General features: G+C 41.0%; 1 protein-coding gene and 1 long non-coding RNA gene across 3 annotated transcripts; one reads left to right on the top strand and one right to left on the bottom strand.

The window, feature by feature from the left end:
* Positions 1-23,331: 23,331 nt before the first annotated feature.
* On the bottom strand, positions 23,332-30,731 carry LOC309532458. Its single transcript, XR_014219873.1, has 3 exons — positions 30,379-30,731; positions 27,086-27,138; positions 23,332-23,459 (listed from the first exon to the last, which is right to left on the bottom strand). It is a non-coding gene; the product is annotated as an uncharacterized lncRNA (long non-coding RNA).
* A 166-nt stretch (positions 30,732-30,897) lies between these two features.
* Positions 30,898-55,814, top strand: FAM204A (family with sequence similarity 204 member A). 2 transcript variants are annotated; one of them, XM_082222711.1, is made up of 8 exons: positions 30,898-31,048; positions 33,971-34,236; positions 35,283-35,373; positions 38,183-38,219; positions 38,605-38,704; positions 40,633-40,722; positions 55,034-55,140; positions 55,462-55,814. In XM_082222711.1, the coding sequence occupies exons 2-8, from the start codon at positions 33,973-33,975 to the stop codon at positions 55,511-55,513; spliced, it is 741 nt and encodes a 246-aa protein (XP_082078837.1). In that variant the 5' UTR covers positions 30,898-31,048; positions 33,971-33,972; the 3' UTR covers positions 55,514-55,814. The 2 variants fall into 2 exon arrangements, with proteins under 2 accessions (XP_082078837.1, XP_082078836.1); XM_082222710.1 differs by lacking the exon at positions 30,898-31,048 and adding an exon at positions 31,357-31,453.
* Positions 55,815-72,089: the final 16,275 nt, after the last annotated feature.

Raw genomic sequence — 72,089 nt, 5'->3', positions numbered from 1 at the left:
GCCAGACTCATTCATCTGCCCCACTTGCAATAAAGCATGTCTATCCCTTATCAGTCTCTATAACCACTGGAGGCGCTGTAACCCTCTCCAATGGTTTGATTTTATCTTCCATTCTCTCGAGACAGACAAATGCCAACAAACCGGAGCTGCAATTAATATATCGTTGGAACACTGACATATGACACAGGTTGGTTGGTTGGTTGGTTTCATTTATATCCCACTTTTTTTTCCCCAAGGATGGATCTGGCTGAGTGGAGATTTGAACTCAAGTCTTTCAGGTCCTGGTCTGACAATCTAACTACTACACCACACTGGCTTACAGTGTTAACAGAGGATGTAAAAATTTAGTACCACCCAGATTTGCATTTGACTTCCAAGTGTGAGAAAAGTTTCTTTACTTATAGCTGCTTGTTGCCATTGGATTTTTCACTGATAAACAAACTTCTGTTTAGCCTCGAACTAAGCAGCTGAAATTTCGACTGACACCATGCATGAAAATCACATTAGCCTGCTTGTACAAAAAATCCTGCTCTGGCTACCTCTAAAGTCCTAGTTATTAGCTTACAAGATCTTAAATTGACTTTCTTTCTGAATACCTCAGAGACATTATGGGACCTTATACATCCTCGGCCATTTTCCTTTGGCCTCGGTCAATTGGATTAGTTCTTTCTGGCTGAAGACATTGAGCCACAGGGCACTTTAAGCTTTTGCTTCCACCTTATGAAATTCATTAACCACGGAGGTCAGGGTGGCTGACTTTCTGATATGCTCTCAATCGGAGATCAAGTGGTACCTTTTCTGGGTTGCTATGCAGCATCTGCAAACCTTATGTGAGCTTTCATTTAGTTTTCTGTATCACTTTTTCCCTGTCAGGGTTCAGTCAGGCTAGAAATGTATTTATTTACTGATTTAAGAGCTGCTTCTCATCCCACTGTATCTTTTTGAACATGCATTGCATTGAAAAATGATCCAGATGTCACATCTTAAAGGAATGAGACCCACAATGTTCAACTTTACCTTCATGAAGAGGACATTGTCACCAATAAAGATGCTTGGCCCTCACTAGTACTACCTAGGTATTAATCACCTGAAAGGCTAAAGCAGGAATGAGGACCCTTGGGCCTGAGGGCCTTTTTGGCTCTCCAGGTCTCTCTATCCGGTCCATGGCACTTTCCCCAGACAATCCCTCCCCATCACCAGCTCTGCTTCACACCCTCTTTGGCTGGAATGTGTCCTTGAACTCTGATGGTTTTTCTTGTATAGAGGATAGAGAGTGGCATGTGACTGCATGCAGAAACTAGCCTAGTGTACAGAGGTAAAATTTGCCTGTGTTGCTTCACCCACATTTTCTCCTGGCTCTGCCCACAATGGCATGTGGCCCCCAAAGGTTGCCGAGAAGGGAAGGCAGTCCTTGGGGTACTGGGGGGGGAAGTCCCCCCACCCTTGGGCTAAAGTATGACTGGGCCCTGGCCCTGTAACCATGCAAGGCTCCTAGTTTTATGGAGGAGTCTATGTGGGGCAGCTTTCTCCTCTTCAGATCTGAACCACCTTTGCAGAGGCCAGAGTGACTACATACAACATCAGGACCAAGGCCAACAATGTTCCCTTTCTCTCCCATTCATGTGTTTGTAAAGCTCAGCAATTGGGTACATATATTATACGCTCAGTGAATGTTGCATGTAAATGGCTGTACAAGTGCACCGCTCAGCTATCTGCACACACAGATTCATCCTAAATGTGACGTGTTACATCATGCATTTAATGCATTATTGGACCTGAAACTAGCATTGAGGCCTGCAACTAAATATTGTAGTGTCGAGTGGTGTTTTTCAGCTGGATCAGTTCTTCCCAGTGTTTAATAGGAAGCTGGGTAGTACCAAAATGGTTGGTAACCACCCCTAGAGCAGGGGCAGTGAGATTACTTAAAGAGGAAAGGGGGTGGCAGAGGGCACTGGAAGTGTAAATGACTACCAGACTTTCAAAAACCAGTATACTGGATCAAGTTCATCAATTTTGCTTAATTACACTAAATGGCTTTGCTTATTAGGCTAAATAGTTTTAACAGGATTCCGAATAAATGTGCAATTAACTGTTACTGTTTTGAATTCTTTTTTGTTATCGTCTTCCTTAGCAAACCACTAATCTGAATAATGCTTTTTATAGGGTAGGATACGGGGCACTGGGGATGAGTTTATGGAACCAGTGGAGTAGTGACCTGAAAGAGTTTGAGAACCACTGAGCCAAACAGTCATTCCCTTTTCCATGACACTCCATTCCATCCCATCACCTCCCCTCTTTTCCTGCCCAGCTCCCAACTTTCCATGCCCACTGAGCTTCCCTGGTTCTCATTGGATTCTGTTTAACTGAGGGGGGTAACTCCTTTGGGTCCCTCCCAAGTCTCTTTGTACTTCTGCAAACTTTAAGTTACAGTGGTACCTCGGGTTACATACGCTTCAGGTTACAGACTCCGCTAACCCAGAAATAATACCTCAGGTTACATATGCTTCAGGTTACAGACTCCGCTAACCCAGAAATAATACCTGGGATTACATATGCTTCAGGTTACAGACTCCGCTAACCCAGAAATAATACCTTGTGTTAAGAACTTTGCTTCAGGATGAGAACAGAAATCATGCTCCAGCGGCGCGGCAGCAGCAGGAGGCCCCATTAGCTAAAGTGGTGCTTCAGGTCAAGAACAGTTTCAGGTTAAGTAGGGAGCTCCGGAACGAATTAAGTACTTAACCTGAGGTACCACTGTACTCTCCACACCTGCTCATACCTCCCTCTAGTGTGTGGATTTTGCTTACAGCTGGATCCACACTCAGAGAAGGAGTTCACCATTGGTATAGAAAGAATGTATGTGTCAGAGGCAAATGCTGGGAAGTTCTCCACACACGCTGAGAATAATCTGCATTGTTCACACACAGCATTACTCAACTCATAGAATAAAAGAGGGCAGCTTCCATGTGAACCCCAGAACTGCAAGACATATGGTGGGTGTAGGATTTCACTTTCAGTCTGCAAGATACACTGGCACATTGCGTTAGGAAGACTTTAAAATTAGTAAGTGGCTATACAATCGAGATGTCATGCCTAGAGTGAAGCACTTAAAAATTAAAGTTAAAACGTTAGCGTCACCTCCAGAGACATGTAAGACACATGCAGGTTTTCTGGTTTGAATTATTTTGAGTGGTTCATGATGGAGAAAAGAGGGGGAAGACATTTTAATAAAAAATGACCCAATGAAGTTTTCCCTGCCCAGCCAACTTTTCACAGAAGAGGTTGACAGGGCATTAAGAGTTCTTTTGTGACTTACTGTACATGGAAAGGGTCACAACATCTAGATTTAGTAGCATCCTAAATAGGTACAGTAATTTATTCTGGTTATTCCATTACATTCCCTCTCACTGGGAATGCAAATATTTCTGAATGGCTTCCACACAAATGGAAACCAGCTGAAAAGCTGACCACGACCAAGATGTAATTTAAGATGGCATTTAAGTCCCTTTGTCTTCCCCGTCTCTGGAGATATCATCATCAAATAAAGAATTCATCAGGTAATGTTTTTTCTTCATTATTCAACAGCATAATTCTGAAGTGGGAAAGATAATTAGACATACAGTACTGTCGACACAAAGTTTATGGGGAGATTCTGATTAATTAGCTATGGTAAAAAGGGTTTTATAGAGTCATAATTAATTTATATTTCAGAAAAGGAAGGCCAATGCATTAAAAAAAAAAATTCTCCTAGCAACAGGTATCTCAAAGTTTGCTGATTTTCTGATTATCTGCTCTTTGGAGTAATTGCGCAGGTCTACTTCTTTTCAAAGAAGCAAATGCAGCTTAATCAGTACAGCTCTGTTGGTTTCATGAAGAACAGGTCTATTGACTCCTATGAGCAATGATGTCCCACAACTTGGGACTTCTGCATACCAGATGCCAGAGCCAGTCCACCCATGAGGCAGGGTGAATGAGCTGCCTCAGGTAGTGGAAGTGCAAGAGGTGATGCTCCTCCCACTCCTCCACTGCCATTGTGACCCAAACCCCACCCCACTTGCTCCAGGGGTGGAGAAGATGAGCATCGAAGCCTTGCGGAATGCCCACCATCACCACCAAGTTCGGCGAGAGGGAGTCATTCCAGCACGCAATGTTGCCACTTATCCTTCATACTCCTGGGGCAAAAAAGTGCCAAGTCCTTGTGGAATGCCCCCATCACAAAATTGATGAGAAGAGGGTGCTCTAGTGGCAGCAGAAGTGGTGGGGCAGGTGGAACATGTGATGGGTAGGGCTGTCCCTGCCAGATGCTATGGAACAGGAAAGGTCTACTGCATCCTTTGGGTCTTGCTCTACAGTGTGAAGAAATTGGGCAGCCAGGATTTATTCTCCCTCTTCCATAATACTAGAGCTAATAGGAACAAGTCAGGTCAATTCAATCAGCTCAGTATTGTCTACTCTAATGGGGTGCCACCCAGATGTTGTGGACTACAACTCCCATCATCCTTGATGGTTGGCCATGCTGGCTGATGGAAATTGGAGTCCAACAACTTTGGCTACCTTTGGTCTGATTCATAGCGGCCCTCCAGGGTTTCAGACATGAGTCTTTCCCAAGGATGCCAGAGATGGAACCAGGGCCTTTTTGAATGCAAAACATGTGCTTTTCCAGCTGCAGCCCATCCCCAATGAAATTGGTTGCCAGTTGATTCAGGACAGGCAAAGCTAAACTACTTCTTTGTACAATGTGTCATTAATTTCCATAATTTACTGTTACAAGAAACAGTGACAGCCATTGGCTGAGATGGTTTTCAAAGGAAACTAGATACAAAGTATTGGAGACTTTTGTCGGCATCCATCTATCTCGGGAGACAATGGAGGACTGTGCCTTAGGGGGTGAAGTCAAACTGTTGGAGAGTTACAGCGCCTGCTGTGGTTGTAGAGACCAGTACGGGAGAGCCATGTTTTGTTGCAGCTGGCTTAATAGGCTCATCAAAATCAGAAGCAGTATGCCCAGAATGCTAGTTGCTGGGGAGCAAAAAGTGCAGGAGGCTAGTTTGCAAGCCTATCCAAATATACAGAATGTATATATATATATGTGTGTGTGTGTGTGTGTGTGTGTGTATGTATGTGTGTGTATATATATATATATATATATATATCCCTTAACCCTCTATGCATACTTGCGTTTGTGGGAGTTCTCACCTCCACATGAGAATATATATGTGTACAATGCATGTCACAACTTTGAAAGTTGATTCAGCTTTTCACCTACTTAATGTTGTGGGAACCAAACATACAGAGTGTTAAAGGAACTTGCACTTAACATATCATTTTCCAATGTATTACAGCAGCTGCCACAATCCTAACAGTCTACTGAAATACCGGTTGTTGTCTAAAAACAAAGGAAGCTGCCTTATATTGAGTCAGACCATTGGTTCATCAGCTCAGTACACTGACCAACCACGGCTCTGCAAGGTTTTAGGCAGGGGCTGTTGCAGCTCTATCTAGTCATGCAAAGAAGATGCTCTTCCAGTCAGGAATGACCCTTCATAACACCTTGATTTTGTGGGTGTTCAGTAATATTCTGGTAAAATTATGGTGAAGCAGAAGGGAATATTCATAAAGAGTGCCAAAGACTTGCTTCTATTCCTGAGCTAAGGTAATAAAGACTAGCAAAGAAAAAGAAATTAAGCTGCAGAGCTATTAATATTGCCCATTCAATAACTGGTGGTGCATATTGGAGATGTGCAGCGTTACACAAAATGGTTTGGAGCTATGAAAGAAAAAAAGCCCTGCAATGCTCAAGATTCCTGAATAAATAATTCTCAATTAAATGTTAGCACCTAATTATGTTAACTTACAGTAATTACCGATGCAATTATGAAATTGAAGATTAACCTGAAAATGTAGGCTAACTAATTTATTTTTATGATAGCTGGAACTTTAATGGGATGTGTAAGGCTTCTGCCATTCCAGGTATTGTGAGGTTACTTTAACATGTAATTTAAGGAGACTAATGAAGGTCCAGTGCATCCTACACTCTAGCAAACTTTCTCAGCAAGTGTATTCTCATTGCATCAAACATTAGCTATCCTAAATCCCGTAAAGCAGCAAGTTGCCTTGTATCAAGTCAGACCATGGGCCCATCTAGCTCAGAATTGTTTACACTGGTAGTGACTCTCCAGAGTCTCAAGCATACCCGGAGATGCTGGAGATTGAATCTAGACTCCTAGGGGCTTGGATGGCTGCATTTGGCCTCCAGGCCTGGGGTTCTCCCTCTCTGATTTACACAATCACACCAGAGATCAGGGGAAGGGATTTCAGATCAGAGGTCTGTGTTTCCAGGTAACCCCGTGGCCCAGCATCTGTAATTCTGTAAGTAAGCATGGTCCTTTTGGCACGTGTTAAGAACAAAGCAGCCTTAAACTTAAAGCAATTGGAAGAAGCAAATGGACCCATCAGAACACACTTTAATACATATTGCCAAACTGGGGCTTGAACCCACTTGTGGACTGCTGGGTCAGAAACTTGGCTGGCATTGTTATCAACTTAAAGCACATGTGGCAAGTGCAAACTGGGTAGTGTGTGCTGGCATTTGTTTTAATTAGGTATATTGATAACACTGATGTTTGCTTTTTCTGTTGTAGAGCTGCATGCTTATTAAAATGTTAAGACTATAGTATCTGCAAAAGTCATTGCTGAGAAGGTTTCAGAGAAAGGCAGGCAGCATGCAGAATATCATTTTTGTATCTTTTTAGAAGGCTGATACTGTTTGTCAATAATGAGTTATAGAGGGTGGTTTTGTTTTTTTGCTATAGTACCTAAACAGCTGATTCAATTGAAGGCGTCACTTGGATCATTCTGGATTCTACTTGTTTCTGAAAACCACTCTTGCTTATCGCTCTGCCTGTGAACCATGGAGCTGACTTGCTGACTTGCGTGCCCTGTGACCCCCCTCGCCCCCGATATATAATACATAACCAGAAAGGACAAGTGTAAGTGAGGCCTGGACAGGCCTTCTATTTAGTCCCCAGGCATGGACCCAAGTGACACTTGCTGGTACAGTTGGCCCCATGGAGGTCCTGCACAGTAGCCTGCCTGAGATTGGCCAATTTACAGTCAGGCTGTGATCTGACCAGGCCTCCCATCATGGGATTGTGAAGGGGGGATGGTGCCAAGCCACAATGTCACCTGCCCAATGAATAGGTAAGCTGACTTATGGAAACAGACCATGTGCCTGATAAATCATTGATCTGTGATCTCGGTTTGAGGTCAAATTCATCTGAACTGGAATCAAGCCTGACTGACCCACCAAAAGCAGCCAGTTCCCCCAGAAGCCCCTGATTCCCCCCCCCTTAGGCCCCAGAAAAAAGAGCCCATGTAGGTTGCTGATGGAGCTGGGAAGGAATTTTGCCATATATAGATAGTGTGTGTGTGTGTGTGTGTGTGTGTTGGGCATTGAACATATCAGAAGATTTGACAATGTCATAACTTGTGATTGGTGACAAAGTGGGGGGGGCTACCCACAAACTCTTGTGCTTCCAATAGTTGGGAACCATTCTTCACTGGAGAATGGCTACAAGACAGAGCCCGAAATTGGTAGCTATGGAAATCATGAGCAACTCATGACTTCCAGTTTCATTCCTAGTTTTCCCAGCAGGTTAGTTGGCCTGGTTTCCATCATCAGCAATGCAGCTATTGCTAACATCACAGTGTTTCTGTACAATGTGTGCCAACGTTATGGAATCTGTATACAAACTCAATGAAGTTGGGATCCATTGTTGGTGTGTGCCCCCCTTTCTCCGTTGTACAAGAACATATTCAACAAATGTCTTCATGAAGACATCCAGAGGATGAAAAAAATGTGAAAGCACTTTTGCTTTGCTTCTCCTAGTTTATTATTTCAGACTTTGGATTTTGATTAAAACCATAGAATTTGGTTTGATTGCATGCAACCTAAATGCAAATGTCTTTCACTCATTAAAGATAGATATTTTTAAAGAACAAAATGTAGTTTACAACAAGCCGGAAAGAACGATGCAGTTTGACCGTGGATTTAGTTGAGTAGAAGCCTGAAAATCCAGGGAATGGATTAATAGTCAGCAAAAAAATAAAAAAATAAAAATGGAAGTACTGTTCTTTCCTTTCCAATACGGCTTTACATGTGAACCTGCTCAACCAGACTTGCTGAAGTCGAAAAGAGAGCAGAATGCAAGCAGTAAACCAAACAGGAAATTGCATGCCCAATTTTGCAATCCCTCATCATCCACAAAGTCTCTTGGAAGTCAATGCTGTTGAAGCCCGATGTAATCATTTTATTTACTCCCTTATTTTTCAATGAATATGAATGCTCTAAACCTAGCAACAATGCCAAGTTTCAGTTGTGCATGGTATCTGCAGTATATCCTTGAAGTAACAAAGCACCAGAGATTACTTCACGTGTACAGATTATGCATTATTTGTGAGGTTGTCACTTGCACTGCTCTTTCTTTTGCAAGTGAAAGCATAAAACCATGTGATTAGCCATGACACACTATGTGTTGGGTTTTACCCAGATAAACGTCAGATTTAGATAATCCTACAGAATCTACGCCACATACTCTTAGGAACATGACTCTCTGAAGTTTAAGAACAAAAGAGTTTTCTCCATTCCAAATTTTTACAGTGGTGCAACAGCATTACAGGATCAGGCAAAAGTTTAAGAAGTTTCTAAGGTTTGCACCCCAAATTACTGGAGATTAAGATAAGAGCAAGTGGATTATGTTCAGTATGGAAAACTCTATTGAGCCATTTGAGAATACCGGTTTCTTGCTGTACTCATCTCAATGACAGCACATTACAGACTCAAGTGAAGAAAATATATTTATACCATGTTGGTTGAGACATCTGGATGAGCCGCTAGTTAAAAAAAAAGAACTGTGCTAGGGAAATGTGGGTTTTTAGAATTCATTGATAATATATTAATAACTGATGAGCTATTCATCATAAGTGCTTACTGTTAAAAAAAATCATTTTAATAGGCACCCCAGCATATCTGCTGGTAAAACTTCTACTTCTTCCACCCAAGAGTTGGAACCAAGCTGATGTCCAAAGTGATGGTCCAGTAGATGAATCAGCTCCTACCCTAGTGAGGTTTGCTTAGAAGATATATTAATATTAATACAAAAAAGATGGAATAGTTAATATGCAGGCTGAACATTATACTCAAATTTTGGAGGGTTGTTTCTAGGTCATTCAGCTACAACTGGATTATTGATCCTTCAAACTGAAGATACCAGCAGACATTGGTATGCTTTTTGGCTCTAGCAATCTGCCAGGTATTGGAAAGATAACTTTAATCCACCCAGTTTAGGATGGAAATGTGAGAGCAGAACAAAGAACGCCGTTTCGTCCTTTGCCTTATACATCCAGCACTTTCTGATGACCCAGAATTTCTTTTCATTTACTTTTGCCCAGTTGATCATTTAACCAGTCAAATTCTATATTTTAATTTTCTTTTCAAACTGATTCCCCCCGCCCCCCCCACATGGAATAGGTTTTCTCGTCTGCTCCACAATATGTGTAACTCAGATTTCTAGATGTTTATTAGTACTTTTAACATCATTCATTTAATGTTTGCTGACATTTTCTCTTTGTGCTATTTCTATTGTTCAAACATTGAATTTTGTTTTAAATGTAAAAATTGCATTTAGAGGAGCAGGGGGATGATGAATTTATTTGGAATGCTTTGTAATGATTTTAAAAGAAAAATAAGACCAATTATAATTCAGGCATAAGAAAGTGAGTTCTCAACATTTTCATTCGTAATGATTACACATTCAATCCCGTAGCGATTTTACAGCAAAGCATGCTGAATGTGGTTCTGACAATATGCAAAGGAGCTTGAGTTTAATGCATACTGGACTAGTGGACTGGAATGAACTGGACTGTGAATCCCACTCCCCCACTTTAAACTTAATCTCGAGTTATCAAATGTCCTAAAATATTAGGACTCCCTTTCCCATAGCTATATTGAGCGTTATTCAAAATTTAATATGTGGGATATACAAATGTGAAATGAAATAATTGCTGCATTTGAATGCCATGTTAGATTGAATGGCACTTCAATCGTCTGATTTAACTAATGCTCTATATATCATACAGACAGAAGAAGCTGCTTTATATCAGCTCAGATCCTCAGCCCATCTAAATCAGCATTATTTACTCTGGCTGGCAGCAGTTTGAGGGAAAACGCATCACACAGCATTATTTGGCAATAAACTACAGGATAACATCATGTATACAGAGTCAAAAGACAGGGATAGGAGTGTGCTGGAACCAGAGTAATGTGTACACAAACTGGGTGCAGATTTAGGGCGGGGCAGGCAGTTCCCATCCGGAGGGTGCTGAACTGAGGGGGACACAAAATAATAATAAATAAATAAGGAATAATTTGAAAATAAGAAGTATTGGGGGGTGGGGAGAGGACTTGCTGAGCTTCTCCTTTAATTCCTCATGGAACAATGCTGCAATTTCCTTGGGTAATAAAAATGGTGCTCACCAGCCAGCAGCCACTGGGGAAAGCTCTATTGCAACCGCTGTGAAATTAGGGGGGGGGGAGGTAAGCCAGGAAAAAGTTTTCCCTCCCTGTCCCTCCTCTCTGAAAAGTTCCCATTGGAAAACGTCTGCTGGGCATGGAACATTCTGTGAAAAAGCACTCCGGCTGAAAAACACAGTAAGACAGAACACAGCACGTGCATTAGTTTTCCTGATCCTGGTGACTGGTCCAGTTGTTCTGATTAAGGATGCATGCATCTGTCAATTTGGCAAACTGATCAGATGTGTGGACTACCCAGCCTCTTACCCATTTTGACTAACAGGCGTAAGTCAGCCACAGAGGTTTCATCCAAGAATTGGTCTCTGATCTCCCCAGAATTGCAGCTGCTGTTTGCACGGCAAGACCCACAATATCAGTTGGCCTTGGTAAGTGGCAGTGGCAGAGGAAGGGGGGTGTGGTAGGGGCAGCTTGCCCCTGGTGTCACCACTGGGGTGTGTGTGACAAAATGTTGGGCTGCACTCACCGCGGGGCCAGCAGCACACCCGAACCACGTGTCTCTCCTGAGAGGTTCCGTGATGCCCAAACGGTCTGCCCACTGCCTCCCCCTCAGCTGTAGGGTGGCTGAGTGGGAGGAGGCAGGCATGCTGGCTCCTTGGAGATCCTGCAGAGTGTCCTGCCCCGGCTTGCCCCGCCCCGCAGGCGGCTGGCCCCACCTGCCGCCCTAGGTGCCTGATTGGCTTGCTCCACTGCTGGTAAGTGGCCTGGGAGGGGAGAAGGTACTGGCCTGATCGGCTCCTGCCCTCTTGAAGAAGGGTTGGACTTGCAACAATCAGCAGGTAAAACTTTTTGTGGCAAAGAGTTAAACATTAAAGGTAAAAGGTAAAGGTACCCCTGCCCATACGGGCCAGTCGTGTCCGACTCTAAGGTTGTGCGCCCATCTCACTTAAGAGGCCGGGAGCCAGCGCTGTCCGGAGACACTTCCGGGTCACGTGGCCAGCATGACGAAGCTGCTCTGGCAAGCCAGCACCAGCGCAGCGCACAGAAACGCCGTTTACCTTCCCGCTATAAAGCGGTACCTATTTATCTACTTGCACTTAGGGGTGCTTTCGAACTGCTAGGTGGGCAGGAGCTGGGACCGAATGACGGGAGCTCACCCCGCCGCGGGGATTCGAACCGCTGACCATACGATCGGCAAGTCCTAGGCACTGAGGTTTTACCCACAGCGCCACCCGCGTCCCCTAGTTAAACATTATTACCACCTAATTAATTGCTGCAGATCTAATGAAGGCTGATCGCCGAAGAATTGGTGCTTTTGAATTATGGTGCTGGAGGAGACTCTTGAGAGTCCCATGGACTGCAAGAAGATCAAACCTATCCATTCTTAAGGAAATCAGCCCTCAATGCTCACTGGAAGGACAGATCCTGAAGCTGAGGCTCCAATACTTTGGCTACCTCATGAGAAGAGAAGACTCCCTGGAAAAGACCCTGATGTTGGGAAAGATGGAGGGCACAAGGGGAAGGGGACAACAGAGGATGAGATGGTTGGACAGTGTTCTTGAAGCTACCAGCATGAGTTTGACCAAACTGCGGGAGGCAGTGGAAGACAGAAGTGCCTGGCATGCTCTGGTCCATGGGGTCACGAAGAGTCGGACACAACTAAATGACAACAACAATGTTAAAAGTTCAGCATTGGAGGTGACTGCTTTGAGCCCACCCCCACCCCCACCCCCCCGTATTACTGCAGTGCAGCTGTATTATTAATTCTTGTTATTCCCTTCTCTCCTCTGAACAGAACCTTTAAAGAGTCCACATTTGTGGAACATGAATACTTTCCCCCATGGCTGCTGTTGAGACTCAGACGGCTGCAATGAAGAGTTTAAAACAAACACCCCCCCCCCCAGTGATTCCACATCCTTAAGATGGAATTTTCCTAAGATGTGAAATGTGACAGGCATGGCTTTTCATTCTCAGGGACCCTCGGTTTATTCTTTTCAAAAAAGAAAAAGAAAAGAAAGAAGCTTACCTCTTTTGAGGTTGGATTACGCTCCTTGAAAGCATAATCTGTATCAAGTAGTAGTGTGTGGGCACATCATCCTCAGAGAAGCAACCAGGACAATTTTTTTAAAAAGTCATAGAGGAAACCGCATATGGATCTGTTCCCAATGATGATCTCATTCATAGTTTTAAAAAGTGAATTTAGCTAATGTGCATGGTGTTAAATGATGTTAAATGATGCCAGAAAGACTCTCAAACTTTGTGCCATGCAACTCTGTGCATTAAGAAAAAAAACAGCTTGAACCTCCTTAAGGTTACAGTAGCCATCTCTCAACCCAAATCTAGGAACAGAAAGATAAACATGAGAAAGATTATAAAAGTATTAGTGTGCCCAGGTTGAAATCTTGCTGAGCCATGATGACTTGGACTTGTAGTGACTGTTTCTTGGCCTGACTTTCGGTTATATTTCCTTGAGCCTTGAAAACATAAACTGTATCAAGCTACACTGAATGATATTGCTACATACCCAGTCTGGGTTTGGAACAGTTGCAAAATGTGTGGTAAAGTCTACAAAACTGTAATGCACATTTTAGATGTGTATTCTAAAGTAGTATCATTATGCTTTCTGTGTTCAGTACTACTGTTTTATGTATGAACACCAGGGAGGAGGGAATTTAATGTCTCTGAAATCTACAGATTTCCTTTTGATTCCCATATACTGTACCTATTACAGAATTTTCCAATGCAAGCGTAAGAGGATTTCGAAGGTTCACCACTAGTCACACAGCGTTTTTATAATTATTGCAACCATGACTATCTTCTATGATTAAGAACACTAAATATGATACCAGTTTTTATTGTGGAGTTCGAAGAAGCTGGTCAGCTAAACTGCTGCATTCAAGGGTTCAACAGGAAGGGGCATGAAAACAAGAGCCATTGCCTTCTGAATGGCAATTCTCCCCCCCCCCAAAAAAAGTACACTATCCTTTTCTTCTTCCTTATCTCCCACTCACGCTTTTGTTCACTTCAGTAATTGTGGGTCATCATGGCTACCCAAATTTGGCTGCTACTATTGGTAAAGTAAAACGGTTTAACTGCCAATACTCCCAGCTGCAAGTGTGCTATGGCTGATTGCTTCAGCCATCTGTAGAAAAGAAAACCTTAGCCAGTTCAGGAAGAAATTCATAGCTCTCAAGAAATAGCATTACATCTGGATAGTCAACAAGATCATAGCCAACATCTATCGGTGAAATTATGTCCGGGGGGTGGGGGAGTAGCCAAAGAATAAGTGCTGAATTTCTCATATGACATTAGGATATAGGTGAGAAATGCATCATTTTTGAGTTTGTGTAATTAAGGCAAAGATCATTGTTCAAGTCCAGAGAAATAGTATAATGTGGACTAGAGACACAGATAGGTAGCCGTGTTGGTCTGCCATAGTCAAAATAAAAAAATTCCTTCCAGTAGCACCTTAAAGACCAACTAAGTTAGTTCTTGGTATGAGCTTTCGTGTGCATGCACACTTCTTCAGATACACACTAGAGAGTCATCAAGAAGTGTCCCACTGAATTATTGAGATAGAAGGGACCCAATTCCTATTAAGCCATTAAACATATGAGATAACCTATCTATCTCAGCCAAACCTACCTGACACAGATGTTGTGGTGATGAAATAGGAGGGGGCAGAGATCCATGCACATGAAAATGATGCATATTGGGGCAAACCACCACCAACAACCATATATGTTAATGCAGTCTGAGCTGGTGGTGATTGATCAGGACAGAGATCTTAGGATTGTGGTAGACAGCTTGAAGAAAATGTTGGCCCACTGTGTGGCAGCTGTGAAAATGAATTCCATGTTAGGAATCATTAGGAGACAGACTGAAAATGAAACTACCCATATCAGAATGCCCTTGTATAAATCTATGGCAGGAGTGTCAGCTCCTGGGGACCAAGTCCTTTTGGTGCGCCCCTAATATCCAAATATCCATGTCCAAAAAGCACAGAGGCGAAGCACAGAGCTTTAAAATGTGTGTGGGCAGGTTTGTGGTGGAGAAGGCTACAAATGCCTAGACATCATGATGGCTACATTATTGTCAGCGTTGGAGGCAGTGGTGCCTCAGAGGCTGGCAATCACCTGTGGGAAGAGTGCTGTTGTGTTCATGTCCTGATTGTGGGTTTTTCCATAGGCATCTGGTTGGCCACTGTGGGAACAGCTTGCTGCAACAGATGGTAGATGGGTCCTTATTCTGACCTGGGAGGGTTCTGATATACACTGCTTTGAACTCCTCCTCTGAGAAAATGGTGGGATATAAATGTTATTTATTGTTGGCATCCATCTGTCTCAAGAGACAATGAAAGAGTGTGCCGTCGGGGTTAAAGTCAAACTGTTGGAGAGTTTCAATACCTGCTGTGGCTGCAAAGACTAATATGGGAGAGACGTGGTTTGTTGCAGCTGAGGCCAATGAACGCGCCCAGTTTTGTTGGTACAGATGCACCAAGGTGTCCATTCATAGATGAGTCTTAACAAAGCAGGTATCTCTGTTCCATGAAGCTTCCTGGTTTCCTGGAAGTGAAAACGTCAACCTTCCTTCTCCTCCTCTGTCTTTATTATACCCATGTTTCCACCACAAGGGCAAGATTCAAACCTGACATTGACAAGGCACAGGGTTTATTACGACAATGTGGTGGCTAGAACTTGCAGGGCCATTATTTCACTGCCTACTGTATTTTTTAATTTTCCTGTGATAGAAGAAACTATTCATTTTGGTGGGTTATGGGAGAAAGAGAGAGGGAGGGAGGGAGGGAGGGAGAGAGAGAGAGACTGGATTGTTCCAAAAATGTAAAGCAGGATCAGCAGTGAAAGATGTTGAAGTGGCAGCATTTCCCTGAGAAGCAGCCAACTTAGAAGTGGGATGTGAGATTAGTGTCATCAGGAGCTGCTGAAAGAGCTGCGGAGGCAGCTTCTGATGGGGCACTTTTCCTTTTAGTGCAGCCTGAGAAGAAGAAGAAGCAAAAGAGTGCAGCAGAATTGTTTAGAAAACTCCTTTTGAAATGTTTCCCATCTGTGTCCCTACAATATGGTTTTGCTCCTAAATCTTCTCTATATGTTCAAGTGACAGGAAGATTATTACATGCAAAATGTCCTCTCTCTCTCTCTCTCTCTCTCTCTCTCTCTCTTTTTTTTTTTTTTTACACCACTGGGTGTTGTTATTAGGGCTGAAACATTAGTGGTGCAGTCCAATGCATGCCTACTTAGAAAGAAACCCCACCAAGTTCAAGAGGACTTACTTCCAAGTAAGGGCATAAAGAATTGCAGCCTTATCTAACAGCCTTGCCTCTGAGCCCACTTCCATTGGCTAATCTTGCAGGCAGACTAATTCAAATTATTCAGCCAGAGGGAGAGAGCTGCAAGGTCTCCCTCTGCCTGGAAATCCTGGCTGTTGTGGCTACTGCGGTGGCCGGCTGGCTCCGTCTTGCCAAGCTACCCACTGATGAGGAAAGTGGTACTCTTTGGGCCTGTTCTGGGCGGTCCCTCAGCTCTCTCAAGCTGTTTTTGCAGAAGATGCTGGGTGATGCCGTGGGCAGGGGATAGTGGCAAAAAAATGCCTCCCATCCTTTTCCTTTAGCAGATGCCTCTGCTGAATCAAAAGCACTTTCATGAATGCAAAAGCATAACGGGATGACACCCAACAATCTCATGTTCTGCAACAGCCTATGTTTTTGTTCCTTTCCCATTTGTGTTTAACATTTAAAGCACAATTAATCAATCCGCAAAGCATACAGCTATCTTTTTTGCTTCCAATACACTATAAAAATACCAGGAAGAGTTCACGATGTTGGCCTTTGAACATTTATGGCCAAGTGTGTGATTACCTGGAAAGTCTCATTCATAATGAGCTCCTCTGACACTTAGAAAGCATTTGTACAGCATCATAAGAAATGTGCAATACTTTCTCTTTTACTAAGTAATTATTAATGCATAGTTTCTTTCAAAGGATCAAGGAGTTACATTCCTTCTTTTTCCTTTAGATGATATAGACCAAGGTTTAATTATGTTCACCAATTCTTGATAATCACTATCTCCCTTGGAATGCACATATTCAAAGGGGAGGAGTGAAATAATCCAAATGTATTCTTATGAAAAGAAAAGGAGCTTTCCCCCTTGCTGAAGAACTGGAGTGATTTTAAATAGTCTTGCATGTTAAAAAACATGTTTCTTTTATGACTGCATTCAGTCCAACCTGCAACTGAACGCCACATATGCTCTCCTCATGCTACTATAAGGAATTATCGAGGCAGACATTTTAAAGTTCAGCTACTCAAGTTAAGTCAATCCCACTACATTCCCACCTCACTTCTTGATGAACTGTTTACTGAGCATTCATCCCAATTTGTTTGAGGGGAGATTATCCAGTCTAGTCAAGCAAATGTTGCCCAACACTTTCATGTAGTTATCTGGAGGTCCAACATGCTGGTAAAGTTTAAGGTTTAAGGTGGCCCCCACAATCCATCCTCCATCAAAAACAAAGCCATGTCGCCCACACCCATAAAATTCTTAGGTGTGTTCCTTCTCCAGTCTTCAGTGCAAGTGGGAAAACAGAAAAATATTCTCCTTTTCCTTCCACTCTGCGCACGCGCACGCGCGCGCACACACACACACACCCTTCCACAGATCATAGAATCATAGAAAGGTAGAGTTGAAAAGGACCGAAGAGTCATCTAGTCCAACCCCTTGCTATGCAGGAATCTCAGCTAAAGCATCCACGACAGATGGCCATCCAACCTCTGCTTGAAAACCTCCAAGGAAGGAGATCACACAGATTCTTCTGGTGCCACCTTAACTGAAGGGGATGCAAACAGTAGCAGCAAGCCCAACAACCAGACAGAAGATGATTGGCTTTGCATTTTGCTTTGCTTCTCAGATTTTCCCAAGACTGAAGAAACCTGAATCCATGCTACCAAAATGAAGGATGGGTTCTGCTTGAAGGTAACATCATGTGAATGATGCCTAGAGATCTTGAACTCAAACATCCTCAAAGTCAAACAGTGTAGCCCAGTGTGGACAAACCCTTAAGGTAAAGGTAAAGGTACCCCTGCCCGTACGGGCCAGTCTTGACAGACTGTGGGGTTTGTGCGCCCATCTCACATCTATAGGCCGGGGGCCAGCGCTGTCCGGAGACACTTCCGGGTCACGTGGCCAGCGTGACAACGCTGCTCTGGCGAGCCAGAGCCGCGCACAGAACGCCGTTTACCTTCCCGCTGGTAAGCGGTACCTATTTATCTACTTGCCCCCGGGGGTGCTTTCGAACTGCTAGGTTGGCAGGCGCTGGGACCGAGCAGCGGGAGCGCACCCCGCCGCGGGGATTCGAACCGCCGACCTTTCGATCGGCAAGCCCTAGGCGCTGAGGCTTTAGCCCACAGCGCCACCCTTAGGAGCTTCAAAAGAGGAATCAATGAATTTATGGAGGAGAAGGCTTTTGATGGCTGCTTGTCAAGGTGTTGATACACTACGTCTAGGATCAGAGGAAGCATGCCTATGGATATCAATTGCTAGTCCACAGAAGCAAGAGTGGACTAGTACCCTCATGTGCTGCTTGCCAAGGGTATCTGATTTGCAGCTGTGAAAATTAGATCTGGCAGGGTTCTTCTTAACAGCATTCTAGCTCTGTACCCTGCCAGAATGCAGTTAGGACCTTCCATGTCTGAATGTTCCTCATTAAAAACAACAATCTATGTGCAACATAAACTAGCCAATCAAGGAGAAAGCTAGGGTCCCTCACACTGCATATGGGGAATTATTGTTTATGTATGTTACTATGTTATGTATTTTTGTGTTTGTACATTTGGACTGCCCTGTGGTCCTTGGATGCAGGGCAGTATAGAAATGAAATGAATAAATTTCTAAGCAGAGAGGTTTGGATCAACAACGATGTTTTAGTGGGCCCAAGACATGGTCTGAAGGTACCTCCAGGTATAGGGTGGTATATAAATTCAATTAATAATAAAAAATGATGCAGCGATCTTGCTGAAACTTAGCAAGCTTTTTGTCTGGTCAAAGCCTAGATGAGTATCTAGAAACTTAGGGTTTGCCACCATGATCTTTGTCATGGAAGTACAGATAGGTAATGGATAAATGAGGGCTATATTAGCTCAAACCAGTGTTTAAAGTATTAGGCACTAAAAATATGGAAGACTGCCTCCACCCCTATTGACTCTTTTGGGTGTTAAGATCAGCAGAGGGGATCAACCACCCTCAGATGTTTGGGGAGTGATGACTCAGGAGAGAGCATTTTCTGTGGCAGTCCATAAACCATGGAATTCCTTCCCCACATCTGGCATCTTCACTGTATAGTTTTTGTCTTGTGCTGAAGGCAAACCTTCTCAGTATGACCTTTGACAGCTTCTTCTTCTGATTTTAAATTATTTTAACTGATTTTAGTATTGCATTTTTATATTGTTGTAACCAACCCCAAGACCTTAACAGTGAAGGTTAAGAAATCAAATAAATACAATAAAAAGATTCATATCCAAGGTTTCTTGCTGGCGTATGGGGCAGAATAACAAAAAAAAAAAAAAGAGTGTAGAGGATTTGAGAGTTGATAGTTTTGATTCTGAACTCAAATACACGACAACATTGTCCTCATATTGGACAATTTATTCATGCTGTTAGCAAATTAATCCACCACGTCAAAATAAATGTTAACTCTATGGTGGGTCATTAGTGAGCAATCTAGTGCTGACAGAGTCCATGGAAATAACTCGCTCACAAAGCCTTCCCCATTCACTTCAGAGGAGAGAGTTAGCCTATGAAACTGAATAGGGAACACCATAGTTGAATATGGTGACAAAAATCAGAGTTTAGATACGTTAACCAACTATCACTGCTAGTGTGTGTGTGTGTGTGTGTGTGTGTGTGTGTGTGTGTATATATATATATATATATATGCAGGTTTTGGTGTCTTCGGGTGTCTTCCCGTGTAAGAGTCGGGGTGTCTGGGTGACGTTTCGACGAGGTCTCACTCGTCATCTTCAGGCTGGTGCTTTCGGCTTCTTGTTACTGGAACAGAGCAGAATCTGGTGTTTGAGTTTCTATAAATACTGTTGAGGGGTGTGGTGTATAGCCTCCAACGTTCTGGGCAGAGAGGAAGTTCCTAGATTAGTGTGCCTTTTCTTCTTTTGTTCCTTAATTACTTGAGGGATATCTTGAGTGATTTCATGAGTGATATTCTGAATACCACTGGGTGGGTCATTAAGTGTAGATTAGTTGCTAAAGCTTTCGTGTCTTGACCTCTTGAGCTTGTGAAGAGTTTTTCTGAGAAGATGGCTGTGCTGCATTTAGTTGTGCTCTGGCTTGGCTTCGTGTATAGGGGCGAGCTGTGATTTTGTGCCTTGTGCCAGCCAGATCTGTGTAGGGATTGCAGGGGGGTGCAGCATCCGGAGGTGCCGCTATAGTTTGGCTACTGGATGGAGTCTGTAATATGTCTGTGGAGAGGGTCTGGGTTTGGGTCTGGTGTGGTTGATTGGTGACGGCGTTCTGTGTGCCTCTGGTTCTGGTGTCGGTTTTTGTGGGGAGGGCTAATTTCCAGATGTCTGGCAGGCGGGACGTGTCGTCACGCTTGTTCATGTTGTGAGGGTGTTTCTCTATCTCGATGGCTTCCATGATTATTCTCTTGTGGTGATGTTCCATGTTAAAGAGCAATTTGGAATCTGCAAAATTAATTTCGTGTCCTGTTTCTTTCATGTGTTGGAAAAGAGAGGAAGTTTTTTCTTCTTTTTTGACGGCATTCTTGTGTTCTGCGATACGTGCATTTATTCGTCTGTTTGTTTGTCCAATGTACGTGGCTGGGCAGACTTTGCAGGGTATTTCATAGACCCCTTGGTTTTCCAGCTGGATTTTGTCTTTTGGGTTTCTGAGGATATTGGCTATTTTTTGGTTGGTGCAGAAGGCTGTTTTGATATTGTGTTTATGGAGGATTTTGCTAATTTTGTCTGTAGTGCCCTTGATATAAGGAAGGAGGGCCATGCCATTGTTTTCTTCTGTGTCTTGGTTTTTGGGGGGTGTTTCTTTTTGGATTAGCTTCGTAACCCTGTTTTTCTGGTATCCATTGGCGATTAACACATTTGAGAGATTCTGTAACTCAGTTGTCAAGTGGTCTTTGTCAGCCAGGCGTTTGGTTCTGGAGATGAGAGTCTTGGCTACGGAGTTTATTTGTGCAGGGTGGTGGTGTGATTGTGCATGTAAGTAGCGGTTGGTGTGTGTTTTTTTCCGGTAGATAGTGTGTCCTAGGGAGCCATCAGGTTTTTTGTAGATTAGGACGTCAAGAAACTATAGTGGCACCTCCGGATGCTGCACCCCCCTGCAATCCCTACACAGATCTGGCTGGCACAAGGCACAAAATCACAGCTCGCCCCTATACACGAAGCCAAGCCAGAGCACAACTAAATGCAGCACAGCCATCTTCTCAGAAAAACTCTTCACAAGCTCAAGAGGTCAAGACACGAAAGCTTTAGCAACTAATCTACACTTAATGACCCACCCAGTGGTATTCAGAATATCACTCATGAAATCACTCAAGATATCCCTCAAGTAATTAAGGAACAAAAGAAGAAAAGGCACACTAATCTAGGAACTTCCTCTCTGCCCAGAACGTTGGAGGCTATACACCACACCCCTCAACAGTATTTATAGAAACTCAAACACCAGATTCTGCTCTGTTCCAGTAACAAGAAGCCGAAAGCACCAGCCTGAAGATGACGAGTGAGACCTCGTCGAAACGTCGCCCAGACACCCCGACTCTTACACGGGAAGACACCCGAAGACACCAAAACCTGCATTCCTGTACCCGTGAAAATCTACGAAAGCATATATATATATATATATATATATATATATATATATATATATATATATGTTTACTTACATTTAGTAATGCCAAGCTCCTTAAACAATTTAGAGTTAGGTATCTAAAGAGAAGGTTGGGATTTGAGATTCATTTTTCATTCAAACTTACCTAATTTGCACTTTCAGAAACCATGCAAGACTTGAAACACAACCATCTTTCAAAATTCGCAGTTCTCTAAATTTTGCAGTGCAGTGCTCCAGTCAAGTAATGTGTGTACAAAAATGCATGTACCAGTGAAATTTGTGCAGAGAAAGTCACATATTAGTGACATCAACGTACAAAAATGCATTACATTAAGGACCAATTGCTTTCTAGAAATGTGTATATTAGGCAAAATTGCATACAAACGTGCATTTAAGGAGAGATTCACACTGAGATACCTGTGTGCTTTCATGAAGACTTCAGAAATACATATTTGCAAACTGATGTGGAAATGTGAAGAACTGAACCTAAGATTGAAAAAAAGTAGAAACACTGAAAAACTGAAATTTGCATATTTGCCCATCCTTAGCCATGGCCAATGTACGGTACTTTTGTGAAGGAAAGGTGTATGCTCTGCCTCACATTCACCTCTACATGGTGCTGTTCCTGTTGGGATAAGCTACAGATTTTTTTTCTAGATGAAAGGAATTTAAAATAATGCAAATACCTCTATTTGTCTGAGTTTTCTTTTAGGGGAAATATGTTGCAGTGGGGGGAGATCTAATATAATTGTTATATACTCATAAAAATGAGCTCAGCTTTAAACAGTCGTCTAACCCATTTTGTTCTAACATCTAGCAAACTCCAAGAAAATCTCTTTTTACACAATCTTTTGGATATGTCATTTGCCATTTATATTTGATGGCCTTAAGGGGGAAAAGTTATGAAAAGGTATTAATGCAAGTAGATAATAAAGCTGCATTCTATAAATCTATAGCAGCTTAGAGTAATCATTAAAGCATGCAAAACTCTTTCATCTATTCAAAAATATGCAGTGCACAGAAAGCCTGCTAAGGTGCATGACAAGTCAGAGTTAAATATATATTAATAAATGAATTAGCTTCATAAATAATAGCCATAATGACATTTTAGGAGACAATAAGTCTGAGGATTGTCAGAAAATGGTTGATGTATGAGCTTCACGTCTCAGTGATTCTTCAAAATGAATAGGCTTTGTGGAGATAGTTCAGACCCGCGACCAGCCTATTTCCTTGAATAATTTACTTGTTGTCAATTTGTACAGCCACATTACACATGCAAATTGTGTTGCCTATGCAAACACCACTTTGAGATGATAAAAACAAATTTACGAAGGCTATAGAGGAAGGATTTATTTCACTTTCTCGCCCAGGTCAAGCAATACATGTATCTGACGATTGTGTGTACCCAATTTTGTTGTAATTATATCAGCAAATTATTCTTTATAATCTTATTATTTTTAGCAGTCTCCTTGTGCTTGGGATAATTAGCTTTCTTCACTCAGTGTAAAAACAATTCAACTTGCCAGCGAGGCAGGGCACAGCTCCATTATCTGTTTTGGGTTTAAATTTATTCCCTATATTCTTGGACACTTTGTGTAAATTAAAAATTTCATAGTCCCTAATACTGTACACGCTGTTCATTCAGTGATGAATTAAGGTCCCTAAACCTCTACGTTTGCTATTAGATATCTCACCCACTTTATATGTTAATCTGTGCTAATGAATTCCACAACCCCTAGCCACAGCGAGATGACTAAAATTATTACCACTTACAGAGATATGCCTTTTTCATTTAAAGTTCAATTCAAATTGCTCCCATAAACAGTCTGCCACACAAAGATACCTCCTTTAAAGGAGAGTTACTTACCTGTAAGTAGAGTCTTCTGAAGGTAGCATTATCTTTGGATACACATTCCAAAATCACGTGACCTCTGGCTTCATAGCATGGGAAAACGTTGCTCTGAGCTCGGGAGACACACTTGCCAACTTGTGGAAATCCAAATGGTGATTTCGACTCCTCCCCTTGACCTTGGATTCCCCTCCCCCTGCCTTTACTACTTGATCTGCGATGAAAGGACAGCCATTTTTGCATTAATGAGGATAACATCCTAAAAGCATGGCAGAAGCAACAACGTGAAGATGCTGCCCACTGACACGCTTGGAAGCAGAATAGTCGGAATCAGTGTTTAACAGACGGCTTTTTTTGTCCTATTCTGCACATTCCAATGTTGGCTTCTCCTTTGAGGTCTGTTTGAAAGACATCAGCTCACCTACCTAACTGTTCAGATGGACCACTTTTATCTTAATTGTTTTGCAAAGTTTACTTTATCAATGGCACAGCCATGTTGCATATTTTTTAAAAAAAACCCAAGAGCTGAGGTTGCCAGATCAAATCAAAGAACTCAATCCCTTCTTTAATACCTGATCCACATCCTGGCTGGTCAGGGTTGTATTGTGAAGTGTTTGGATTTGATTTGACAAGTTATTTTCTTAGATAGCCTTAGACCCCAGGAACATTGGTTAGGGGGCTTTAGTGAAGGTGAAACTGAATGGAAATAGCAGATTTCAAAATAAGAAATGCACTTTATTACCCTAAAAGTGCACAGTCTATTATGTGAATATGATTGAGAGCATGATAAATTTCAGATTGAGCTCAGGAAAAAAGTTATTTTCTAGTTTGGGGTTGGGGTGGGGTAACTTGTATTAGCTACTCCTATTCCAAATCAAGACAAAGAGAGCTAAACAAAGTGGGAAGGGTTCAATGACTGTTATATAGGTATAATGCAGAAATTGAAAAAGAGTTCTGGGTATTTAAATGCCATAGTAAGAAGGGCTCTACCAATGCCTTTTTGGTAGGAAAAGCAAAGCAAAAATTTAACCCCCTCTTGTTCGTCCATTTTTTAAAAAATAATATTTATTAAGTTTCCAACAAATTAAGCACAACACTACAAAAAAGCAAAAAAAGAAAAAAACATACAATACAATATAATACATAATAAAAAACAAAAAAACAAACATAATAAAAGAAACAAACAAGACAAAACAGAACAAACCAAAAACCATTTAAAATTTCAATTTCAACATCTTATCTTTCTTTCCCTTATTTCCTCGACCTCCTCACTCCTCCCTTTTTGTATTCCACTTCTATTAATTGTTTCAGCAATTCCTTTCCATCTTCCTCTGTTTTCTATCCTATAATTGTCTTAACACATTCTAGCCATATTTTTCCCTTTAAAACTCAATTAATCTATTTATACTTAATTCCAATTCCTATCCATCTTCCCCTGTTTTCTATCCTATAATTATCTTAACACATTTTGACCTTATTTTCCTTTAATACTCTATTAATCTATTTATACTTAATTCCTTATAACATTTCTACTGAAGCCATATAACTTCATTCCAACGTGCTTCTAACATTCATTAATTTTACAATATTTCTATAAATAATCTTTAAACTTTTCCCAGTCTTCTTCCACCAACTCTTCTCCCTGGTCTCGGATCTTGCCAGTCATTTTCGCCAATTCCGTATAGTCCATCAACTTCATCTGCCATTATCCAACACTTCTGTACTTCCAGGAGACAACCATTCTCTCAGCCAACTAAGAGCAGATGATTCACAACAAGGTTTAGGGGTCTGGCAGGGCAGGTCCACCTCCTTCTTTAGCATCCGTCAATATCTTAAGTTTTACTTGAGGCTTCCTGCCTTGCCAAACAACTCCAAAAACATCCCTCTGCCACCTCCTGATACAATCCATCCCTTCCAAAACTTGCACTGTTTGAAATGAAAGCAACATCCCCAGCATCACAGCAACCCTCATCCCCACCACAACAACTCGGCCCAACAATAGCAACTTCAGATTTGTCCATATTTCCCAATCCCCCTTCTCTTCAATCCAACATCCTTCACGGTTACCCTTAAATAAATTCACATTTTTGGCGGTCATACTGGCCTCCAAAAGCCTCTCTTTCTCAACCGATGTTAGTCCAGTCTCTTCCTGAAGCTCTGTCAGGCTTTCCTTTCCCAATTCAGGTAGGGCTCTGGTCCTCAAGTTCTTCTGTTTTCCTTTAAGTTCCATCATAACAGATGTCACATCGAATTGCCTTTGAATGGATGGGGCTCTTTCACACTCCAGTTGTATTGTATTACATTCAGCAGCAAGGGTTTTCTCCCTGACTTCATCCACAGTTTGCCATGTCGACGTAAATTCCTGTATCAAACTCTGAATGGTTTCTGTGTTGGTGTTCACCTTTTGTCCCAGATTGTCTATTTTCCTGTGAAGCTGTTCCAACGAATCGTTTATTTTCACTAAAGCGACCACTAAGGCCTCTTCGGTCGACATTTCACCTATTATTTTTCCTTTCCATTTACTATAACACTTGAGAAATTCAAGGTCGATCTCAGAGTCTCACAGTTCTTATCTTGCAGCTGGAAGTCCCCCTAGCCCAGCTCTTATAAAGTAACCAATTTCAGAGATTTCCACTAGAGGGAAACAATGTCCCCTTTAAACACAACTCATACAATCCAAAGATAATTTCAGATTTCAGATACTTTTTACTCCTTTTTAGAAGCGGCCGGAGACAATAGAAACAATGTATTTCTCTTCCTTTGCTAGCTGTCAAGGAACATTCTAAGTGCTGTCAATGAACATTCCAAAACGTCAGTCCTACTGGCAGCCCGTTTCCAGAGTCAGAGTGGCTTTATTTCCAACTCCCTTCACTCTCTCCTGCAGGCATACTCGGTCCACAACATTCCCCCCCCTTCTCCTGCCTCCAAGGGGGGTTTTGTGCTCTTTAACGATGGAAATTTAGGCTTTTACAAAAGGCTTTCCATGACTTCACCCTACAGCCTCCTTGCCTCAGTCTGTTTACAAATAAGGAAGGCGGACTTCCTGTTTTGAACCTCCCCGTTTCGATGCCAAATTAAACTTTTAAAATCCGATTCTCCCATCTCAGCTCTACTCACGGGTAATTACTTTGGAGTCAAATTGTCCACAGGAAAAAGTCAATGCTCTCCGGCAACAGCTATGCGGCTTAGCTCCGTGGAAGAAGCAGACGATTCGAAGCACCGCGCCGCTCACCCCACGTCACTCCGGATCCCCGAAACCGGGTTTCCCCGTGAGTAGGGGAGGCGCAAAAGGTGCCCGCCGAATCCCATGTTCACAGGCTTCTCCCGCCTGTGATTTTTACGGGTCTCTGCCTTCGCCGCGGCGGTACAGACCCTAAGTCCCACGGGGCAAGTTCCTCCTGATCAGAGGAACTCCGCCATTGCCGGAGGCACCAACCTGGAAGTTTGTTCGTCCATAATTCACCCATGAAAACAGCATGAAAGAATTGTTTGCTGAAATACCCACCCCAATTTCATCACATGGTATCAGGTATGAGGCTGAGGCTGGTGGGGCACTACCACATTTACACTAATAGACAGCCTCCACATTATATGCTTAAATCCTGTGGTCCCCCAAAACATCTGGGCTGCTGCATCTGTACTAGTTGCAAGCCTTTGCTGATATCCCACTACTGTGCTGGCATTTTGGCTGTGATCTGTCCCTGCTGCCAATATGGGGTTTTTTTTGGCAGAGGGAGAGAAAAGTTGCTAAATGAATGGAAAAGCTTTCATTGCTAGCAACATAGGGAATGAAATATGAAGATCTCTGACAGTACAGTGATGAAAATGGTGGCTACTTACTTGTTCATCGTCTGATCTTCCTCAAGGTCTGCACCGCAATTTGTGGAATAGCACTGACAAACCAAGGAATGGATCTTATTACCAGCGTAACCAGTCTTGGCATATGGCTATAATTATACTGTGTTTTGTGTTGTGCATTTTTTGCACTTAACAGTACTCCCTATGACCTAAATGATTTTAGAATCCCATTACATTGCAGAAACTTCACTTTCCCTAAAAGCATAAAGTCTCTTTATCTATCTATTAAATGTTGATTTGAAAGTTATTGTTTCACAGGATTTAATACAAATGTCTAAAAAGTAAGTGACATAGTAAAAGGGCAGTAACATTTTAAAGGTCATTTTATTGTCTTTGCATCTCTTTCTAAAATCATTAGTATTCGTTTTCAGCAGAGGTTTTTTTTAAACACACACACCATCACGCTAGACAATTTTCCATTATGTTCACAAAAATGAATACAGGGTAGATACTATACTAACACAATGACTGTAATCTACTAATACAATAAGTTCTTCAAACTATGTTTAAACAAGAACTCTGTCCTTGATTATTTCAACTTATTTCCAAAACACTATCTAAAATGAAGAAAATTAATATTTCCCCTCCAGATTTTTGAGTGAAAGGAACTTTGGATTCATTCCTTGCCACCTACTGTCAAGAGCATCTAGTGATGAGTGATTATTTAGTTAATTTATCTTAAATATACATTTTAACATCAGGATTATATAATTTGTCGCCTTTTGTGCAAATAAGTGCATATGTAAATTCCAAATAACATTTATTTCTATCTAACTGTGAAGTCACCAAGCACTGTTCCAGTCAACCCGTTGACAAGAGAGAAATTGTTTAGTGTGAAGTTTTAAAGAAATCCAGAATATATCTGACCAAATTACCTGACTTTGTCAAGTTTGTAATAATATAACAAGTAAAATGAACTCAACTGTGATCCTTATGATATCAGAACTGTTTTTGCCCAGATTATCAACATTTCTTTGTGGAACAAGAAACAGAGGGGAAAGATGGATGGGTAGGAATGGTCAAAATTCTCATATGATTTCAGAGGAACATATAATGGTGGAGAAAGGAGATTGAGCAGCCATGCTTCAGAAGCACTCTGCTTACCCGGCTTGTGGGATGGATAACTACTGTGAATGAGACAGAAAGAATCAGAAGTTTTACAAGAACAACGAAGGTTACCTCCAGACTATTAAGGCTACCTCCAGGCATTGTTAGTGGGTGGTTCCCTAGACTGGATGGATGGGAGGTGGCCTGTTGAGGCACGTAGCTTGGGGTACTCCAGAATCCCTTGCAGTCACTTGAGGCTCAGATGGCCTCAGTGGTGTGGAGTGCCTTCCATCACTTTTGACTGATGGCCCAGCTGCCCCCCTATCTGGACCATAGGCACCAATTATATGGCGCCTTGGTCCCTTTGCCCCCTCCAATAAAATATTGAAGGGGGCTGGACCCCTCAATATTTTCTACAAGTTGGCACCTCCCTCTCTCCTTCCTTCCTTGGGCAGCCACCTCCCCCCCAGCTGGGCACCACCCTCTTTTCCCAGATTGCCTCCTAGGTTTGGTACCATTTTCAAGTGTTTCTAAGCCAAGGCATGTGGGGAAAGGCAGGCAGGCGGGCAGGCAGGCAGGCAGGCAGTCTGAACAGTAGGAGAGGCGAGTGGTTGGCAGGTGAGGTAGGGAGGAGAAGCGAGTGAGCAGGCAGAAACTTCTTGAGCACAGGCAGGGGGTGAGAGGTGAGCAGGTGGAGGGAAGGGGGGAGGGAGACCTGCCCTTAGTTGCATGTGACGGAGGAAGGTGCTCTCTGCAGAAGTGCAGGGAGTGGGGAGAAGTGGGGGTGGGGGGCCCTGCTTCATCCACCTGCTTCATCCACCTTTGAATCTCTCCTTGTCAGTCTGGTAGCATTCCTCTGCTCTGATACACTTACTAGCCAATAATTATTATTTTTATTATCTGCTGGAGATTTCATCAGATAAAAATGACAGGGATGGGACAAAGCCTGGATGTTTCGATTTCTCAGAAGATGTTAGGAAACTATCTTATGCCACTAGTCCATCTACATCAGCATTGTCTATATTGACTGGCAGTGGTTCCCAACAGGTATCTTTCCTAAGTGGAGATGCAAGAGGTTGAACCTAGAACTCCTTGCATGAATATGTATTGTGTCATTGGGCAACAACCCGTCCATAAAGCACCAATATGACACATATGACAATATGACACAGCTGCAAATGAAGCAGTTCTAGTTCCAGTTTAACACCATTGTCTGCATGACTGCCTTTTATTTTGTAGAACCATTTCCTTAGTTGTTCCCCCACCCAGTTTTCCCTTTGTTTTTGTTTTTTTGCCAAGCAGGCCAAATAGACATGATATGTTGGTGGTGGTGGTGGTGGCATCAGAGAGACAATGGAGTGCACCTCTAGGGGTAAAGACAAACCACTGTGTTATCAGCACCAAAGTGACCTCTCTGGAGCACAAGCCTGGGCAGTGTGTGTGGAGGTCCTGGGCTGCCCAGACAATAAGATCCCCCCTCTCAGCCTCACTGATGTGGTCCAAAGGAAAGCAGAGCAATACGTTTGGCAGTAGCTTGGCTGTAGCTGCCAGAAGGAGGTGTACCATCCAGCCATCTTTGGGACTCTACTCCAGATTTGTGTAGGGTTTACTCCTTAGCTTTTTCATCTTCTGAAGATGCCACAAGGCAGTGGAAGTTTAGGATCAGAGTTTTCATTTTCCTATATGGACCGTAGTGAGTGCTAAATAAGCATGTTGCCCAGTAGCAACAGGACCACCATAGGCATGATCAACTCTCATTTTTTCCCCTTGTTGAAAAATGTGGTCTGGTTTGCTTATGTTCTTTTGTGTATCACACACTCTGCTACGGCGCAGGTGGGTCGATTAAAGTGAATACTGGCACAGATGTATGATTTGCACAACACCCTGCCTTTTTATAGTTTGTGGCATTAAAATTTCCAGTAGTAGCATTAATAACTCCACAGCCTGTGCTTTAATTACGGTGCTTTGTTTTATGTTTGGGAGAATTCATGGCACATGACTCTTTCACTCATATAAATGATTGTTTGAATGAATACCAAGACCAGAATTTTAAATGAGAAAGGATGTTAGCTCTACTGACTTCAATACAGTAAATAGATCAGACGCCAAGCATTTAAGATACGTGGACTACTGTTGTGGCCAGTTTGAACTAACAATTGTATGTTTCTGTGTACGTGTTGAACTGGTGGGTCCAGAGTGTGGCGAGTGTGTCATTAAGTGCCTGCTACCATTAAAGCAGAGGTTGTGCAACTGTTTCTGAAAAGACCACCCTGGATGCAGAAGCATTTGGCAATTGCCTCCTATTTACTCTCTTTTGGAAGAAAGTGCTTGAGAGGGTAGTGGTGGCCCAACTTTAGGGACTCTTGAAGGAAACCAATTATTTGGACCCATTAGCTAACTGGCCGCTCCTGGTGGTGATGGCAACGATGTTTTGAACATCACCAATGCAAAAGGCAGCCTGTAAAAGTTCTTAAACCTCTCTCGGCTGTCTTCACCAGTTGATTTTTTATTTCTTTTCTTCTCTGCTTCATCATCATCGCACCTCCTGAATTTCACCCTTAAAAACAACAACACCGGTCCTCATTTTTTAATTTCGGGGGTGAAATGTATCGAAAAGAAGCTGCTTTCTTTATCTTGAATGGTTTACACCAGCTCCTCTGTCACTTTCACCTCACGCCTGAAAGGCTATAGAAACGAAACCCGGAAGTTTGGGGAGAAAGCTATTAGGACTGCAGCCTTTAGATCGACAAACCCCACCCCTCCCCGCTTCGGCGGATGGTTGCTATGGGGACCGCCGAGCCGAGGAGCGCGGATTGGCTGAGGGGCGGAGCCAGATCTTTCGAGGGCGGGTTGTGCGAGGGAGTTTCAAGATGGCCGCGATGTAAACAAGTGCGGGGGGTAAGTGAGGCAAAAAAAGAGTGAGGCGCCGGCGGCGGTTCTTCTCCGGCCTGTACGACGTTACTGGGGCAGAGTTTTTGAAGGGAGGCCGGGGGAGCTTTCCTCCTCAGGTTGGCCGAGGGAGGCTGTGAGCTCTTCCTCTCTCCAGTCGCAGGTTTACGCGCTTTGTAGAAGTCCCATAGAGTTCAGTAGGGTGTTCTCCCAGGTAAGGGAGGTGGGCGATTGTGAAGCTTGCCTTGCTCACGAGTAGTATGCTGCCAATAAAACGGGTGCTTTTTTCTCCCATGCCAGTCCCTTTTCTGCCCGCTTTCAGTTGCACTTTAATGACAAGGCAGTGCAAATCGCCAGCACCGAAGATCGCGCCAGGCAGGAGGAGCCCCATAACGGCACCTGCCCTTCTCGAAGGTAGCTTTGTGGTTTTACTTCCAGCCCTGTACAGAGGGCATGGAAACTCTCGTGAATCGGTCGCCACAGTCTTAACCGGGCTCCTAGAATAACGTATTTCACAGCACTGCAGAGAGAGGTGCTGCATAGAAGATGCAACCCTGAGCTGTGCCTGTTAGATAGGAGATGGGGAATCTGGTCCTCCAGATGTTTAGTATTTATTTATTGAATTTATATACCGCCCTATACCTGGGGATCTCAGGGCAGTTCATAGAACAAAATCAAGATATAAAACCACAAAGTTTCTAATAAAATTAAAACAACAACCCAATAGCACCCCCCTCCCCATTTTAAAAGGGCATAGGATGTCAATCAGATCAACCAAAGGCCTGGTTAAAAAGGAATGGTTTTGCCTGGTGCCTAAAGGTTTATAATGAAGGCGCCAGACAAACTTCTCTGGGGAGAGCATTCCACAGATTGGAAGCCACTGCAGAGAAGGCCCATTTTCATGTTGCCACCCTCCGGACCTCTTGAGGAGGAGGCACACGAAGGAGAATGTTGGGACTAGCATGGCCAAGGCTCAAGGATGGTGAAAGCTACAGCCAAGCTACATCTGGAATGTTAAGAGGTTCCTCCACCCCGGATTAGGCCAAGATTAGATGCTGAATCTATGTTAGAAAATGTTTTTATTTTATTTTATTTTGCAAGTTTTAAAGAACAGCTAGTTACAGCTGCATTCTTAAGCTTAAAATCCTGTCTTATAGCTGGGGAACTCTGAAGTTCAGAGAGATACAGCTTGACATGGATCAGGGAAAATAATCGTACAGAGGATAGTAACTTAGCTACAGTCCTAACCTCATTTACCTGGGAGTAAGTCCCATTGAATTCTGAGCTAGGAAATGGTCATGATTGGTCTGTTAGTTTAAGTACAGCTCCTTCAGCAAGAAAACCAGGCTCTGTGTGTTTTTATTGAGAGGTGAACCTCGCTGGCTTCAGTAGGCCTTACTCCTAAGGAACGGTGTACAGTATATGATTGCACAGAATCCAACATATTAAGACATAGTAGAGAGTAAAATGAACTTCAAACAGCACAGATATCCACGTATACTTCCAACTTCAATATCCACGTATACTTCCAACATTTTACAGATACAAATTAGAATACTCCTGAATATAAGTGTGTGATACCAGAGACTGAGAATCTGCAGCAGAGTGCCTTTTCTTCATCATATTACAGGAAATAAAAACATAAACATGGTGTTTATTTCATAGAATTTATATACTACTTGATTGTTAGCACCCTCAAAGTCATTTACAAAAAGAGAAAATGAGAAAATCAAGAAAAAATTACATGCAGCAGAAGTTGAAAATGCAAAATCTGTGCTGGGGATTATTAGGAAATGGAATGAAAATAACTGGTTTATCATATCTGCTGTTGATGACCTTCATCTGATGCCAAGTAGAGTGGCCTACAACCTGCCATTCTTCACAGAGTTGGCATCTTGATAGAGCCGAAGGGAGAAGCCACCAAGAAGCCCAGGGAAGGCTGCTGTGTAGACAGTGCCCTGACTTATGAAAGCCACCTGAGAATGGGCAGCCCCCAGACATCTAATGGAAAAAAATGAGGGCCATTTGTACTATGCACAGCTTTGTGCTCTGTTTTTAAGGCTGGGGTGGGTGGCTGCTCAGAAGGAAACAGCTCTCATCCTTCTCCTGGTATCAGATCCATAGAAAAGCAGGAGGAAGAAGATCAGGGTGGCTTTATAATCCTGTTCCCAACTGGCAAAAGGGAGCATTGAGTGGCAGACAGAGAGTAGTGTCCCTGGGCAGGACAGGATACAGTTAGCAGCATACCCTGCCAAACCTGGCTTATTTGCAAATTTGTTTGTGGCCACATTTGGAATACTGTTTTTTTCACCCAATCTCAAAAAACATACCCAAATGAAGAAAGTTTAAAGCATCTGATCTAATCCTGGGGTCCCCAGTGCTGCACCAGTGGGCAGTCTCAGGTCATTACTATAAGTATATTTGACTTATGGGTCTTTTCTTTTGCCCTTACACATGTTCCACTGTCCCCCCCCCCCCCCCCCGGTATCACAGTTTTGGATTATGGCTGCCAGACCCTGCCAAAACACATCATCATAATATACATATAAAACCACTGCTCAGTGTAGTTGCATAAACTGCCTGTTTGATAAACAGTAAGATGTTGGACATTAATTCTAATAAGCCTGTGTAAGCCACTTAAAACTTCAAATAAAAAAAATGATTATTTTTGTAATATTGTATTTTTCTAATTCTCTTTTTATGTCTAAAGGATTTGTTTTCACATTCTGTTTCCTTGGATTTTAGAAAATCTGAATTCACTTTCTTTGACATTGATGAATGAATAGTTAAGAAGTAAGATGCACAAAAAGTTCTGACTCTGTTTTCATTGCTGCTGAAGAGACAGCAAAAGCCCTAAAGACATTTTAAATAACTTTGTTAAAGATTTTTCCAGAGTGATAATGTGTATGTTATCTTTCATTATGTACCTAGAGATGTGGAGTGGACTGTTACCTCCTGGTGTGAATGAAAGTGATGTTGACACAAGTTCTGAAGATGAAGGAACATGGGATGGGCCTGGGCCTGAGTCCATCTTAAAAGAGAAAAGAGAACAAAAGGATTTGAAAGGTGTTCTGTCTTCTAGCTCTGAGATTCAGGAACCTGAAAGTATCACTGAAGGCAGTCCTTTTACAGCAGTGACAGATGAAGGACAGGAATTCCAAACATGTCCTTCTGGAGTTTCATTAGATATGTGGAAAGTAGGTATAATTACAACTCTGCACATGACTGATACTGTGTTTGGTGTAGTAGCTCTTGTAGCTGATGTTTACGTAGGTAATCATTTTTGAAAGAACAGGTTGAAACAAGAAGTAAAATTCGGTTAAATGGAACACAGTCTCCATCTTAAACTGTTCACCTATGGAGAAGAAACTTCTGGGTTTTGTTTTAATATCATTGTCCAAAAGGTTGCTCACTTAAATAGGAATGGAGGGAGGTCTGATTATTTCTCAGGATGTGTGCTGGTGTTACCATTGTTTATCAAGTTCTGGTTTTGTGTCTGGAGATCATGGAATCAAACTTGAGGCTTGATTTAGTAAGCAGGTTTGGCTACTGTCTGTTGATCTTTATCAAAGTTTCCTAAAATGCACTATCATGGGAATTGGGGTTGCTTGTGTGTAAACCTCCAGCTGTTCCAACTGCTTAGAGGTGGTTGCGTCTTTCCCTGGCTGAGCAGCCCTTTCGCGCGGCTGGCTCAGTTGCTGGTAGAATCCGTCAGCATAAGAGTTCCTTAACGGACAACCTCCTCCTCGCCTCTCTGCGCGGAAGCCTTCTGCGCAGAGTGGGCGTGCCAAGCGGTGGTCCTCCACTCTCCTCACTGACTTCACTGGAAGAGTCTCGGAGCCTCCCCTCTGAAGTGCTCTCTGCCTCTCCCTTCTTCCTGGTGTCACCTGGACTTCTTTCCCCAGAGGACGTCCTCTCTCTTCCCTTACTGGTTCCCTCTTCGGCAGAATCTGGGAGCCTAGCCTCTCCACTCTGCTCCGATGTCAGTTCCCTGACATGCACACTCTGCCTTCTCTTTTGCTATATCTTCTAGCAATTATAACCTGACCATCCTTGAGTACTCGTACTTTATTTTTCAACGTATCCTTGCCATTTTGGACCTTTGAATGCAGCTTGCTTCTATTGGGAGTGTTTTATACAGTAGATTTCTGAAATAAGTTGAATTTGTACATTCAGTGACTTCACTGTAAAAGCAAACAAAAGAACATAGTGTTTCTCAGTATGTGTTTTTCTCTTTCAACAGAAATTTCAGAGCCTGCAAAAGAAAAACTTTGAAATGAAAATCCAAGCCAGTCAGAGTGACAGGAGGGGAAAGAGAAAGCGTTCCAGAAAAGGTGTTCTGCATAATTAACAGAAGTCTTGGGAAATGTTGTTGTTTAATAGCTGAAAACATTGTGCTTAATTGAGTCCAAAAATGGTTAAAGCACGGATTAGGTGGTGGTAGTGACAATGCATACGTTGTGGAATATTGAACTTGAGGATTTTTCTATAATTTGGTTGTGATTCAGAGGTATAAAACATAAATAATATTATTTGTTATGATCAGGATCCAGAGAACACAACTAGTTCCAGGTATCCAAAGGACATATTTCCAGAACAGCAGCGCACATGCCACAAGCAGATTATTAAATCTGAGAGCAATTTTAAAAGCAGTTTGTAGTAAGTCAGGAGGGACTATACTTCAAAGAAAATGCCAAAGGCCTTTGGGCATGTCAGAAATAGCTCTTTGAATCTTGGCCCATTTATGTAGTGCTGCTGTACAGTGTTTGTCATTTATTCTTTCTGCGACCGCATTACATAGGTCATTCTAGTTTTATTGGAGAACCAAAGCGAGAGAGAGTGACTTGCCCACAGACTCCCAGTTGACTGAGCAGGGATTTAATTTCAAGTTTGGGTCTTGTACACTACTCCTAATTAAACCCCAGTGGTTCTCATGTGTATTTTTATTCTTAGGCAATTCAGCATTTTAATTATTAATGCCTTTTCAGGGTGGCATTTGAACTAGCACTTAGGTTTTTGTAGATTACTATGTGATTCAGCTCTCCAAACCATCCTACTAAGCTTAGTTGTCTCCATCATAATTATTCTCTGTGGGAAAACTGGTTTATGCTCACATCTTGCCCCTTTGAAATCATACCTCTATGCATTAAAAAGCGCTCCGTTGGAGGAACTAGGTAGCAGCATGATGGCAGAATTGATGTGCTGATTGGGGAAACAAAGAAACTTAGTCCATGTACCACCACCACCACCAAGGAGATGTCTTTGGGTTAGGGCTGGTACACTGAGACATGTTTAACTGAAGCCAGTAGAACTGACTTCTACATAAATCATTTGGATCTGAGTATGAAGGGGTTGTATAGATCAGTAAGAATAACATCAAATAGTTATTTTGTACCACAGTAATAATAATATCAAATAGTTATTTTGTACCACAGTAACAATAATATCAAATAGTTATTTTGTACCACAGTAACAATAACATCAAATAGTTATTTTGTACCACAGTAACAATAACATCAAATAGTTATTTTGTACCACAGTAATTATACATGTAAGTTCCACAGTTGACTAGAGCTTATTCTCAGTTGTGTATGCTTTGGATATCTATTTAAGATACAGTGGTACCTTGGTTGTTGAACTTAATCCATTCTGGGAGTCTGCTCAACTCCTGGAACCATTCAAAAACCAAGGTGTGCCTTCTGATTGGCTGCAGGAGCTTCCTACACTCAATCGGAAGCCACAGAAACCGCGTCTGGAGTCCAGCTTCCAAAAAATGTTTACAAACCAGAACACTTACTTCTGGGTTTGCGGCGTTTGGGAGCCGATTTGTTCAGGAGCCAAGCCGTTCAACAACCAAGGTACCACTGTACAATGAGAATAGTACAGTCTCAATCCAGTCTGATGCAGTTGTAGCACTATATACAGAGGGATTCCAGTGGAATATAAGACAATCCTGTTCTCCTCCCCTCTCTCCACAGCATGCATGTACAGCTACTCAGACCAAACTGTTTGTTATATGCGTATTGGAGGTGTGTATAGACCTCCAATTCCCTGTAAAATCAGACACATTCCAGCACATTACTATGGATGAATGTGCACCTCTAGAAAAGGGAGAAATGAGATTATATTGTGCTCTGTGACAGGGGTGAGTGTCCAGCCCCCTGGGGGGGGGGGAGGCATCAGCTATTTTTTCTGACCTTAGTGAGCCTTCTTCGTACTTGCCACTGTGCTAGAACCACTGTTTGCTGTAAAAAGAATTTTGTGGGTGTTACCAGAAGTGCATAGAATAGTTGCTGCACTGCCTCTTCCTTACTGAGTGCACTTCCACCACACTTACCTCTGCCTATTAACCTCTGCCCATGGTGCTTCCTGTAGCTTTGCTCCCAAAGAGATGTGATCTCTGACTGGAGCAGCCAAAGCATGAAATGACAGGAAGCCAATCAGATATGAGCTGTGATGGGAGCAGCCAAAAGCCAATGGCAGAGGGAGAGCCAGAGGTTGCCTGAAGCAATAAACAGAGGGAGAATTTGTGAAAGATTGCCTGTTTAGAAATGTTGCAATATTGGTTCCAGAGACGCTCTCCTTATGTGGAAATATGATATCATTCCATCAGACTGTGTAAGAAAATTAATGATTTGGCAGATGATAATAGTTGTATTGGAATTTGTTTTCTGTTCATCAGCAATTGATGAGACAACTGACATAGCCAACACTGGCCAGTGGCAATTTTGTGCATGGAAATCTCATCAGATTTTGAAACTAGAGAGGACTTGCTTGTTTTGTGGCAGCAATGAGTGATGCTGCCAAAGGAGAAGATACCTTTCAGAAAGTTATGTCTGCAGTCCAATAGATGGAAGCTGATGTTTAATAACCTTAGTGGCCTTGCCATATATAGAGCACCAACCATGGCGAGAACTCAGAAAGGATTGTTTGCCCTTATAAAGAAAGTAATAGAGTGCTATAGTGGTGACACAGGTGAGTTAATTGTGTGTCACTTCATTACTCACTAGGAGAACTTGTGCACAAAACTTGCATCTGAGATGTGTGATAACAACAGTTGTTTCATGTATTAAATTTACTAAAAGTCAGAGTGAACAGGAATTTATAACAAATACAATAACTTAAAGTACTTTCATTCTTCAGGTAAATTAAAAAAGAAAAATGAAGAAACAACTGAAAGGTATTTAAGAACTTTCTGTGATTTTAAATTTATTTTACAAGTACAATGAAATAAACATAACGTTAAGTTACAGTGAATTTTACTTTTGTGCCTTCAGTATATGAGGGATTATGGCCTATCTAATCAAAATATATGTACATATTTATATTTAGTGATATCAGGCTAGACTTCCTTAGTTAAGATGCCCTTGTATATCAAAAGTACAAAAGTAACAAATCTTGATTACAATCTAACTATGTAAAAATTTCAAAATATCAAATGTGTAGAAGCAGCGTTTTATTCTAAATACGTTCTTTAACAGGATGTTTTAATACATGTTTCAATAATGCGTGTTTCTTTTCAAATGAAATAATAATCTCCTGAAAATGTTTTTTCCCCTTTGTAGCCCACAATCCATAAAAGAAAGCCCGTTGGAAGAGCTTACTAAGTATTTTGGAATCAATGATAGGTTTAAATCAATTTCAAGCAAGGAAGCCCCTCCAAAGGTGACTTACTATACCAAACTCCTAACTTTAATATGTATACTTTGTTATTTTCTGAATAAAAAAATAGGCATAACTTACTCATACCTTTGATATGCTTTCTTCCAAAGTTACTTTCTGAAGAGCATTTCTCTCTTTTTCTGGAATGTTATATTTGCCACTTGTGTTTTCCAAGCAATTGTTCACATCAAGCAAATACAATAGTACCTTGGTTTACAACCATAATCCATTCCAGAGGTCCGGATGTAAACCAAAACAGGTTGTAACCCAAGGCGCGCTTTTGCCAATGGGGCCTCCCCCCAAAAATTGGTTGTAATAATAATAAAAAAGACACGCACTTTTGGGTTTGACGTGGTTGTAATCCAAAGCGGTTGTAATCCAAAGCGGTTGCAAACCAAGGTACCACTGTATCACAAAACACTTTTAAAAAAATGTTCTTCATTATGGTATTTGTCCAGTTGCTGGAGTTGATGTCTACCTTAAAACTGCACCCGCTGGGCTAGAAACCTTTGTTTCCCAATCCTAGATTACGTGAGACGCTGTGGTTACTGTATCTAAAGACTGTCAGCAGTCAGCAGCGTATCATAGATGCGCTTCAGACGTATTGTAGATGAGATGTTGGTGTTGCTTTAAGTGTTTGTGAGTCAACCAAGATTCAGACTGAAATTACAGAAAAGTAGAAAGATCTCCATCTTCATACAAAAACAAACAAACACCAATATTTTTTGCTTACAGAATAGTCCTTTACAGTGCTATCTTATAAATGTCTCCCCACAAGTAAGTCCCATTTAGATAAACGGAGCTTGCTCCCAGAGTAATGGATATAATATTGAAATCAATGGGACTAAAGCATACTTAACTTCCTCTCGATCCAGCCCATCTATGGCCAAAGAACTTTGTTCCATTTGGTGTGTTTGGAATGGGAGTGTAAGACTTTGAGTCAAACTGCCCTGGTAATAAATAACACTTTACTTTCTGCAAGCCTTACATTATTTGTGTTGCATCTTACAAAAGCCCTAGAATGTTTATTAATAATCAGTAACAAATTATTTGTTTTCTGCTAGCAATAGATAACAAAATAGATGGAGTGACTAACAAATGTATGTAAAAATAAATGTAAGCAAACTGAGATGCAGTGAATATCTTCTTAATTGGAAGATGACATTCTTCTAGTAAAGTCTTGACACATCAACTTGTAATCAGCATTCTATTTCCTTCCCCTCCCCTCAGATATATTACAAATAGAGTGTTCAAGAAAGATGAACCTAGAGTTTCAGGGCAGAAATCTATTACATTATTATTATTGCATTCATTAGTGGGCCTTCATTTGTAAATGTTAACTCAAGACAAGTTAGGATTTGCCTGTGTTATTAAGGCTCATTCTTATTGCTTGTTTTTAGAGATTAAAAATGTAGTCCTCTCTTCCTTTATAGTTGACAATTTGCAGGCTTGGATTCAGTAATATGGTAAAATAGTGAAGTGACAGCATGCCAGAATTCGTTTTTTGGATAAAGATAAGATCTAAGAATTGTGAAGACGCAGTGGTAATTGGCATTCTTCATATATTTGACACATACACATATTCAGGGAAGCTCCAGGGATGGAACAGATAAGTCAGATATTGAGATAAAATTTTATTGTGACAGGCGTAAACTAGCCCATGTAATTTTTTTAAAGTGCTGTATTTATCCAACACATAAGGTGGAACTAATACAATGATTTCTTCTCAAACAACCATTCTGTGAATATCTATGTACTTTAAACTACTTTCCAAATACACCCTGTATGCGATTTGTTACACACAGAAATTACAGCTCTGCAAGTGAATATGGTTTTGTACATATTGTGATACATTTCTCCTGAACGTGTTTTTGCAATGTCCAGTTGATATTCTACTGGGAACCTTCCTTTTGTCTTGATATTTCTTCCAGTCTGGCCTCGAAATCAGCATAGACAGATCTTTGGCTGAAGGAGATATTGCACAAGCCGAGGAACTAAGTGATAGATTAGCTACTCGAGAGGTAGGTTGAGCTTTTTCGAATATCTTCACACAAGTTTTATAATGTGGATTAAAATATGGTTATGGGATTGTTTCTGTTTCCTAATCCTTTACTTCTTTTTAGGCAGCCCTTTTCAGCTATGGTATATGGGGGAAGGGGATCCTTTGAGAAATGTTATGAATATAGAATGTTTTTGGGACAGACATGACCCTGAAGTCATTCAGGGGTAAAATATACCATGGAAACATACCCAGAAAGTAGCCATCTCTGTGGGACTTAACAGTTATTTTTATGTGACAGCAGGTCCTCACGCCTGTTGTTGCTGCTATTACATTTTAAAACTCCTCCTCCAGGGGGCTCAGGACAGCATACATGGTTCTCTCCCTTCCACCAACCATTTTATACCCACAGCAACTGTGCATACCTGAGAGATGGTGAAAGACCCTGAGTCACCCAGTGAACTCTATGGCTGAGTAGGGGGGTTTGAACCCAGGCCTCCACACTGCTAGTTCAAAATTTCACGTGCCTTTGAATAAATTGCTGTTAATACTCAAAGAGAAGGATTAAAAAGTATGGCATGTGGTATGGGAGCTGCCATTAGGAAGTGTAGGGAAGACAATACCACTGACCTGTACATAAAGGCCAGTTGATGCACCAGTCCTGAAAGACCTACATTGGCTCTCAGTACGTTTCCGAGCACAATTCAAAGTGTTGGTGCTGACCTTTAAAGCCCTAAACGGCCTCGGCCCAGTATACCTGAAAGAGCGTCTCCACCCCCATTGTTCAGCCCAGACACTGAGATCCAGCTCCGAGGGCCTTCTGGCAGTTCCCTCACAGCGAGACGTAATTTTACAGGGAACCAGCCAGAGGGCCTTCTCGGTAGTGGTGCCTGTTCTGTGGAACACCCTCCCATCAGATATCTAGGAAATAAACAACTATCTAGGAAATAACTATCTGACTTTGAGAAGACATCTGAAGGCAGCCGTGTTTAAGGAAGTTTTAAATGTTTGATATTTTATTGTGTTTTTATTATCCTGTTGGAAGCCGCCCAGAGTAACTGGGGAGACCCATCCAGATGGGCAGGGTATAAGCAAAGCTTTTTCTTTTTGGTATTGATTCAGGGTGCAAATGTGTGGTTTCTATAATGGTCTTACAAGGGATGAAGAATGCTCATAGGTTTAGAAAAAGAAAGATCAGTTCAGCTGTTGACAAGCTATTTTTTCTGTGTGCAAGGAGCATTTTTAGAGGAGACCATTTAGGGCCCCATCGGTGACCTGGTGTGATGTGGTCCAGAAAAAGCTTTACTGTTTAATGCTATTCATTTTATAAAACTGATCCTAGTTTGCTGCATTTTTTATTGCAATTAATATCTTACACCTTAGCAAATAATTGTATGTTTTAAAGCTTATGGCAACCATTCACAAAAAGCTTAAGCTCAATTAAGCTGCTTTAAAATGAGTGGAACCTAAGCAATTTCTCCAGTTGCCCCCTTTTGTGAAGAAGAAACATGGCCAGTGCTGTAACACATGCTCTTGCTTCCCCATAATAATGTGTAGCAACATGTTTCAAGTTGGGATTCTATTTCTGGACATCAATGTGTGAGAGAGATAAAAAAAAGTTTGAGGGCTTAGCTTAAAACAACAACACTATATATTAAACTTGTGCTATGAGCTCCTTTCCTCAGGGAAGGTTGTCTTTCTTTCCATTTTTTAAAAAATAATTCTGTAGTTATGAGAATACATAAGAGTTATGTTGGATCAGATCGGCATTCTGTTCCCACAATGACTAACCAGATGTCTAGGGAAAACAAACAGGACCTGCACTGGAGGTAATTCTAAAAAGACAATAGAGACAGCACCTGATAAGTAATGGGAGGACATTTGAAAGGGTAGGTGCCACCATGTGAAACCCTCAATTCTGACATCGTGCAGAGCAGACCTTATGAGATGGTATCTGCAGGATGTCTTCTACAGAACACAGTGACCTGTGTATCCTGGACCTAAGATGTATATGATGTTGTACACTATTACCAGCACCTTGAATTTAGCCTGATAGCTAATTGAGAGGCAGTGCAACTATTTCAGCAGCTGTCTATCATGGTGATATTCTGGACAGTGAGCAGCCAAGCAGACACATACGTATTTGTACTAGCTGTAGCTTGCAGGTCAACTTCAAGGTTACCAGCACGTGGAAAAACAGTGGGCATGCTATCCCAGTCCATAAACAACCATGACCGCTTTACCACCCAAAGCTGGCACAAGGAACTCCTAGCCACTGAGGTCACCTGGGTGAATAGTAACAGGTGGATCCAGGAACATCATCACAGCATGTGTCTGCTCCTTCAGGGGGAATATGATCCCATCCAAAGCAGGTGGTTGACCAGTTATCCAGGCTTGGGAACTGTTTGCCCACAGTGCCACCATCCTGCTAGGATTCAGTCAGTTAGTTAGCTTTCATCCAACCCACCACTGAGTCCAGGCACTGGTCTAGCTCTCACATGGTATTTCCTAATTCAGATGTTACAAAGAAATAGAGCTGGGTATAATCAGACTAATAATACTTCACCCCAGAAGTTACAGCTGGCTCACATTTAGTGCTTGTCTCTTGGAGTTTGTTCAGTAAAAGGAACTTACCTTTCACTACTGGGTTTACTGAGCTTGTGCGTTGATGTGTAAAGAGCTAGTTCTTCTTTCCTTACCATACACCAAAGTTCCTAAATTTTAGAAATATACTCATTTGTCCTTAATATGTGAAATTAAGGGCATTTGACTATATTTATTTCACACTAAGTTCACCATAGAAACAGATACTATAGGTGCCATTGACAAAGGGTAACTTAAAACTAGAAGATATCACCCATTTTTATTTTCACACTAAATGAAAACTTGGGCTGACCTGTATTTGTGGGTACAGCTGTTTAACAGTGTGATGGAATACGTGTTCAATGGATGAGTGTTCTTTGGAAATCAGGTGTATAGGTTTTTAATCAGTGGTATTTTCTTTTTCAAGAAGCAGTAACTGGAACCTGCTGATAAAGCCTTTGCTTTGAGGCACAGATCCCAGAGTCCTTAAAGCTGTTTCCTCCCTTAATAAGTGAAACTAATTTTTGATGTATAACATTTATAAGCCTGTGAAACTGATAGAACAGCATCAGTATTGGGGAGGAGGAGGAGAGCCAAAAATAAAAAGATGGCTAAGAAGAGGCTATGAAAACATGCTTTTAAAAGCTAGGGAATGCCAAAACATAGTTGTCTATCATTCTCTCACAGAGAGAACCAATTTTTATAGAATGGGGTTGCCTCAAATAAAAAAGGGATGTAAAGAATGTACATAATCTAGAGCCAGGCAGTGTAGAATGAGCAATATATATTTTTGAGATATGGGCAATTATTTGGCTCTCTGCAATGGGGCACTTGTTGCAGTTGTATTTGGGTGCAGGCAGTTATGCTGTGGTACTGCTCTATTGTTTTTCAGGTGTTTAGTGTTCTGTTGATGCAACAGAGTGTGTCAAGAAATGGTTTGATATCCATAGGGATGTGGGTATCTGCCTGCAGACACTTGGAAGAGTCTTAACTGTAAACTGTAAACTTCTCTCGGGACCTCCTGGTATCATCTTGAATTGTCTTGCTAATTTCTATTTCTCCCTGAGATTATAGGATCATGGTGGACTTGGTTAGACTATCTGGTACACAGGCAGCAACCATTTTAGGCACGTCAATTTTATGCCCAATCGCTGATGCATGAGTCCTTCTGGACCCAGATGAGAGGTGGCAGAATGGTGTGGGGCATCCTTGTACATGCTCTGCTGTCACCTGTGGGGGCCTGGAACAGAACTGCCACGTGAAATAACCGCCACCTGCAGTGTTGTCAGTGCCTAGTTATAACATGGATTATATTGTATGGGACTTGATTGCACCTGTTTGTGCTGGTAGAAATTTCAGTCATGTTCACAAAGCAAAGGGGCAAGATTACTGTCAGATTCATTGATGTTTCCATGTATGTCTCCAACATCAATAGAATGAAATTGTGGTAGCAGTTAATGAGGGACTTCATCAACAGCTGTGCAAAAATCATGGTATATAATTCCTACTAGCTTGTCCCTGTTCTCATGTTTGATGACACTCTCAAAGAACTCTAAATGGTTGGTGAAACAAAACTCTTTGGAGAATCCATTCTGATTGTTCCGCATTAAGGCTTGTTCTTCTATATATTTGAAGATTCTAGCTTTAGTAATGCTTTCCACCAGTTTACGTGAGACAGAGTCAGAAATAGTTCTCTGCATAAAATTATCAGGTTTCCTTCATGATCAATATCTTGTGAAACAGTTTCTTAAATCCCTTACTTAAATCATAAAACAATATTTTTCAAATGTAATATGCAGGAATTCTCCCTTGAGGGTCAAGATGCACATGGTTCAGAGAACTGAGCTGGCAATGCAATTTTAATTGTAAATATTTTGTGAAAGTTGTGGGTTGTAGCCAGAACGTCATATTCAGAGTAATAAAAATAAATGGACTTAGGTGTATTGAATACAGTGGGTCTAATCTGGAGTATGACTTAGTTGGATACAACCCAGTAGGCTTAAAACTTTGCTTTGATTTCATGTGCTGTTCTTATTTATAATGGCTTGGACTGTGCTCACACAGCATGATTTACCCAACCTCTTCATCTGTGCTGCAGCCTCAAGCAAACCCCGAAAAGCTACTCTTGAGGGTCCAGAATGACATGAGATGAGGTGTAGGGAACTGCTCAGAAAGTGTCTTCTGCTTGTGCCAGTTCACTTTTGGATCCAAGCCAAAGTTAAGAATGCAGAATAATTAAGCTATAGCTAAATTATGTGAGGTTTCTTGTTAATCTTGGGTGTCACAGGAAATCGTAGTACAAATTATTCATTTACATAATTATTCCTTTGGACGTGCTAAGAAATTTAGAATTCCTGAATTATACTGGCCATATAAAAGATACCCCATTTTGCAACCTACAGAAAGGCTTTAACAAGTTGTTATTAATCAGTGTAACTTTGATTAGTTTAAATTAAATAGATTGTTAAAGAACACTTTTACATCTCCGTGAAAACCTCCTGACTCTCTGGGCTGCTTAACAATTCATGTATTTAAATATTTTCTGAGTACTGTACAGGACTGACTATTAAATAATTTGAACACATTTTCTTTTAAGCAATATAGTCTGTGACCATTTTTTAAAAGCTTATACAGCAGTATACTTACATATCTGCTACTGATGAGTTCCCCCCAGCTTAGGTCAGCAGGGCCCACCTCAAACAAATAAGTTTGGATTGGCCTCAAATCTCCTCTGCTCTATCACGTTCCCAATGTCTCCCCATAACCCCTCTTCCCAAGTGCTGGGGCTGGGCAGGGAAGGTAGAGCTGCTTTGCCCAGCAGTGTCCTTTGCTGCAAGGAAGCATGGAGCTGCAGTTTCCATTCTTCCTGGATTCACCCAGGCATTCAGCCGGAAGCCTCTGCTGTTGGGAAGTGGCTGGGGAAACCCAGGCAGATGGGTGGTGTATTATTATTATTATTATACCTGCCATGGGTGCTATCTCCTTCATCAGAGTGAGGTCAAGAAAAAGGGGCTCCTGGTGGTGTGGATTGGCAAGGACTGATGGGGATGAATCTCTAGGAAGGCCTCCAGCAGCCAAGGTTTTCCAAAGATCCAAATGGAGCATACATAGCAGCTCAATTCCCAATGCAGTGGAGCCTTGGTTCTCGAACTTAATCAGTTCCGGGAGTCTGTTCGACTCCCGAAACCATTCAAAAACCAAGGCTGATTGGCTGCAGGAGCTTCCTGCACTCAAGCGGAAGCCGTGTCAAACGTTTGGCATCCAAAAAACATTTGCAAACTGTAACACTTACTTCCGGGTTTGCAGCATTTGTTTATCAACTAAGCCGTTCGAGAACCAAGGTTCCACTGTAGTTGGAGAACTTCTCTGCTGCTCTGCTCATAAGTGACTCATGATTCACAACTTGTGTAATTTTGTATGGCAAGCTTGATAACTCAGTGTAATCACTATAGCTTTAGTTTTCCTTCAGTATTTGAACTGTTGAAGAAAAATATTTTTATTAGTGGTACTTTAATTCTTCTATCATTGAAATTTGAGTGGTTACTTGTTTACCATGTGTGAAAGATCTCCTGCCCGATCCACCCTCAAAATACTTAATATCAAAAGTTTTTCAGTTACCTTGTGACTTAGTTCCTTTGCTCTGTTTTGTAATAGTGCATTAAAATTAGGGCAGTAACTTAAAGAGCCAAGGCCCTGCCATTTCTGACTTTTCCTGTGCTATCATTCCATTTGTTCACCTAGTAGTTTGGGCCCTTTAGTGTAAGAGATTTCACAAACAATAATTTGTATATTCTTGTTTTAAATTTGTTCAGATGATTCGTGATGATAAATATTATTTTAAAGTGTTCAGTCATTTCTGTACTATAGCCAAACTAGTATGTTTACTCTTCCATCATTCTAAATGTGTTCGATTGATTTTTATTGCCCTCTCTCTGATCCAGTCTGCTAATACTTAAATGAGCACTCATTTAAAAAAAGGGGGGGGTCAATTTTGATGATTGTGGTGACACAGTAAGCATGTGGGTAGTGTTGTCTTCATAAGGTTTTCCTTCTGTACTTTTAAAGACCCATTTTAAAGGAATTAATAGTTGTCAGATCCTACAGAGATCCTTATATTCAATGAACACATGGGGCAAAGTCTGGGAGTTATATCTACAGAAGACCCACTGAAAATGAATGACTGGTGCTCTTTGCACAGTCTCTATAATTTATGTAGCAGATCAACTTCATTTCAGATTATTTTTCATAGACACAGTTGATACACTGTACAGGGAATGGATGTGTTGTTGGCCATTGCGAATAGAGTTGGCAGTTTCCAGAATCACATACAAAATGTTCGGTAATACTTTACGTGCTCAAAGAAATTAAAAATATATATTAAAAAATGTAGAACAACCATGTACAATTTAAAAATGCCTTTTAATATTAATGTGCTGGGGGAAATAAAGACAAATACAATATATTTGTGGCTAATTCTTCTGCCTTTCTAGTGAAGGTGTTTCTGAGTTTCTCTTCAATGAGGTTGTTTTCTCTTAACCTTTAGTATATGACAGGGGTTATCACCTAGGATTATATTCATATGCTCTCTTAATTATGTATATCTTCTTTTTAACAAACCTTTAAAAAAGATTTCAGATGTTACAAGTCTAATTAAAGAGACAAAGCACAGTTTATACTGTAGATTTTTTTCTGCAGTTCCATTAATCAGCATGTTTTCTCTTTTAATTAAAACCATTTTAGTAAATTAAAGCCCACAGCAAAACACATATATAATTTGTTTGTAATTAGCTCTTAATTGGTGGTAGTTGAAGCTTAGCACCCTTGGTTTCTTTCTTCATGATTGCCATTTTATTAGCAGCCAGTCATTAATTAATCTTTTTTTCTAATTAGCTTATAAAACTGTTGATGGCACATTATTGTAAATGTGATTTTAAGTTCAAAGCTTGTTAATAAGCTTTCTTACTTAGAAGAACAGAGATAAAGAAATTGCTGAAAACAGTACTACAGTTCTTTTTTTAAAAACAGCCTTTCTTACAAGGGGACTGTGTAAAACATCTAACAGCTTATGGTTAATTTTTAATGCTGTTTCTTATGAATGGAAGAAGTTACTTGCATATAAATATTTGAATCTAAAACAAAGCTCAAATATAGGAACAGTTTTTAATGTCCATGCTATATGACAGAGTTGTCCACATATACAGTAATTTGATGATTTAATACTCCTCTATAGAAACCCAACAAAGGTATTACAAAGTATTTTGTACTAGAAGTTGAACAAATCATTGACAGAAGACCATTCTCACTTGAAAATCCACTCAATATTCTTGTTTGCTTTATATAGTTAATATACATCAGCAATGGATAACATTCCACAACATAAAAGGGGAAAATCATAGCCGCGGGCAGAACCTGAAATAACTAGATTCATATTTGATGAGAAACTGTAATATAGTATTAAAAGGCTGTTTGGTTTCTCTGATAGACCACAGGATGCTTCAAGACTTGTTAGAATAGAGATGTTCTTTTAAAACCCCTTTGGGTTTAGCCTTTTATAGAACATGCCTACATATGACATTTCTGAATCCAGCCTTGAATGTCCTAGAGAGTATGTATTTTATAATGGGGTCTTTGAAATAAATCTTTATCTTTTGGTGGGCTTTCATTCCACCAGCCTAGAGGCTCAAGGTGGCACCCAAAAGGTGAAATAATGTATAAACCTAACCATCAAATATAATAATACAAAATCTTAAAAGCAATACACAGCTCAAAACAGAGGCATCAGTCATTGGTCACTAAAGACCAGCCTAAGCAAAATAGCTCTGCATTGCTTCCGGAAGGAAGCCAGACGTACTCAGAGATGCTTCCAAGAGGAAATGAATTCCATGGCCAGGCAGTTGCTGTGCAGACAGCTTGCTCCCTTGCCCTCAATGTTCTAACTTGGCGCATGAACCATGAGAGCATCTTCAGCGGATTTCAAGGGCTATGGAGGGTCATAGAGGGTTCCCCTCCAAACATTTCATCAAGCATCTCAAGATTTATTTATTTTTTGTAATGTTTCCTGAAGTTGCAGTAAACACATTTTGCAGCTTTTAAGATCGTCTATTTTCCTCTCTCTCTCCTTTAACTTTATTTACTGTTTCAAACTTCAGCCGTTCCTTTGCTGCTGCTTCTTCTTCTTTTTAAAGGGTTTTATGATGCTGTGCAAGAAACACTAGAAAGGGATAGCTGACAAGGAAAAAATTAAAAATTGGATAAAAAGTAAATGAATAATGTCATATTACTAAAAAGATGAGAGGCTAATTTGTGCCGACTTTTTGCTAATTTTGTTCAAGCCTCAAAATGAGGAGCTGTCACCCGTTCTGTGTAGCACTGATGACAGTGCCAATGATCCATGAAATAAGCTGCCGCTGGCTTTGTTCTGATAAGAATGAACAAATCTGCACAATGTACGGCTCCCTGAATCTCATTTTCATACTTGCATGCAGGCTAAAAGAAATAAGCTGTTTGCAGGCTTGATTAATCAGACATTTGAGGGGGTTTTGTCTCTTTGATCTCTTTCGTCTCCTAGGTAACTTGCTTGACATTAATGTTGAGCTTGAGTAAAGACAATCAGGAATTGTAGACCAAACTGATATAAAAATTAAAGACCTTAGCACTTTAAGTACTTCAGTAATGGTTCCGCTTTACTTCAGAAAACATCTGTTTTCATTTAATTAAAGAACAAAAGCGAATAGCATAAATATTTTTCATAGAAACCTGTTATTCCACAAAAAAAGTTTTAAGTATGAAAATTGGTATTTTTAAAAAAATATGTGCCTTCATATGGTTTGGCAAAGGATGAGGATCCAGGTATTCTTCATGGCTATACAGGTTTTTTTAAAAAATGAAAAATAATGGATAGCAAGTTTGCCGTTATGCTGTATTAAGCTGCAAGAGCAAGATTTTTAAAATGATTATCTATGAACTTAAATTAGAATGAGTTTGCCCCCTAGAAAACTAACTTGATTTTAAAAGTTTGTCTCTGAAAAATGTGTACTGCATTACAAGGATGAGCCATAATATCTACATTACTTCCCAATATGATTTACACACTTTAAACCTATAAAATTGAAAGGATTTTTTAAAAAAATAATAATGTCGCAGTGCGTTTGCTTGAGGTTATGCAGACGCTTTTACAAATCTTCCAAGTGGCTGTAAAGATGAATGCCTCAAGGGTCTAGCCAGGGCCCTGCTTTTCCAACCAGCTAAAGCCCTTATCTTAAATCCAAGCAAAGTACCATTAATCTTTTTGAAAGACCTTTTATGGCTTTTAATATATCCCAAATTAGAACATTTTACACCCTTGGTTCCTGAAATGTGGTGATAAAAAGCCTTTAGAGCTTAATTTTCCTTACTGCGTGCTCTGACCAATTTGCAGTTCTTTGTGATAATGTTTAGACACCTTAATTAAAATGCAGCAAAATATTGGATGTTCTATATGGAAAATGCTGATACTTTGACTACACAAGAAATTGTTGTATGTCTTTTTATTCATGTTTTATTGCTTCTTACAACATTGTATTTTGCTGTATTATCTGATGGCCTGAAACATTTTTTTAAAATAAATAAATAAATATAAAACCCATTGACCAAGATTTCAGGGGCTTCTGTTAGGAAAGGAAGTGAGGCTGTATGTGAGGGTGTGGATGGGAGGGCAGTATGCTTACACTTGAATCAGACATGGCTGTGTCTGATTTATTCACTGCAGATTTGTCCTTTAGAAGTTGCATCAATGCAGTCCTTGCACAATAACATTAAGACTGCAAAATGGTTCTCTCTCCCGTTCTTTGCAATAGTACGGGCTGCTTTAGCCCATTCTAGAACCATGCTTTGCCAAGTCTATAAGTGTTGCTTTACTCCAAAGATATCCAAAGAAAGAGGCAGCAATCCAGAGAATTTAGCTGGCCTTATTAGCCGGGCAAACAAGTGCAAGCTAGCTTATAGGTTGGCATGCGTATTTGTGGTATGACAAGGGAAAAACACACGGAATGTTTAAAAACCATATTGTCAGAAAAGCAATATTTATGGTCTGGAAAAAATACAAAGACTTATTGGAAAGTAAAACTCCGAGGTGGGTATCACCAATAGAGGCCAAGGCTCAGAAAAAACCCAATATGGAGGCCGGCTGGCCGAAATATTGGGAAATAATAGAAAACATTGGAGACAATTGGAGGTTGCAGAGCTTTGAAAAACTAAAGGGTAAGGTGCAAGATTGGCTTCATTACGCCCAAATTAATGAAGTTTTCAAGTTAGACAAAAAAACAGGATTCCAGGTGGAAAAATCGAAACTTGAGACAGAGTTGTTAGAACCAAAGACCAAGCTATTATCGAGAATGTATAACTTGCTGCTTAAATGGAATACTCAGGATGAGACAGTTAAATCAGCCATGATAAAATGGGCCCAGGACATTGGTTATAATATCATGTCTGGAGACTGGGAGAGGTTATGGACCACCGGTATGAAGTTTACTGCATGTAATGCTTTGAAAGAAAATATCATGAAAATGGTATACAGGTGGTACATGACCCCGGTCAAGCTGGCTAAGATATACCATTTGTCCGACAATAAATGTTGGAAGTGTAAGGAGGCTGAGGGGACATTCTTTCATCTTTGGTGGACTTGTCCAGAAGTGAAGGCCTTCTGGGAAATGATTTATAACGAGTTAAAAAAGGTGTTTAAGTACACATTCCCTAAGAAACCGGAGGCCTTTCTTCTGGGCATTGTCGGCCAGAAGGTGTTAAAGAAGGATCGAACTTTTTTTATGTATGCTACCACAGCAGCAAGAATTCTTATTGCTAAGTATTGGAAGACTCAAGATTTGCCCACACTGGAGGACTGGCAGACGCAACTGATGACTGCCAGGATCCGAGATTTGGGAGAAGAAGCAATGGAGGAGGATTGGAAAAAATTTAAGGACTATTTGCAAAAGTATTATAAGTTATATGAACTTTAAGATGCCGTATGATTTGGAAGGTTAGCCCCAGCAACGAGAGTGGATTATATATGAAATTGGATAATATTTATGAAAGAATTAAAGTTTAAATGGGTAAAAATGATAATATGCTATATTTTTAGAGTAAATGGAAAATAAGGGATTTAAACTTAAATTGCAATTGAAAGTACAAAGAAATACATGAAACAAGGGTATAACTTGCTGATAATTTTATTGTTAAGAATGCATTATGCGGGAGATGAGAGGAAGTCCGATAGAAATTTGATATAAGTTGTTGAAATGGTTTTGATTCTCTGTTTTTTTTTCTTTTCTATTTTCTATGTTCTTTTCTTGTTTCTGTCTTTTCTGTAATTGGAAAAAATGTAATAAAAATTATTATAAAAAAAATATATAAGTGTTGCTTTACTCCAAAGATATCCAAAGAAAGAGGCAGCAATCCAGAGAATTTAGCTGGCCTTATTAGCCGGGCAAACAAGTGCAAGCTAGCTAATAGTGGGTAAGCCACATCTGTGGTTACAGTGCCCAGATCTGGGTTAGAAGCTTTCGGGCCTCCTAAGTACTTGCGTGAGCTTTATAGTTGTTTAAAATGGCAGAAATTAATAAATGGTTGTTCTGGGATATAAAAGGGGGTATCGGTGCAATTAAAAAAATACTGTTCTTCTTAAAAAAACAGTAACTTTTTAGGCTTTGTGGTGCTTTATTTATTTATTTAAACGGCTTGATTGTAAGAAAACCTAAGCGGTTTCCAAAAATATAATTATATGTTATATGCTGGCAGGGTCTCAGTCATGTCAGCAAGAGTGCTGCAGCATTATACACTATCCGCAGCTTTCGGATCAAGCACAAGCCCCACATAGAGTGCATTGTAGTAATCCATTCTTAATGCATATTCCTAGATACCCGGTACGTAGGTTGCTGTATGAATACAAATCCTGAGCTGTGATGCTAATTATCTGCATTCTAGTTAAAACATAGTTTATTCCTTGGGCAAGTTACTTCTCTATCCCCATTAATTTCTTCATTCAGCCCTGTTTTATTTATCTTTCAATTGTCCTACTTTTTTCAGTGATGTTGCTATAATAGTGTCAGTGGACTTCACCCAATTTTTGGCATAGGTTTTGTCTACCTTTCAAGATAATCTCACCAAACTCTGTATGAGTGTCATGAGTGTTCCCAGGGTGGGGGCAGCAATCTTTGTTTATATTTGAAAGCTGGGCACCATTTTGAATCAAGATGGTGGAAAAAAATCAACTGATGTGAAGAATCCAGACTCACAAATTACACTATCTATTTTAAAATCACAATATTTTTTAATTTCTAAAAGTTCCCAGGCACTCCCCGCTAGTATGTGTATATATGGAATTAATAAATACACATATATTCATATGTCTATACCCCACCCCACCCCCCTTCTCTCCCACACTCACCTCTGTTTCTTTCCTTTGGCTCTGCTGTCCTCTGTCCTCTGTCAAATGGCATTTTCAAGTTCAGAAGAAGCATGCCATAGAAATACCAGTTGCAGGGGCACAACAGCAGTGCTGGAGAGGGCTAGCTGTTGCTTTCATGCCATGTTTATGGGCTTCTCACTCTGGGAAACAGGATTCAAGACTTGATGGGTCTTTAGTCTAATCTAGCACCACTCTTACATTCTTGTGGTACATCACTGGCCAACTATATAGGTTACCTCTGAGTTTGGTTAGTAACTTGGTTCTATATGTGTCCCTCAACACATATAGAACCTCTCTATGTGGATCAGTTGGATCCCAGCCACTGTATGTATTCCATCAGAGACTGGTTCTCCGATAACCCTGAATGAGTGGTCCTTGGATTTGTTTAGTGTAGGTTTAACTCACAGCTTTAAACTGCAAGAAAAAGCTAACCTGCCATGGATTTGTTATCTATTGTCCTCGTCACACGGAACACGTTTACTGAGAGAATCGGAATACTGAGATAAACTTTATTTGAATTTAATATTTCTGCTATTCAGAGCGGCTGGGGAAACCCAGCCAGATGGATGGGGTATAAATCAATCATCATCATTATCATCAAATAGTATTTTTTCAGTTGATTTTCTTTTTTATATCTTTTTGTTGATGATGTCTTGTTGTTATTGTGACTGATCAAAAATATAATTTGGTTGTAGCTACTTTTTGGCCTCTAAAGGTAGAAAAGCAAAGTATAAGTGTTTTGTGGAAATCAAATATCTGAAATGGTGGGGGGAATCATCTAAAAACCCAAGAAAATTGAGGGGATCCTTTTTCCTATGCCTATGCAAAGCCTGGAAAGCCCTAGTGGTGTCTCCTAAGCACTCAATTTAAAAAGTATAAGGAAGGCATGAATAGTCATAACAGTATATCCATTCCTGCTCAGCTTCTAGAGAACATGTGCTGAAATGAAACTTCACAGCAACTTTGACTCTAATAGAACAGCTATTATGTTGTTGTTTTTACATGATTATCCCACCTCATTTTCAAACTGTGCCAAAACTAATTTGATTTCCCATGATTTACATCATGGCGGTTGGCTGCTAGGCGAATAATGAACCTTTCTTTCACTGAAAATCAGAACAGGCTTCACCTTCCTTCCACCTGTTGCTGAATATAATGTACCCAGAAATGTTCCATAGTAGATGCAGGACAGTTGAGTCAGGTACAAATGCTAAAAACGTCTCAGACAAAGCTGCTTGAAAGGGGCGTTCTTTTTGTCTCTCTTTAATTTCTCCTGTGAACTCACTTGCTTATGTTCTTCTCTCCTTAGCTTGGTGTGAAAATTTCCAAAGCTGTTGCTTGTCGAAATTTTGTGAAAACAAAGCAAGATGCAGAAGCTTGTCAAGAAGCCCGGAAGAAAAAGAAGCTTGCATGGGGGTGGGTCATTGGCCTTCTATATTTAAGACTAATAGAGATTCTGAGTAAAATGTTTTCTGCCTTCAGATTGGCTTCTACTAATCCTTGTTTGCTTATTTGACCTTGGCTTTTTCCTTGAGTAGTGCATCTGCTTAATGTAGAGTCTTTACTACAGCTGATACATTATTCAAATGTTTATACTTTTCCTTTTGTGATTGCTAGAGTATTAAAAATCTAGTTCCAATATAGCCATTGCTGCTAAATGAAATTTGATTGAAAACTCCCTAAAGTGTACTTTGGTAGATACTGACATACGTTTCCTTTTTTTGTTTTGTTTTTCAGGTTTGAAGCCAAGAAAAGATGGGAAACTAAAAGCAACATGGGATACATGTAGTTAGTTGTGTCTTGGAAGGGGTGGGGGGTGACATTTAAATCTGATGGGAAGTGTTTGTTAATATTGAAGATACATAAATTATGTTTTTCATTGGGTTTTATTTCCATTAGTTGTGCAGCTGGGGGAATCACCGTTGAGTAATTTAGGCTTGCATTCCATACTCTTTAAGTATCTCTGGTATGTCTCGAATATACTCTCTTTTGCCCTGGAAACATATCCAATTTATTTCCTTTCAAATATTCTAAAGATTTAAATCTCTTGTTTGCCATGTAACTATTAAAATACAGTCTAAGGAAAAAAATCAGTCTTATTTTTTTCAGTTATTTATTAACATCAAAAACCATCTTTATTTACAATAAAACACCGTGTTTGGAAAGCCTTGTTTTTACATAATAATGAGACCAGGCAATGATAATAGTCCCTCAAAACAAAAACCGCAAGCAAATTAGCAATAACTCTCACCCCCACCATGTTTCTCAAATGTCAGTCACCTGTATGAGAGTTAAACTGGTAAATTTCATTTACTATTAAGCGAGATTGAAATATTAACTTAATGGTGATTTATAATATTTGAGTACTTTGAGCTAAAACATGGTGCCAAGAAATAATAATTTGAAGGTTTATGACAAGTCCAAAGTTTTCCGTCCTAATATGGAGTAGTTCTTTCTTGTTTGGTAGCCCTGAGGATGTTTGATTTTCCCTCTTTCACATGGAACACTATATTTCACAAAATGAGTGTTTTCAGTACAGTAAGCTAAAGTCAACTGTAATTAGTTATATTGACAGTTAAATGTGCAGCAAAGCCTGTAAATCACTGGCCCAACAGGTTTGTACCACAAAGCCCTATAAATCAGCAAAGTCCTTATTCTGTACTCGGGGACTGGTTTCGGAGGGGTTTTTGTTTAGCGAAGAGAGGAAGCGAGTATTGTCGAGACTCTCAAAGTCTCAACAAACTTTGCTATCAAACAAAGTGGGCCTCTTAACTGTTGATAATGCCCAAATAAATGTTAATAAGACAGCACATACTTAGGCATACCACAGCCACTGTTAATAATATTGCCAACGAATGAGGGCTTGCTTTTTTAATATTTCCAAGCCATCCTTTTTGTCTTCTGGTTCTCCAAGGTGCAGTCCTACAAAGATTGCATACCTGTACGCATGTAGAGAAGGACTTATGCGTATAAGACTAAGGAGCATGAGAAAGATACTGAAAAGGGAAGTCAAGTACTAGACTATATGAGGCAATTGTGGGCATAGGTGGGTCGACCTAGTAGTAGCAGCAGTGGGCAAGGTTAGAATTATCCCTTAAAGTCAAGAGGCAGACCTTAACACATATCAACAGCCTTTCCTCCCCTCTTAAAAACTTGGCAAGAGCTACTAAGGTCTTATGGAACTGAGCCTGGAGCAGAAGCAGCCATGCTGTGCTCACGTCGTGTGTTTATATGATGGATCCTGCATTTGACATGAGAGATCAGTTTACTGACAGGACTACAGTTTGCATCTAGCCCCCATGCTAAAGCACCTCTAGCTATCATGGGCTACAGAGGATAAGATTTCGAAAGAAATATGCCTTTACAGAGATCAGGCACAGATGGTAATAAAGATGATAGTAAAGATGGCATAGATCTGAATAGGGAAGTAAAGAAAAAGAATACCGGTAATTTCTTAGACTTGGGAGGATATGTGCTGTTGACAGCATGCACAGTTAAGGACTATGGATGATATAGGATAAAACGGGGATAGTTCCCTCTGGAATCTGAAACAGGTGCAAGTGTGAGATTATCTGAATGTCTTTGCCATTTAACTTGCAGAAAATGATATTTGAGAAAGGGATTCCTTCTTTTTATCAGACTAAGAAGAAACTACAGTAACAAAGCATAGCTTGCCATGGTTAGCTGCTAGCCAAATGAAATAAGGTGCCACATTGTACTTCAAAAGGCCGTCAAGCTGCATAGAAAAGTGAATTCCACACTGAAGACATAAATGATAGGCACTGGATGGTCAATGGCAATAACGCAGTGCAGAGCCAAAATACTTTCTCTCCCCCATTCCATCCAACTTTGGCTCCCTATTGCAAAGTGGCTGGCTTTTAAACATGCAAAAGCCCCATCAAGTGACTTTACCCCATTTTTAAGTCCCAAGGTGAAGTACCAGTGGCAAGAGTTGTGGAAAGGTCAAAACAATATGCTGAAACCAGTATATTGATTGTGGTCAAATGCATCACCAAAAAACTAAAGGAAAAGAAGTTGTCCTGGCTCTGGTAAGAATTGGGCACAGAGTCTCCACCAATCAGTATTCATTGAGGAAGAGCTCCCACTCATGTGCCTGCCTTGTACTGCTCACTGTTGATCATACCTTGCTGGAGTCGCCACAGTTTTTCTGTACACCCATTTCTCTGCTCTGAATTTAGCCTCAGTTGTAGATGTCAGTGCTGATCTGCACATTTTATTCTGCTTTATGAGCTCTAGTGCAGGCTTCCTCAACCTTGGCCCTCCAGATGTTTTTGGCCTACAACTCCCATGATCCCTAGCTAGCTGGACCAGTGGTCAGGGATGATGGGAATTGTAGTCTCAAAATATCTGGAAGGGCCGAGGTTGAAGAAGCCTGCTCTAGTGCCTGGCTTTTTAATGCCTTTGAATTACTGGACGCAAGGTGCTGATGAAATAATGCTCCTGAGTTTGTAATAAAACCAATGTGTGGCATAATGTGACATAACTCACTGTGCTATACAGTGGTACCTTGGGTTAAGTACTTAATTCGTTCCGGAGGTCCGTTTTTAACCTGAAACTGTTCTTAACCTGAGACACCACTTTAGCTAATGGGGCCTCCCGCTGCCGCCGTGCCACCGCCACGAGATTTCTGTTCTCATCCTGAAGCAAAGTTCTTAACCCGAGGTACTATTTCTGGGTTAGCAGAGTCTGTAACCTGAAGCATCTGTAATCTGAAGTGTCTGTAACCCGAGGTACCACTGTAATTGTCCTACTTGCCTACCTATGTTGTCTTTCTTTTTTTCTCCCAAAAGAAATAGAAAAGCATAGGAAAATATGTTTGGCTTAAGACTGATATCAGGCCTAAAGCAACTATTTGTGTTTCTAGAAATAGAGAGAAGTTTGACCTATGCTATAGTAAAAGTTTTAAAAACACATAACACTACTGTGTTATCATGTGGTATACAGATTAGGGGCAGGTGTAATTTGTTGGCCATTGGAACAGTTCAAAATACATTTCAGAGATCACCTAGGGGCAGCCAATGCTACTGCAACTGGGCTTCATTTGAAAGCTGGTACATGTTCTATGTCAACTAGAATAAAGTTTCCGGTGTTGAATTATTGGCTGCAGTCACAATTCATAGACAATTCTAGACTTTCCAAAATACACTTAAAGGAACTATCATGACCTTCTGAATAATAATTCTTGGTTGGCTCAGATTCACAAACAATTAAGCAGATGTTTCTTTTCAGGGGAGTTCGTTTTGGAACAAGACCGTCTATGAGTAAAGGTCCTGTTTAAAACTAGACATACTACAAGAGGATCTAGCATCAAGTGATGAAATGGTCCCAGACTCTTTAAAACAGGCAGCAATTAGACCACTTCTGAAGACCTGAACAACTGTAGCCCCATTGCAAACATGCCCTTCCTGGGCATGGTGTTCAAGAGAGTGGTTGCCCTCTTGGATGAAACCTATTTTCTAGATCCATTTCAACCGGGCTTTAGGCTATCTTTGTTGCCCTGAAAGAGGGAGTGCAACCCTGCCAATTCTCTGGGACCTTTTGATCCAACAAACCATGGTCTTTTTCTGGAAAGATGGTCTCAGTTGGGTGTTGGAGGTAGATCATTAGAGTGGAACTACAGCTGCATGATCCTGCATTCCAGAAGGTGGCGCTCCACAATTACTCTTTTGCCCCTTGGCAGTTACGCTGCGGGGTCATCTTGGGGATCCATTTTCTCCCTTGTGCTGTGCAACATTTACATGGGAGTGTTCATCCAGAGATACTCCCTGAAATGTCACCAAAGCATGATGCCCAGCTCTCTCTTTTCCACCTGGGTAGGTGGTAATGGACTGGATGAAATCAACAACTTGAGACTCAGCCTTGATGATGACGATGCTGATGATTAGCCAAAGGCCTAGGACAGTGTTTCTCAACCTGTGGGTCCCCAGATGTTGTTGCACTACAACTCCCATCATTCCTAGCCAGCATGACCAATGGTCAAGGATGATGGGAGTTGTTAGTCCAACAATATCTGGGGACCCACAGGTTGAGAACCACTGGCCTAGGAGAAGAGGAATGGTTTTGCTTGGCGCATGAAGATATGTAACAAAGGTGCCAGGAGAGCTTCTCTAGAAAGATCATTACACAAGCGGGGAGCCATTGCAGAAAAGGCCTGCTCTAATGTTCCTGCCTTCCAGACCTCTTGCAGAGGAGGCACATAAAGAAGAGCTTCTGATTTTGGTCACAGGGCCCATCCAGGTCAGTTCCTATGGGGAGAGGCTGAGTTGGATGAGTTGTTAGTGGGTGGTTTGTTTGCCCAGTTGAGTTGTTGTAGCTAGGTCCATTATATTCTTTCTAAAGGCTCAGCTTCACAGTTGGAGGGTGCAAGATCCACCATTGTTGCTGGTGACACAGCTGGTCTGAGTGGCACAGGGTGCCTTTTATCAGCTTAATAGGATATACCAACTGTGAGGCTATGTGGACAGGCTATTCATTCTTTGGTCCCCTCCCATTTAGATTACTACAATGGGTTATATGTGGGTCTTTGAAAATGGCCTAGAAGCTTTAGCTGGTCCAAAATAAGGCAGCAAGATTACAAACTGGGACTGGCTGTTCTCATCATACCAGGTCAGTATATATGGGGTCTTAGGGGAGGGGTTGTACCTCTGGTGGGAGACACGTCGTGCTCCTTCTTGGGTAGTTTGCCCACCCTTGGTCCCCCCCCCCCTGCATTCAGCTCTCACCTGTGGCTCCTAGAACCTGTCAGCATGGCCACACCCTGGAAAATGGCTTTGACTGGCTGGCTAAACTAGTTGAGGGTAGCCAATGGATCTCAAACCCTCAGTGAGTTAGGGACTTCCCCTGCATGAGAAGGCAGGCTGTGATGGATTGAGCAGATGAGATCAACAGTGAGCCCAAAAGTCAAGAAGGTGGTTTCTGCATGTGCTGTAGAGGCAAGTGAGGGGCAGGTGGGGCCCATCAACCTCCATCTAGGAGAAGGAAAACTCTGATCCTAAATCTCCACTGCCTTGTGGAAGAAGGAAAGAGATAGGGCAACCAGAGATAGGGCCTTTTCCCACAGTTCTGGCCCTATTGCAGAAAGCCCTCCCCAGAGAGGCTCACCTGCCACTTCCCCCCATCTTTTTAGAGATTCTCACTGTTTTCAGCTCTTCTGTGCTAATGTGTCTTTTCAGGCAGCTGGTTTTAGTTAGCTCTGCACTGCAGTTTGTTGTATTCTGCTTATTTTTAGAGCTCTTGTTCCATTTCCCTTCCTATCTATGGAGACAAGTGGGGACAAGCATTGCACCAAGTAATGCTCCAATCATCCTATGCAGCATAGGATTTGTTGAAGACACGCCATATTACTTCACTGTCTTACAGCTGCCTTGCAGTTGTCATTGTTTTTGGGTCCCTTTGGTTAGCCATCCCAGCAAATGTGGGGTGGTCTTATTTGTTACTGTGGTATGTGTTTTTGTGTTCTTTTTGTGATCCTCAGATGAAGGATGAAGGACAGTGTAGAAATTTAATAAATAATAACAACAAAGGAACCTGCCTCAGGTTCAGACCAATCAATCAATTCAGTTCACTATTGTCTACGCAGACTGGCAGTGGTTTTCCAGTCAGAAATCCCTTGGGTTTCAGCCAAGGGATATTCCTGGCCCTACCTGGATATGATGTGGATTGAGCATGGAACATCTTGCATGCACAGCCTGTGCTCTGCCACTGAGCTATGGCTCTTTGCCAATGAACTGGTATAGGCCACACTATTTTTATTACTGATAAATGCCCTTGATTGAGTGTGGTGGTTATGGTGGTCTGAATGGGTAATACCGAAATGGCTTTGACCATACAATACAAGCTGACATGACTTGACTTGATCTCTATCTCCTCCTTAATGGGTAACTGAACCTTTCACAGAGGGGGAAAAATCCCAAATGACTGGTGTGATTCATAGGCCTCCAACATTCTTGACAATTATTTCTGTAGCGTTTGTGGTTAAACAGGCACAACAGCATTCTAAATTGTCAATTTTCTCTCCTCCGCAATGCTTTCCCAACACTTTATGCTGATTATAGGAAGTAATTTCTGAAGCCTTGACTTCAACTATAATCAATCAATATTTTGACAGCATAGAGCACTTTAAAGGGAGGCTTGCAGTGAATGTTTTTAAATATCAGTCATCAAACGTATTTCTTCATTTCTATACCGTGCATGCAAATCACAAATACTTACTGCAAGACAAGTCGCAGGAAAGAATTCCTCCTCGTCGCAAGGTCTGTCAAGCGAATCACTGAAACTGTACCCAGATGTATTGTTAACATCTTGTTCTCCAAGTCACAAACTATTCCCTTCCTTGGATGCCTAAAAAGAAATGATGGTGAAAGCATTGTCTGCCATCAATTGACATTTGCTACTCACTTGCCTATATCATTATCACATGAGGACCATTTACACATATCACTAGTGGTTCTGGTGCTGTCTTGCTGTGCTGTGCTCCCCCAACGCAGTGGTATGAATCTGAATGCCAAAATCATGTGTACCAATCCAGTTGCATGGGTTTTCCTCATGATCATTGACCAAGTGAGAAAGAAAACAATCTGGGAAGGATTCCTGTAATTGATCCTCTTCAGATGTGTGCTGCTGCACTATGCAATCTACTTTACCCACTAGGGAAGCCTTTCTCAACCCTAGATGTTATTGGTCTACAACTGCTATCATCCTTGACTGCTGCTCCTGCTAGCTAGGCTTGATGGGAATCCAACAACATCTGGGGACCCAAGGTTGAGCGAGGCTACACTAAGGTATCTAAGAATTGCATGCAATTCATCTTCGTTCATTTTCAGAAATGTTTATAGACCGCTAAACATTTAATACGACCATAGTGGTGTACAAGATTAAATTTGAATGCAGTGAAACCCATACAATGTAGTTCCCATAAAATTCTTCCAGTGAGTAGACTCATCTCTTTGGGAAAGGCTGCAGAATTTTTTTTTTAAAAAAAACTGTTTAAAAGAAGGCTTATGACCACTGTCTAATTTCTATGGGTATTGTGTTCCACAGCTCTGATGCTACTATAATAAAGGTCCTAGTCCACACAGCCATAGAACAAACTTCTAGTGCATGCAGTTTACAGGGAAGCTTTTGCATATGACTGTAGTCACTGTGCAGGAATATAGGGAATAAGGCAATCCCTCGGCTATGAGAGGTGGTGCCGGCCAATGTTATGGGGACAACAGCCATGGCTTTAAAAAGATTTGCTGGTTGTATTCCTGCACTAGCAGTAAAAAGTAGGATTGTAGTAGAATTTTATGTTGTGGCAGTAACGGGGAGCAGTGGCAATCAAATGAAATCAATCTGCTTGTGTTCTTCTGCTTGATTATCAGGAGAATTTGCCTGAACTCTTTAGTATTTGTCATTTACCTTCCATGATAGTGATAAAGAAAAGGCTTTGCATTGTTCTCTTTATTTCATTTTTCTAATGGGACTGGTAAACATTAGGGAAAGAAGAGGTTTTAATTGGAAGAACTATGGGTGTTAGCAATATATTGTGGGTTTCGCGGGATAGTCATTCTACCTTTCTCTAAATTTCTTTCCTTAAAAGCCCTGCTCCTTGTTTTGTGGCATTAATTATTGGAATCCTGATGGCAATGGTGTTTTGTTCCCTGCGTGACAGCATGGAGGGCATCTGTGTGATGTTATTTCACTTTGTGATAAACCACTAGGTCTGTACTTATCTGCACTGCTATTCGCATTCCTCATAATTCTGCCCTTTCAGCCAACTTCCTATATATTTTGATCTGTCCTTGATGAATTGCTGTGCAGTGACTTCAAATGGTCAACAGTTAATGAGACCAATGACCTCACACTGTTTAACATGTAGATTTCTCATTTGATGGATTGCTGTTCTGCTTTATACAGTAAGCAAGAAGCCATTAAACACGCCACTCTTTAGGTATTTATAAAACTCGGGCTGGAGCCTTTGTTGGAAACACCAGATATGCAACTCATTATTTACATTGGGGGCTAAAGTTACCTTTTGGCACTGAGGCCAATTAATAAGAAGACATGCTAAAGCCATTGAATAGAGGCAAATGTATGTAAATTAGGAGCAGAATAATTATGAAGCTGCACTTGCAGTTTGAAATGTTACCCTGTCCTCCAGTGCAATTTTGCAAAAGAACTTGATATTGGCAAACGGATTGTTGATGGAAATAACAGCAAGGGCTGGGTTGAATCCTTCACTGCTGATTTCTGGGGTTGTGTTCCAAAAGTTAATGCCAACATTCTTCCTTTATTTTATTTTATTTATTTTATTCTTTTATTTATTACAGGTCGTAAACCCCTAAAATGTTTTCCAGAGCAGCTAACAATAAAACCAACCATTTTTAAAGAATTGTCACATTAAAACGCAAAACAACATAGCATAAGCACTGATGGCAGATGTCAAAACTGATGAAAAAGCCCAAGCTGGTAAAGTCCTCTGAAGATGACATCGAAATCTGGGTAGAGTCGTGTGGAAGCAAGTGGTTCTGGAGGTACACTGTCCTCCGTCTTAGCATTTCAATGAATCACTTTCATGCTAAGTTTCATCATGCCTAAAGACAGCTACAATGCGATCTGCCACACTCTCAAAGCAGGGGCGGCAAACTGGTGACCCTCCAGATGTTGTTGAATGATGACCCCAAGAAGTCCCCACTTGCATGGCCAATGGCCAGAGATGATGGTTCAGTCACATCTAGCAGGCCACATGGTAACCACCCCTCCTTTAATGTGATTTTAATGCGGAGATTATTCCAAAGGGGTAGATATAAAAGTGCCCTCAGGGATGATGGAGAATGCTATCCTGTTGGCAGTGCTGAAGCAAGATTGAGCCAGTCCGGTTGGCTTCTGTGAATGGAATGTGGAGGTGGGAAGCCATCTTGCCCTTTGCCTCAGGCAGCAAAATGTCTTGGGCTGTCCCCGATTCTCTGATTTTGAAATTCCTCAATGGGTGGATGCTGGCTTGACACCCATTTATGCTAAGACTGGCTTCGTATCAGAGCCTTTCATCCTTCACTTCCATGAGAAGTACAATCGCTTAGAATTAAAGTAAAACACAACAAAGTAATTAATCCTGTATGAATGTTCAAACATTTCTGTGACTGCAGATTTTCCCCCTCCTCCCCCGAGACGCTGCACTTCCTCTGTGGGCAATCCAAAAATCTGGGTAAAGTGTTTTTAGTATGAAGAAACAGGTTTTTTTTCTCCCTCCAAGTGATTGTAGCATGATACTTTTACCTGAATCCTTTTAGATAACAAGCAGCATATTGTGTTTGGTTCATTTATCTCTGATTGAAGAGTGCAAGAGCACAGAAATGTCACTCAAGCACCATGCTTCATAGGCAGTTGATGATAGTCAGATCAAGGAGGGACTTACAGGCATTCATCTGGAAAGGAAGAGGATTGTATTAACAACAGTAACATCCACTGTGTCACCAAAAATAAATAAAACCAGTAGAATAAAGGGATTAAAAAAGTGTTAATATAAATATATTCCCAGATGTCTGTTCTGATTCTGAGTCTGTTCAGTAATACAACACTTTCGGGCTCCATATGCTCTAGACATTTAAAGCAGTATCATATCACTTTAAACAGTCAGAGTTTCCTCCGCTCATGCTCCCCCAAAATCCTGGGAACTGTAGTTTGTTAAGGGCACTAAGTGTTGTTAGGAGACCCCTGTTCCCCTGTATTTTGTGTTTTTTATATTGTGAGTTTATGTTGTGAACTGCTCCGAGATCTTATGGTAAAGGGTGGTATAAAAATCATAATAACAATAAACTACAATTTAACAATCCATCTCTCTTCCCAGAGTGATGGGAATCTACCTAATCCCAGGGATGCCTCAAAGCCTCACTTACTGGGCTGGCACAGCAGCTTCCAGCCAAAGTTCAGTAAGATACTGTGGAACTTTCCTGCTTTTCCAAGTATTGTACAGTGGTACCTCGGGTTAAGTACTTAATTCGTTCCGGAGGTCTGTTCTTAACCTGAAACTGTTCTTAACCTGAAGCACCACTTTACCTAATGGGCCTCCTGCTGCTGCTGCGCTGCTAGAGCATAATTTCTGTTCTCATCCTGAAGCAAAGTTTTTAACCTGAAGCACTATTTCTGGGTTAGTGGAGTCTGTAACCTGAAGCATATGTTACCTGAAGCGGATGTAGCCCGAGGTACCACTGTACACAGGAAACTTGGGAGCAGGTTATCTAAGGGACTACCTTGGTCCAGAAACTACACTGCTCAGATAGGGCATTGCTGAGAGTGCCACATGCTCTTGAAATGTGCCTAGCTTGTGCTAGAAGCCAGGTTTTAGTATTGCAGCTCCAGCCCTCTGGAATGAATTACCAGCTGTGATTGTCCAAGCCATTTATGACGTATTAAGTGCACATCTGCAGAAATGGATTCATTGTTCTTGTAGAATTTGTTGAAATGGTTTTACTGTTTTTAGGCCTTGTGTTTTGCTCTACTTTTATCTCATTCTTGAATGAGAATGTTTAGCAAGTGTGTTTTAATGTCTTTTATGCAAAGCATAATGACCTGCAGTTTCATAAGAGTATATATTTAAAGTAGATGAATAAATGAACAAATTATGTTAATTTGGGTATGCAGACGATATTAAAAATAAAGTTAAGGAACCACAGAAAGAGGGGGAAGGAAGTCAAGTTTTGAAATGCTAGAATGATTGTAAAATTAGTGAAGTGTATAAACCTGAAAATCATAAATTTTTGAAAAATACAAATGTACAACCACTCAAACAAACAAACAAACAAACAAACAAACAAACATATCAAATAATAATTTAAGTTGTGACAAGACTCTTATTATTGAGATGCAAAAGTTATGTATTTTACGTTAAAACCATGGGAATTATTGATTGAGCTCAGAAACACTTATACGAAAGTGTATTTGTTTCAGTCCTTCTTCAGCAATTATCTGAGCAAAGTTTGAGATGGATCTGTTGGTGATTTTATGAAAAAGTAGCTAAGACAATACCCAGGATGTACTTTGTGTTAGTGTTAGTTATAGCTGGAAGGAACACCACATTCCAAAATCCCAGAAGTCTTGCAATATCTGAAGAGGCCATTATTTACAGAATAGCCCTATCTACATAATACCAGCACGAGCTAGTTTCTTAGTTTCATATTAATGCATATTAGCATCCTAAGGAACCTATCTGATAATACTTATACACAGAGACTTAAGGAGCTTAGCAATGTTCACACCTCCATGAAAAAAAATAATACAGTTAAGTTCTCCCTTTAAATAAACTTTAGAAGCAAGTCTATTAACGGTTATCTATTATCTGCCACAAGGGGAAACATGTAGACAGTTCTGGAGTGTCTTCTAAATCTCTGGCTGCTGAGCGTTAGGCAATAAATTACATGAGAGAAAGAGAACCGCTCTTATTGGCTGAGCTGACTTTATTTCACCATGTCGGCATGTTGAAGTTGGATACAAGGGATATTATCTTCATCCCCAAGAATATTGACAATAACACTCCAAAAACGAAGCCTGTTGGGAAGGATATCCACATATTGAAAATGCTTTGATACCCACAGATCAGAGATGAGGAATATTGTTGCTGGACTCTACAAGCCCCAGCTAGAATGGCCAACGGTCAGAGAGCTGCTGTCCAACAACATAAGGAGTCCAATGAATCCATTGATATCCTTAAGTAGTATATTGTAAAAAAAACAACAACACAAAAGCAAGACCCATTATCCTAGTCTTCTGAGTATGTAAATTAAGAGGATCTATATAGATTGCTCCCTGGGGTAGAAGCCTACGCAGTGTGTATGGAGGTCCTAGTTGGCCCAGACGACAAGACTCCTCTCTTGGCCTTGCTGAGACAGATGCCAGCAACAACAATACAGATTACTTGTCCAAAAATTATCCAAGGCCATTTAGAAAAAAAATAAGATAGTTTAGGGTCTTTCCAGACTGTTGTTTTATTTTGGTGTATTTTGTAGTGAGTTTTTACACAATAATAGTGCACTAGGGGCAGGGAAAGATGGAGGGCACAAGGAGAAGGGGACGACAGAGGACGAGATGGTTGGACAGTGTTCTCGAAGCTACCAGCATGAGTCTGACCAAACTGCGGGAGGCAGTGGAAGACAGGAGTGCCTGGCGCGCTCTGGTCCATGGGGTCACGAAGAGTCGGACATGACTAAACGACTAAGCAACAACAACAACAGGGGCAGTTTGGTTCTGCTTTAGTTTGTTCTGCAGTGCTCCCCTGGTGCTATTACTGTTCAGAGGTGCTATAGCATAACAAAAGTAGAAGAAGAAAAGTAAACCAGAACATTTGTGGTATGAGTAGTTAAGGGATTTCAGAAGGGAGTTAAAGATTATGCACTGACTGGAAATGAAGCAGTACTGAAAGTGAGATCACATGTGATCATCCCGATAGAAACACAAATCATCATGAATGCACAATAAGGCAGAGTGTCTGGAGGGGCTCTTAGGTTGGAAGCGGACAGTAATAAAAAGGGAAGATGGAGTCGTAGAGCTATTGTTGCCCATGGTGTGTATTTTTACTCACTGCTTTTAAGCTGCTGTCTGCTCTGCTAAGTTGGTGTCAGCTGGTTTGGAAGCCCACAGACGCAACAGTCTCTGGATGAGGACCTGCCCAAAATACTGTGTGATATGGAAGTTATGTTGACTGCTACCAGATACAGAGCAGATAAGCAGAGGCACAGAATAAGAGTATTACATAATGATTGGATCATTCCAAAATGCTGTGCAGTAGTTGGCACTTCTGCCCTGTAAAAACAGGTGTGAATAGACCTCTCTGCAAGCTGTTGGGGAGAAGAGGAGGAGGAAGGGCCACCTCCAAAGAAGGAACCAGGTGTGTTGGAAGAAAAGGAAAGGGGTCGCAACTCCCTACTTCCGCCATCTTGCTGTTTGGAATTAGCTAGCCTGGAAGTAGCTGGTGTGTGAGTTTGTGTCTGTAGGTTTCCATGCTGTTTCTGTCTGTTTCTGATGCAGATCCATATAGCATACTATATGGTTTTTGGACTTCTATTATGCTCTACTTAAACATTTGCAAATAAACAGATGTTACAAAGACCTTGTAAATTCCTGGCACTCTCTCAAAAGGAAGTTGAAGACCTTTTAGTGTTGCCGCTGGACTTTGTAATTCTTGGTGAAGTTGGAAGCACTTAATATCTCCAGCTAGTTGTGAAGTCTGCGAAAGTATTACTTTCCTGATAGATTACTGGCAAACGCTGACTAGAAATGTGAATGGATCCCACTCATTCCATTTTGCTTGCCATAAAGATAGCTTGAGCAGACCTCTTCAACCGCAATAGCACATACCAGAGTTGCTCCACGTTTAATGAGAGAGCAGTCAAGATGAACTTACTTCGCAGTGTGTGGGAGGAACCTGCTATTTCATACTGCACAATTGTGGTCGTTTTTCACATTATGTCTGGTTTCCTCAGATGTAAATATTGAAATCGTAAGCTTGTAAATACATTTTAATAATAGCAATTTAAATATGAAGGACCAGTTACCAAATTATCATTTGCAAAACAAAAGGCTTTGCTAAATTTTAAGTGCTTTTTAGAAGTGGAGTTACCATAACAACTTGATGCAAAAAAATCTTTGGTGGTTAACTTTGTACTGAAACCTATTGAAACTACATAACTATGCTGCTCTTGTGTTAATACTTAGCCAGCCTGGTAGATATACTATTGGTTGTGGAAAATTAAAACTTTTTAAACAGGGAAACTACTTTTGCTGAAGTAAAAGAAACCTCTTAAATGTAAGTGTTTTTCTACTTTCTCTCTTTCTCCTTTTTATTTTTTTAAAAAAGCATAATTTGTCAGACATTAAAATAACAAAAGGTCTTTGAAAAAGGATTATGGCTTCTGATGTTTAGCCACTAGAATGGATTTACATTATGTCCCACTGATGTTGTAATCTTGAATTCTGAGGTAATGTTTTAGCCCTTTCTTTTCACATAAATAAAGATTTCAGTGATAGCACTTCATTTCTTCTCTGGAACGTTCCTTTATTTTTCAAACTCCTCATTTTCTCTTGCTTAAACCATTTCATCAGAATAACATACAAATTGGATGCAGTCCTTTATTAGGAGAAGAGGGAAAGAGTTAGAACATCAATGTATTCCGAAGCAACTTCTAAGTAGTTTTTGAATAGGACATTTTGGTATTATTTATACAAGGGGCCTTTCTGCGGGGAAGACAAAATTATTACGTTGAGGGGTTTTCCCCCTGCCTTTTAAACATGCACATACATTGGGGTTGTTGTTTTTCCACATGCACTTCTCTTTCTCTCTCTTTTTGAATTTTCTGCCCCTTGTATCAGAAGACAAAAACAAAAGAAGGTCTTTTCCTGCAATTCTGAAGTATCAACTACTGATTGTGGAACTTAAAGCCCTATGTTTACATGTTAAGTGGTTTGTTAATCAGATCAACTCCATCCCCCTTTGAAACCCAGTGGCATGGATTTTGACATATCTCTCTAGGCAGCATAGATTTAATTAGGACTAAATCTCTTTTTAGATTCTCAGCCACTGCCTCCCCTTCTCATAACAGGAAGAAATGAAACAGTATTTCTTTTAAAAAAAATTCTGGGAAAGGGGGAAGTAAAAGGAGGGAGCAACTGTATGCAAATAGAGAGCTGTTTATCAACAGAGGGGCAAAGAGGTCTCTCCACTTCCATCAGTGCTGAGCTCCCCTCTAAAGGAGGATCTTCACTTCAGCCACTTACCAGATTGGCAAGTTAAGTTTATTTTGCCGCATGCTTCACCCTTCCATCTGCCTTTGAAAGTAACATGCAACATGGTGTCATTCTCCGCCTGCTTTCCTTTCATAACAGTGAAGTACAAGGGCGACAAATTTTCTGCTTCAGAAGAGCCAGCAGGGTAGAACTGTACCTTGTAATTAACTTAAAAGCAAGCAGTCCATAAAGGAGACGTCCTCATGAAGAGAGTGGTTTCTTCAGGGCCTGATGAAATGTGGAAAGAGGCCTTGGCATCCCGTGCTCCCACATTCCATGTTAACGGCATCCCGGCCTTATTAGGATTCCCAATAATTTGGAGGTGCTAATTGTTCCGTCTGTCTGTTTTGCAGCCCACTTTTGTGAAGGAAAGCCTACCAAAACCACTAGTCTGAGTTTAGCCTTGCTCTAGGGTTCTACAGTTTAATGGATTGTTGTTGCTTTTTAACTTCAGAAAATATGTGGTTTAACCTTCCCACATGTAATGACAAAGATGGTTCTTTTGGCCTCATTAACTGCAATCCTCTAACTGTGATACTACAAACTTAAAATATTAGGAAGAAGCTAAGCCCTGTCTCTCCTTTTCTACGAGGAGCAGAAAGGCAGTATGTATGCAGTTTCATATTGAGGTGTCATAAATCTGAATCCATATTGCTTAAAACACCTTATGTTCATAAATTTGGAACACATTAGCAAAACTATGAAACTGAATTCCCAAATAATGCTGGCTGGAGTGGCACAGTGAGCTACAGGATTAGGTAAAAGAGCATATTCCAATATGTTGTGCACAGTGCTTTTTTCCCTTTAAAATTTTTTTAGGGGTTCTCTCATATTGAAATACTGCCCCTCAATGAGGCCAAACTTAGATTCACAAAATATTAGGGGCATGTGTACCCCCGCGTACCCCCAGGAAAAAAACCACTGGTTGTGCATATTGCAAAGGTTGATTCATACATCAGTTCGATTCTCTGCTATTGCTTACTATATGCTAACTTACTAGAAACTGAATATTTAAACTGACCTCACTGAACATTGGAGGTGGTTTGAAGTGGAAAGGGAGATTGTGCTTCTGCTGATTCACACAAACAAACCACCAAATCCTATTACAGTAATTAAGCAATGAGTATGCATCAAGCAATGAACAAGCCTGAAAAAATATGCAATAGGTATCGTTTGAGGATATGCAATGGATAAAATAAAATGATCAAATCCAGTATCAAGGTCTCTCGCACATCAGACCCTATTAATGTCACCTATAGAGGAACAAAATTTCTACAAGATGTGGGAGAGAGGATTAGGCTGCTGTGCTGCATTCTGGTCTCCTCACTGTACAAACTCTAGGTTGAGTGAACCCAAGCGATATATTATCATAGAACGAGAGGACCCTGCCTTATACCAGAGCTGCATTCACATGGCGGTTGGTTCCATTTCCAACAACAACAATTTGTAACCCTCTTAACCTGGGAAATCACGGGAGTTCTGTGTTGACAAAATTCAAGGTAGTATAACAGCATACAGTTCTTTCCTGCCGTTTAAAAATTAGCACAACATGCCAGTATATCAGTAAGAGCCACCATTCCATAGTGCAA

This window comes from Podarcis vaucheri (genome assembly GCF_965113315.1).
Source record: "Podarcis vaucheri genome assembly, chromosome: 5".
Classification (NCBI taxonomy): domain Eukaryota; kingdom Metazoa; phylum Chordata; class Lepidosauria; order Squamata; family Lacertidae; genus Podarcis; species Podarcis vaucheri.
This window is presented reverse-complemented; position numbering and strand designations above follow the sequence as displayed.

Bases quoted from the DNA above. Each gene is read 5' to 3' on its own strand.
- FAM204A (XM_082222710.1), top strand. From the start codon at position 31,372: ATGACAAGGCAGTGCAAATCGCCAGCACCGAAGATCGCGCCAGGCAGG. The intron at 35,374-38,182 runs GTGTTCTGCATA...TTCATTCTTCAG, and splicing joins GAGAAAGCGTTCCAGAAAAG to GTAAATTAAAAAAGAAAAAT. The intron at 38,220-38,604 runs GTATTTAAGAAC...TCCCCTTTGTAG, and splicing joins AATGAAGAAACAACTGAAAG to CCCACAATCCATAAAAGAAA.